The following is a 63,127-nucleotide window of genomic DNA, read 5'->3' as shown; positions in this document are numbered from 1 at the left end:
ATTCGGGAACTACCGATCGAGTTATTTCTTATAGCATATGTCTGAAGTAGTTCTTTTTTGCGGGTTGTAAAGAAAGCCCACGAAATATGAAAAAAAAAGCCACGTGACGGAGCGGTTGTGCAGTGGTATCGTGCGTTCGGTGTACAAGGTGAGCTCACGTCGACTGACAGCGCCATTGCATGCTGTTGGCCGAGAGCTTCCGAGGAGATAAGAGAGAGAGAAGGGAAGAAGGAAAGGCAGGGAGGTTAACCAGACTGAGTCCATTTTGCTACCCTACACGTGGGGAGGGGAATGGGGAGTGAAAGAGAGAGAGAGAGCTTAGGTGTAGGATGTCTATAGTCGGGCACTCGAGTCTGATGCCCTCAGGTAGTGAAAAAGCGCTTGAACTGCTTTCTGGGCTAATGAACTGTGCCACTGTTCTCGCTTCAATAACCAACGTGAGACTCTCCAGTGTGCCTTAAATAGACTGGATGACAGGCCATTTACGGAAGCGAAGATCTTGGGAGCCTGGCTTCCGAAGAGATAAAGAACGTCTTGCCGCTTCCCCGTCGTCAGTCACGATGCAGCCGACCTTGTTCACCGAACGCACGCATAAGAGCAGCACGATACCACCGCGCAACCTCTCCGTCACGTGTTTATTTTTTGTCATATTTCGCGGGTTTTCTTTGGAACTCGAAAAAAAGGACTACGTGAGACGTATTGTACAGGAAATAACCCGATCGGTGGTTTCTGCAAGTGTTCTATAAATCTGCGTATCATACTTGCGGTACTCAGCCAATATTTGAAAAGTTTGGTAAACTTCTCATTATTTTCTTTCATTACTTTTCACATTATTTTCTTTCATTACGATTCCGACTGCCGGTAAGCATCGTGGTCCAGGTTGAATCCGGATGTGCTCCCAATCCTCCCTATTCCCTAATCGGTAGGGTGGGAGGACCACCCGGTAAGGGTGGGTCGATGCCACTATATAAGCAACATCATGGCTGCTTGAATCCGTCAGGACGAGTGTTCGCACGCAGATGAAAAAATAGGCATTCTCCTATGATAGTGTGCACGCGAACGGTGCTACAGACGCAGAAAAAATAATCCTTCTTTATGTCATTTCTTTAGAGGAAATAATCCTTCTTTATGTCATTTCTTTAGAGGTCGATACCTCTAAAGAAATGACATAAAGAAGGATTATTTTTTTCCTAGAGAAATTGGAAGGCATTTACTGTTATTGATCTTTTAGCGAAACCTTCGTAAAAAGCTGACAATTAGGAAATCCCATTTGTACGTTTGATACGCCAGAGTAGCCGTAGTTTACAAAACTTCGACAAGCGTTTTTTCATGAAGAGTCGTTAACATTGTAAACTTCGTGCTTCCATTAAATTAAAGCCCACAGAAAATTGAGGCTTTTGAACGTTCTGCGTCTACAGAACGTAAAATTCAGGTTTATCGTTCATATACAACAAACTTTATTGATATCGTTTCGGCGGATGTTTATTTAGAGCATCGTTCCTGGGTTTTACATGCACTTGAACGTAGAAATTGGGGTTGTCCCCGTGGTAACGTCTTGAGCTCCCAGCCTTCCGTTTATTCCTTGTCGTCGTCTCTGTCAATCATTTGCCGCAAGGTGGCAATGCAGAGACATGATCCCAAACACACCGAACCTACGAGATTTGAAAGCGGCACTGCATCATCAACATGACTCGAGCGTGGAACTGCGCCACATTCTCGGTCCGTGGTCCAGAACCACATGCTCGCTACGCGCCACGAGAGCGCTGCTGACATTCTTGCGGAACGCGAACCTTGGACACCGAAACTAAACAACAGATGGCGCTCGATACGCATGCACCATTAATAATTACCGAGCATGTAGAGGTTCCACGTAGACGAAACTTGCCAAGGTTGACGACTGGGCGTGTTGGTATAGCATATTGGAGGTTGGAATGCGCAACATTTTTGACGAGACACAAAGAAGAGACACACACCACAGAGCGCTACTTGCAACTATCGTTTTATTCCCTTGCCAGTGGAATAAATACAGAAAGATACTCAGAGGGCAGGGCGGTAGCGACAACAAAACAAACAAACAAAACAAAATTAAAGATTAAAGGAACATGATTATAACGTTTCAAGAACCGTCGCCGGACACCTTGGGATACATTGTAGAGATTACGGATGTCGGCCATTATTCAAGAATTGTAAGATTCTGAGCAAAGATGGCAGCCAAATAACGCGGGAGATAATCGAAGCTGCTGAGATTGCGCGTTTGGGTAGTATGTGCGTGAGCACGCCCTCAGTATCCCTCAGTGCAAAGGAATTAGATTTCCTCAAGCGCTAATCGGAAATTTCGTATTCGGGTTTTTTTTTGTGATGTCGAGTGCAGCGAAAACGATCACATGACAAAGCCGGCTTGGCATTGGTAGATGGCAATATTTGTCAAAACTATTTTTTTGTTTTGTTTGTTTTTTTTGTCGCTACCGCCCTCCCCCCTGAGTATCTTTCTGTATTTATTCCACTGACAAGGGAATAAAACGATAGTTGCAAGTAGCACTCTGTGGTGTGTGTCTCTTCTTTGTGTCTCGTCAAAATGTTGCGCATTCCAACCTCCAATCCAGGTAGACCCAACGACACCAGCTACAGTAAAAAGAACACATTTGCGTGAGCTCACGCTGTTTTGAATAACACTCAAATTTTTCGTCTTGTATGAGGTCATTCATTTATTACATTTTCGTAAGCAAAGCGGAAAACAAAAATATTGCGAGTACAAGTTGCCACGGATAGCAATCGCATGTTTCATATTAACGATTTCTCTCGTTAAACAATCATAGCCTGTCAAAGCAGTACAAAGATTGGGCGAATATTTATATTTTATACGTAACGTAAAAAAAAAAAACTGGACTGCATACAGTAATTCATAATTAGGCAGTATTACGTGAGCACTTATGCGCAGTTTTTCTTGGAGTGGGTGCCAAGACGTGTGAACCATTCTTCATATAATCTGTAGCGTGTGTTCAGGTCTGATGATCTTCAGCTCCAGTTGGAGCTCTCTGCACGGAGATTCTCGTTGAATTATTCTTAACGTTGCTGCCCGTATCCAGGTGTTATCCGGGAAAGAAAGCTGCGGTAAAAGAGCACATAGTTGTCTGTAGAGCTCCGAGGGTTCTGAAGACAGAGACATCAGATGCCCCGAGAGCGCTTACAAAATAAAACTACGCATTGACGAAGGCAATATTTTTTGCACCACCACTTTTGAACTAATAGCCGAAGTATTTCTTGAATGCGACGCACGTTATTTTTTCTATTCTAATAAAGAAGGTTTATGGATGGCGGTATAATAGAACTGACCTAATGAATTGTTCAGAAAAGAACGCTCCTGAAAAGAAGTGACAGAATATAATCTTCGAAAATATAGCTGTACCATTTATATACGTTACCCACCTACAATCAATAAAATTACGTTAGTTTGAAGACACTGCAATCGCTAAATTTCATTACATCAGTTAGGAGCATTGCCTTCGTAACTACGCAGACTCTATACCTGCTTATTTCCACATCTTCATACTAATACAAGCTTGTTTCTTTGATTGGCTGAATTAACCTTTAAGAAACCGCAGTACCAGTGTCCATCCTCTGCACTTTGTGTTATGTGTTTCGTGTTTTTTATGCCTCGAAAATATTTCGCCAAACTAAAAGAAACAATTTGGCTAGTTAACTTGTAAAGTTGTTTCCTTTTCTAAGTGATTCGCATTAAAATTCATTGTTATCAGCTTGTATTCTGAATAGAATATGTTCCCGGACTTTCACAAAACTGAACTTCAAACTGTGCAATGCCGTGCTCAAATACGTAGTTCATAGTTAATGAAATATGTGCGTATTCAGTGCTCATTAAATAAACCCAGTCATTTCAAGAGTGCCACGTCTGTTCTGCGCTTTTGCACTACTCATTGAATAAGCCAAAACGTATTGTGTACTGAAGCCAAGGAATGTCAAGGACGCAAATAATTAGAAAATATTTAAACTAGGAAATTAGATGGTTTGTGAAGACAGAAATTTGCTGTGTGTCATATATAATAAATTATTAGCTTTACATCAGACAAAGCGAAAGTCACCGGCGCTGCATGATTATAAACAACCCATTGATTTACTTGCAGTGATGAATCTACAATTTTTTAACAGACATAATTAGCTTTTTGCACCAAGTTTGTAAGCTTTTTTTTCCCGCAACTATACTAAATAGTTAGGCTTAGGTTGGATGAAGGTGGCATCTACTGAGTTGAAGGAAATCGTCGGGGTGAAGGTTTTGAGGAGCCCTACCTTCATGATTAGCGCGAGTAATTACAATGCGAATGGAAGGAAAAGACAATACACACGGACACAAATATAAACACTTAGGGGCATCGCGTTGCGTCTATATTTTTGGGCTGTGTTCTTTTCTCAAATTCCAGCTGAAACTTTCTATATTAAACGGCGTGTGACCCTTGTGATTAGATAGTTTGTACAGGGGTTTCCTTTATATTTTACTATTTGTTGAAGCAAACACTGTCGTAAAGCAAATTGCAGGCAGCTACTACAAGTATGAAATTCATGTATGAAAGTATGAAATTATGAAATTATGAAAGTAAGTATGAAATTCAAAATTGGCCACGGGTAAACGCAAACTCGAAAAAAAAACGTTTACTTTGATTACGGTGTCTATTACATAATTTATTGTGAGAAATTTGGGGACAACCAAATAAAGGAAACTGCCGACATATGAGCTGGACACGCTTTGCGACTATCGGAAGCACGTCAGCCTCATTCAGTGCCCTTGGTGAATGACTTGACGAAAGGCAGCACCTTTCATGAAACCGCTGCAATTTCGGGATAATTTACAAGCCAAACAACCAAACTTTTGTGTTCTTATTCTCACGCTGACGTATTGGTTGTGGACACAGTGCAGAAACGACACATTCCTTTACTAATGCAACCTTGATACTAAGGTGGCTCAATTGCCTTTATTTTTTCCACAACACAAAATTGGGGGAAGGACCGCACACTAACAGCTACAAACCTGTAATTGGAGTGCGCCTGAGCCCCAACATAGGTAAATACGTGCCACAGAAGCAAAAACGAAAACCATCATACATACATACATACATACATACATACATACATACATACATACATACATACATACATACATACATACACACATACATACACACACACATACATACATACATACATACATACATACATACATACATACATACATACATACATACATACATACATACATACATACATACATACATACATACATACAAGAGTACATTCAAACGGATCGCAATTTTAAGAGTAGACATTCATATATACGCCATTAAAATGTTTCAACGTCTGAAAACAGTATCACAGAATCCAAAATTTGCGAGCACAAGTTGGAACAAATGAAATATTCTAGAAGTCCCTCGCGAACAATTTACAGAATACAGACAGTCCTATGTACTGGGCAGTACAAAACATCCCTTAAATTGTTTAAGTATGATGGCAAATATATATTAGATTCATTATGTTAATAAGTATTTAGGATCATTATCATGAAGAATTGCACAAGTTGGATAATCATACTTCATTCTTGTTGTAGAAAAAGTCCACTTTACAGCGCTTCTAGTATGAACAAGTTTATCCTTTAAGGTTATGACAGCAAGATATATCAGAAGCTCAGCCACTTGAAGTGGTGAAAATCTAATGCAGTAGAATAGCCGATATTCAAAAGTAGTAGTAATACGAATAACAATCATCTGAACAAAAAATCTCTAGTCTGTACTCGATGACTAATGCCAGCAATATACCTCACGGCTTTCTTTTACAATACCATTAGTCTGTCAATATTATTTTTGATATCCTACCCCAGAACAAACGATAGTAATTAAAACGAGGTTGAAAAACAGAGTGATAGATTGTTAGCTTTAGACGAATTAGGAAATCAAATCGACATCTAGAAGCAAACCAACTGACTGACAAAACGTGTTTTTGCAATATGAGCTATATGATTACGCCATCTCTTTGAGGAACGCCGCGTTTAATTGATAGCAAAGCCGAAAATAACAATCAACAGCGACTGTTTGGTTACCCACTATACTAAATTTCAAGCTATAGGCAACACCACATAGCTATATTTCATTGGGTTTCTTAGTGTTATTTTTCGTTTCTTTCCTCCCATTCTTTTCTTTCTGTTTTTTTATTTATACATTTATTTTGTTTGAGTATTTTTTTCCACGAGCACCATTTTCTGCTGTTTACTTTTATTCTCTTTTACAGAGAGGCAATAGCTCACTGACCTCCAGCGGAGCTCCACAGTCACGAAAAAGGCTGGGAGCCTGCTCAGTCATACACTCATAAGAATATACATCACGGTTTCAGTTCGTTATTCCGGGCTGAAGTTAAAATGAGACAATTATAGCGCAGTGATCACTGATATAGCAAGCAATCGTACCAGCAAAGTTGAGAACAGAAGCCACATAAACAATAAATATATCAAGAATACTTTCTGAAGAAGTGGTAGCTCTCGTGGCCGTTTTCATAACGTTCTTGAAACCATTTGCTGAAATAACCGACAAAAAAATAAAACTAGCACCCGCTACCTCCATGACATAAATAGTGAAGGCTCCTCCAATAGGTGTCATAGAATTTTTGTAGCAACAGAAATAAAGAACACTGTCAAAAAAAGCTTAAGAAAGGCGTGCCATTACTAGATGGAGGCCTGTAGAGTATTGACACCATTTTCCCATTATTTCTGCGGTACGTATCTTATAGTAATGGTGCTATCCAAGGAAAATCCGGGACCAAGTTAACCTTGAATTTTTGCCTTACAGATAACGCAACGCCTCCTCCTCGTGAATTGCAATGGAGGTAGAAATGTGCAACCGTGAAATATTCTCGAAATCGCCATCCTGCACTCCCCATGTGAGTAATATCACATAAAAAATGCAACACATGCTCTGCAGAAGATAATCAAGATCACCGCTCTTCTTACAGATTGACCGAATTTCTAGGTGTAAAATAGAAAAGCCATTTGTTATCCTCAGACAAGCACTCACGCAACATGGAAGCAGAAGTTCAAAGTAATGCATTTCTCAAGTAGTGTAAATACAGAGTCAATGCCGCCATATCAGCTTCAGACCGAACAACAACAGCGGCATCACACACTTTCTCTCTGATAAGTGCTTTCCCATTAATGAGCCGTGCAAATGCATAGCCTGAACGTTTAGACCGCCCTTCGCGCTTCGAGGCTAGATTAAAAGACCGCGCTGCTATGCTTTCTTAAATGTAAAAACTGCTTTTCGCGAGCCTCAGAGCCTGACTCCCTGCTAGCCATTTGTCTCACCGCCTCTTTGTGCGACGACTGTGTGATGACCAGGTTGTGATGGGGATGGTATGACTAGAGTCAGATGACAAAGATGGAATGACGACACTCTTACGACCACGCCGTCATCACGACCTAGGACACGTACCTAGTGGCTTAAGGTATTAGTAATCTTGGACCACTGCCTCGGAGTGGAACGCGTGACAACGACAACATGGCGATATGCGTATCACGAATCTATTGTGACGACCATGGTGCAAAATTTCTGCGGCGCAAAGCACTGAAGTGCGGAAAGGTGAAAATAAAAATGACGAAGGAAGAAGCTTTGCAAGAGGACAACACGAGTGCTCACTGCCAACTGTATATATTGTTACGTCCAAGCGCGTCAAAGGGACGCGGGGATCAAGAAGAGGGGAGAAGAAGAGAACGAAGACTGTGCAGCGGCCATTCCTGTTGTTCGTAGCCTGCCGTTCCTGCTCTCGCACGCTTAAATAAACCCCTTTTCCCCGTGCTTGTAACAAATTGGTGGACGGTGCGGGGTACACCTCGTAACCACGGAGCCTACGCTGCTACAACTTCGCCGAAGCCGTCGACTTGCCGGACTTCCGCCACCATCACCTGACATGACTGAATACGCCTGCCAGACTCCCGAAGGTTCTGACGCGTCTTCAAGGCCAGCACCTGGCGTTCCGTGGCAATACTACCGGGTGCCACTCACTTTCGGAGGAAAAGCCGGAGAAGATGTCGACGAGTGGCTAACGAACTACCGAAGGGTGAGCCGGTCTAACGGTTGGAACTCGACCGCGCAGTTGTCCAATGTTGTGTTTTCTCTTACCGACACAGCACTCGTCTGGTACGAGAATCACGAAGACACGCTCACTTCATGGGAGCTTTTCGTAGAGGAGCTCAGAGCGTGTTTTGGCGACTGTAGCGCAAAAAAGAAACGCGCCGAACAGACGCTTTCGCAAAGAGCTCAGATTCCCGGCGAGACCTGTACGACTTATATCGAAGAAGTGCTGAAACTGTGCAAAATAGTGAACTCTCAAATGTCTGAAGAGGACAAAGTTGGACATCTGTAGAAAGGGATAGCCGAAGACGTCTACAATTTTTTGATCGGCAAAGAAAGCTTAGATTCCGTGTCTGACGTCATTCGCCATTGCAGGACCTTTGAGACGCTGAAGATGCGACGGATAATACCGAAGTTTGGTCGCCTGGCGAATGTCACAACGGTGGCAAGTGTAGACCCGAGTTCGTGCGTTGACCTTCCATCAACAATACGGCAGATTGTTCGCGAAGAGTTGCTCCATCGGGAAGAGATGTACCGTTGCACACCCGGCATCGCTGGTGCGTACTTACCACACGAGATGCGAAACATGGCCGTTTCGACCGCATGGCAACCCACGGTTCACTCAGCGACCGTCGAGTATAGGTCTACTCCACAAACGAGAGGGACCCTGAGCTATCAAGATCATGACTACGACCAACGCCCTCGCCGCACGCACGCCTCCGGGCGGCCGATGCCTAGCCATGATGAATGGGACCCACCTGCTGGCTATGCAGTCGACAGCAACATGCGTGACTACGTGCAAGAACATCGAAATTTGCGGCATCTGCCGGTGTGTTTCCAATGCGGTGTCACGGGCCACATAGCGAGATTTTGCAATCGTCGCCCAACAACGTGGAATCGTCGATCGGGGCCTTCAACAAGGACCACACCTCCTACGAGGACAACTCAACAGCCATGCACCACCTCTTGGTCAGCTGGCGTCCCTCCTGGCAACGATTACTGGCAGAGAAGCTTCCGGAGCCGCTCGCCGGCATCTGACAGGAGTTTGACGCCACCGCCAGCTTCTCGTGCACCGCGTTTACGTCAATCTCCATCGCCAGTGCGCCGCTCAGCCTCGCCTTCACCACCGGAAAACTAGCTAGCGCGGCCGATGGGGGTGAGGTCGCTCGACACGTGCTATCGACAGAAATGCCCCCTGCAGTTGCTATGATTAAGAACAAAGTGCATGTACTTGTTGATGGTGTTCCTACAATGGCTTTAGTGGATACCGGGGCAACTGTATCCGTAATGAGTCTCAGTTTTAAAGGTCGGTTGGGGCGCAAAGTTGTATTTCCGTGGGACCAGGCTGCAACGTTTTGTGGAGTGAGCGGCGAGTCGTTGCGCCCTGTTTGTGTGTGCACTGCTGAAGTGTCCCTGGCTGGTGGAGTTTTCGCGACGGAGTTTGTAGTTATTCCCCGATCGACGCACGAAGTGATTTTGGGCATCGACTTTTTGCGGCAGTGTGGTGCGACCGTTGATTGTCGCACGGGGGGAAGTTTGCGTCGATGGCCATGTTTCGTCCGGGCTCTTAGAGGAGACTTGTAGTCAAGGTGAACTTTGTGTGTCTGCAGATACTGTTGTGCCTGCGTCCACCTCGGTGTGCGTGCCGGTTGTATGTCGTGGTGAAGTTCCAGAGAGTTTCGATGCCTCCGTAGAGCCAATGCATCTCAATCTTGTGAAGAAGAACGTTTTTGTCCCTCATTGTGTGGTATCCATCGGCAACGGGCGTGCTGGCTTGTGGACGGCCAACTGCTCGGCAGAACCCGTCCTGCTTCCAGACGGCTTGAAACTCGCCTACTTTACAGAATACACGTCTTCGTCCGTAGCCGTACTAACAGACTCGCCGTGTGAACCTACTGACCTTCGCCAAGTCTCAGACAAAAAGCTTCTGTCTATGATAAACAAGTCGCTCAGCACAAGGGAGCGCCATACCTTGGTGGATACGCTTTCTAAGCATCTGTCAGTGTTTGACTTTGCGCAGCCGGACAAAGCGTTCTCGATTCCCGAGTCACGAACGCGCCATACTATCGATACGGGATCTGCGCGCCCGATCAGGCAAAAGCCTTATCGCGTGTCGCCTAACGAGCGCAAGATAATCGGGGAACAAGTGAGTGACATGATGAAAAATGGTATAATACAAGAGTCCTCGAGTCCTTGGGCAGCTCCGGTCATACTCGTCAGAAAGAAAGACGGCAACTGGAGATTTTGCGTCGATTATCGAAGATTAAACGCCGTGACTAAGAAGGATGTCTACCCGCTGCCCCGGATTGATGATGCAATTGATTGCCTTCATTCGGCTTCTTATTTTTCTTCAGTGGACCTGCGCTCAGGATATTGGCAAATCCCCATACACCCGACAGACAGAGAGAAAACAGCCTTCATAACCCCGGATGGATTATTCGAATTCAATGTGATGCCATTTGGGTTGTGCAACGCTCCAGCAACCTTTGAAAGGTTCATGGACACCATTCTGCGTGGGTTAAAATGGAACATCTGTATGTGCTATCTTGACGACGTTGTTATATTCGGGCGCACATTCAATGAGCACAATACGCGCCTGGATATTGTCCTCGACTGCATCAAAAACGCCGGCCTGGTTCTGAACTCCAAGAAATGTAAATTTGGTGACCGTCAAACCCTTGTGCTGGGTCATCTTGTTGACAAAGACGGTATCCGGCCTGATCCTCTCAAGACGGCCGCTGTCGAAGCATTCAGTGCACCGCAGTCAGTGAAGCAACTTCGTAGTTTTCTGGGTCTTTGCTCTTACTTTCGCCGATTTATTCCTGGTTTTGCTGACGTCGCTTATCCTCTGACAAATCTGCTACATAAAGACGCACGGTTTGAGTGGACACCCGAGTGCGATTCTGCATTTCGTCAGCTGAAGTTTCTGTTAACCTCTCGACCTATCCTTCGCCACTTCAATCCTACTGCGCCGACAGAAATCCACACAGATGCTAGTGGCGTTGGTCTAGGTGCCGTATTGGTCCAACGCTATGATGACCGTCAGCACGTGATTGCTTATGCAAGCCGATCATTAAGCAAACCTGAACGGAATTACACGGTGACAGAGCAAGAATGCCTCGCTGTAATCTTTGCGGTTCAGCGATTTCGCTCGTACTTGTACGGACGCCCATTCCAAGTCGTCACAGACCACCATTCCCTGTGCTGGCTCGTGAACCTTCGCGACCCTTGTGGTCGCCTTGCGCGCTGGGCTTTGAGGTTGCAGGAATATAACTTCACTGTTTCCTACAAGAGTGGCCGAAAACACGCTGACGCAGACTGCCTTTCCCGTATGCCGCTTGCCACGACGGACTGCGACGCAGACGATTTTGATCATCTCGTCGCTTCTGTGACACCCGCTTTTCCAGATATCGATGCGTTCAAAACAGAACAACGGACAGACACTAAATTGGAGCCACTCTTTACTTCTGCCCACTCAAGTGCAACAAGCAGCTACTGTGTACGTGACGGGCTCCTGTACAAAAGGAACTACTCAAGCACGGGTGCACGCTTCCTTCTAGTGGTGCCGGAGCGTCTCCGGCCAGCAATCCTTCAGGCTATGCACGATGACCCTACCTCCGGGCACTTAGGCACAGTGCGCACACTTTATCGCATTCAAGAACGCTTTTACTGGCCCCGGATGCGACATTCTGTTGAGCTTTATGTCGCCAGCTGCATACAGTGCCAACGTCGGAAACGCCCAACCACTGCCCCATCTGGTCTCCTTCAACCTGTGCCGCCTTCCAGCTCACCCTTTCGGCAAGTTGGAATTGATCTGTTAGGCCCTTTTCCAAAGTCATCTAAGGGAAACCGCTGGATTATTGTCTGCGCCGACTATTTCACACGCTATTGCGAGACGGCGGCTATACGATCAGCAACTGCCACCGAAGTGTCGCTTTTCTTACTTCACGCTATTGTTCTACGACATGGACCACCTGGTGTTATCATAAGCGACCGAGGACGTCAATTCACGGCGGATATAGTGGAAGAGCTTGTGCGTTTGTGTAACTCGCACCTCAGGCACTCGACGCCATATCATCCGCAAACGAACGGCCTCACTGAGCGCACTAATCGAACGATCACAAATATGCTTTCTATGTATGTTGCGTCCGATCACAAGAATTGGGATGAAGTTCTACCGTTTATTACTTACGCATACAACACCGCCAAGCACGAGACAACCGGCTACAGCCCCTTCTTCCTTCTATATGCTCGGCCGCCCCGGTATACGCTCGACACTGTCCTCCCTTTTTACCACCACGACAATCCTACGGTCGCCGATACGCTGTGCCTCGCTGAAGAGGCTCGGAGACTTGCGCGTCTTCGGACTTTGGCATCACAAGAAAACTCCAAAGCCCGCTACGACGCACGACATCGGCCAGTTACATATAACCCTGGTGATCTCGTTTGGCTTTGGACTCCCGCAAGGAAGCGCGGTTTGTGTCAAAAGCTGCTGGCCAACTACGATGGACCATATGTTGTCATCGACAAAGTCAGCGAAGTGGACTATACTCTCGCGCGCCTCACGAACACTGGTAGACGTTCTGCTAGGACACAAGTCGCGCATGTCGCACGGTTGAAATCATGCACGCCACGACAAGCTAGTTGAGTCGCCCAGGGGGCTTTGTCTGCGAGGGGAGGTATGTTACGTCCAAGCGCGTCAAAGGGACGCGGGGATCAAGAAGAGGGGAGAAGAAGAGAACGAAGACTGTGCAGCGGCCATTCCTGTTGTTCGTAGCCTGCCGTTCCTGCTCTCGCACGCTTAAATAAACCCCTTTTCCCCGTGCTTGTAACAATATATATAAGGTGATATATTTATTCAACACAGCTTCAGCGACACCAGATACTTCGGAAGGTTAGCCAGCAATAAAACTACTCAAGATTTGTGTTGGCAAAGGCTCAAAAGCGTGAACTTCTTATCGTGTAAAACCACTGAGATTTGAGTAACGCATTTGTCTCCAAATTTCTCAATAAAATACGCCTCTGATATTTCTCACGTTCCCTTATCGTGGTGTCGATCCAGCACACATCTCTCTTTGCATTGCGGCTTACATCCGCAGCTATTGCAGTGCAGCACTAGGTGAGAAGTTCTTCCTTTATCAAATTCATTTTTGTGTTCCCCTAGTCTTTGGTTCATGCAACGCCCCGTTTGCCCGCTATAACTGCGGCCGCATGATAAAGGTATTCGATAGACGACGACCCCAAGGCAGCAACTCACAAGTTTCTTTTTCTTGTCATGTTTTACCGGGCCTGATCATTTGTATTTATTTGATGTCCAAATAAGGCGTTCTTCCTTCATCCTGCAAATGCGTTCATTCTATCAAAGGGGCTGATAGGACTACTTCGACATCATATCGCGACCCTATTCTTTTTAGCCCATGAAAAACTTTCTGCACATGCGGGATAGCTGCTGCTCGTTTCTTTTTTGTTTGCCCTTCTGGTATTTCCAGGCCCCGCATTATTTTTTACTTTTTTGCAACAATTTTTCGCAAACTGTCGATATGAAAAACCTCGTGAATCCCACCGAAAGTAGCCTGTCTACCTGTACATTTACGCTGTTCTCCACCGGGTGTGAAAAAAACAAAATTCGTTAACGCGGTGCTAATGGCGGACACGTTCAATGACACGTTCGTATCGATGACACGTTCATATTAATCTTTATCATGAAAAAAAAAGAACAGGTGGGTGAAGGAACACCCCAACAATACACTTTCGATGGCATCAATATTACCAAACCTGCTAGTGTTCTGTTTGAATATCTATTATTATATATTTAAGGCAATGCAAGAAAATGTTACTTTCGTTCATGTGTCCTGTGCCTGTCAAGATGTATTTTGCGGCCGGAAAGCACTTCTGAAGAAAGAGAATTCCCACATTTCTGAGCGAAATATTGAGAAAGTAAAAAAAAAAAGACGAGTATTCTATTTATTTACAGTAAAGTGTCTTGTTCAGTAGCTAATTATTTTACTTTTTAGGCGAGCAGAAATACTGCAGTTGTGCTACGCTTGCTTCAGTCTATATAGTGAATTTATTCGGGAACAATTCCCTCCAAGCCATTAAAGATTGCTCGCACTAATCTCCATGTTGTCGTAGAGTGCTGAACAGGCTCCCAGAGTTTTTTTGAATGTTCGATAGGCCTTTCAGATGACCTGTGCAAATCTCGGAAGTTCTCGTTTAAAACCAGACATCATGTGTAGTTGCTTCTATTAATCTTGTTATGAGTGCCATAGACAAACGGGCACAAGTGTATATGGCAAGAAGATATTTTAATAATCTTGCTTAAGAGAGTTATAAGCGACGGCTGAGTCACGCTTACGGAGAATAATCGTGATGCGCAGCATTACAGCATAACAGCTCCTTATTTGGCCTTTACGACAGGATTATTTCGGAACAGACACTCTTGGAATGCCGACATGAAATGTCGTCGCACCGAAAGTCGATCAAAGGTTCGTTGTCTTTTTTACGTGGCAGTGGCGTATTAGAAAGACTGTAACGATTCCGCCTTTTTTTTTCATGCCTTTCTTTTCGTACACGCCCTTCGTTCCGTCTTTAGTTCTCCTTTCCCTTCTCCTACTGCAGGGTAGCAAACCGGAGGCTTTACCTACGCTTAACCTCCCTACCTTTCTCTCATTTGCATCTCGCTCGCGCTCTCTCTCTATTTGCGCGTTTGCGAGTTAAGCGATCTCGCTTCTCGCGTTACGTTAGGGCCGATCCCTAACTGTTCTCGCACACGACGCAGTTGCAGCACTCATGTTTATTGGTCGCGCCATGCTTGCACTGATCCCGAGAGCAGGAGCAGCTCCGGATCGGATGGATGGATGGATAGAAGGTAGGAGCGTCCCCTTTGAAACGGGTGATGGCAATTGACACCATGCTCAGCTATTTATTTTTGTTCAACTGTGTTGTAAGTTATTAACATTCGCCATTTTCTTTAAATACGTCTTCCTACACTTTTAACCTTATGTCACCTCTCTACTTTTGAGCCACCGGTCTTCCAATCGCTTTTTGCTAATTTCAACCGCATATTTATTTACATGACTATTGTTATCTCTAAACCTTAGGGCCTCAGGAAGCGCGACTGTGCCCCGCATCGACATCGGGATAGATACCATCACATTTTAGTATGAGGGCCGGTTCTATTGTTTCTACAGATTTACCCCACACAGTACATGTGTGTTCTTCTTCGTTAAATTTCTTTCCATAGCTACGCGTTCTAAGACATCCTGACCTAGCTTCAAAGAGTAGGGCACTGCCTCTTGAGTTATAGGGTTCCTCGATGTCAGCGCCGCCTGCCGCCGGGTAGCGTGGCCTCGAGGCATCCTAGCTGGAGGGATCGGTGAGAGCTTTCCAATCACTGCACCAGTGAGCACGCTCCTTAACTAAATATGCGAGGCAGATGCGCCTGTAACTCGGGCAGGGGGCACTGCTTCGGACTTTGTCGCTGGTGATGTGCCATCCGTAACCAGAGGACCCAGGACCTTCACATCATCGTATGTTCACGTACCTCAGCCTGAATGAATCATTACAACATTGGTAGTACACATTGGCTCTTTTTGAACCCCCTAAGTTAGCCTACCACTTCACACCACTCACAAAAGGGGGAAATTGACTTTTTTTCGAAATTAATTATTGCACGTTCTACTGCCTATATTCTCATGACCTTTAGATGTTATATATGTTACGTACATTATCACTTCCAGTCTGGAATTGTATCCTACTTTATAGATTTCTGAGCGGAAAATTGATGTTCTAAAGAAAACCAAACATTGAAGGTGACAATGCGTGACCTTGATGAGAGCTTTCTATAAGTTGCTTCGCAAGGAAGCCATGAAAGTTTACACTCAAACGGGAGTACCGTCCAAGCTTTATATTTACTGAAGGCACGAACTTATAATAGACAAAAACAAATTGATTAGGCACCCCTGCCTTGCAATAAAGGGTGTCCGGAGAGCCTGTTAAAAACCACCACAACAACTGCTGAGGGGCTTATGCAATGCTTGATTGCTTTAGAGTAATTCTCGATAATTTAAATTTCAAGTAATGGTAGTAATGAAAGTAATAGTGATTTTGAGAGCACGCCGCAACGGATAGCGGCGCTGCCACAACATTCAAATCAGGGCTCTATTCTGGACACGCATGGCGGCTGCACGGCCGCCATTATACACCATGTTTACTCTCTGATTGGCTGTCGAAAGGTCACGTGTTTTGAAATTTGTGCCGGGAAGCGGAAGTATTGCAAAATGCAATTTTGCGTTTTCATCAGGATGACGAAACGTGACGTGGAGCTGCAAATGTTATGGACTAATACATTTTTTTGGTCCTTGGCAGATATATTGTGATGTTAGCGCTTCAAAAAGAATGTGAGCGGTAGCGTGCAGAAGCTAGTGCAATGCATCTGCAATTGCGCGAATATGTGGTGGCGATTCAAGATATGCGCCATGCCAGCTTGCTGATTGGCTGAAGGAATATCTCATGAGGAGCGTCACAGGAAGGGCTGTTTCGTAAACGTCATTTTGACGATGCGTGACGTTGCGCAGGGCCGCCATTGCTGAGATTTTCCGCCATAATTTTTGCTGCGACGAGCCGCGCGAATTATGCTAATGGGCAGCCATATGCAATGGCAGCCGAGAGGAATGCGTATCGCCACATTTTCCCCGTCGTTTGGCGCCACGAAAATCTTTTGTTCATAACGCGTGCTCATAGTATTTGCATCGCTCTCGGGTTGTGTTGGCATTTGTGTTTTGGGCCATCGTTTCTTTAAAGGAACGCGTTTGTACGAAATAATATTGGTTGAATATAGCAAACTGTCAGCAATGTTGTCCACTTTTCACTGCTGCATTTGTATTGTAATCGAGATTAATGCCTTTTCGCACAATCAGACGTTATGACAACGGCCTCTTTCTAATTTATAAAAAGAAATGTACGCAAGGTGGCGCCTTGAAGTTTCCTCCCGCGGTGCGAGAAACCAGCGAAATGAACAAGAGATGGCAGCGCCGGCGCTTGCGTCGCTCTAGTGGATATCTCTGGCGCGCGCAACGCTATCGGTGATATTCGGCCGTTCCTCAGCCAGCCGAGTCGGGCTGAGTCACTTGCGTTCCACGAAATAGCGACAACGTGGCCTAGAACGTGCACGCATCACCACTGGTAGGTCTGCGTATGTTGTCTCAAGAAAGAAAACAAGCGCGTTAGCGCCAACATGCGATGACTCATTCCATTTTCCGGGGACACGCATCCTAGCTATTGAAGCAGACGACGGCCTGTACGCAGCAGACGACGGAAGCGAGAAGCGTTTTCGACGGGATAATCATACGCTTTGAGATCGCTGCTTTACTTTTACTGCGGAGGAAAACTGTTTTGCCTTACCGATAACGCTACATTCAGTGCCTTCATTACAGTTCCTTAGGCGAAACGTCAAGTTAGCGTCACGTTACGTAAGCAAAACGGGGCCACCAGCGCCATTTTATTTGCGTCACGCCTACGTCACGCATCGATGAAAATGGCGGAATGTCCAGAATAGCGCCCTCAGTTACTAGGCTTGTTCTTTTACAAACGAAAGGTTAGTGACGTCACACCCAACGTCGCCGTCGGCGCGGCAGCTTGCGCAGCAGCATTCTTTACCGGCAAACGTATACGGGGAGTGCTACGCGCGCCGCATTGTTATCACAAGCGCCTTATCATAAATCATGCGGCTCGTTTGATTGTTTTGCGCTTGGTCTTTGTTGAAACGCGTGCTGTTTCGTATGTTCTACGCGTGATTGCAAAGAATGTACGCACTGTGCGCTTCACCTCGCTGACTGCCTTGAAGTGTGGGCCTTACAGGGGTACGAGCCACCGCTCATGTAGCTGCACGGCCGCCAGGATTGGCCCACACTTTTGCTGACGGACGCGGACACGGAAAGTGCCGACCAGTGAGAGGCTAGCAGCTTCGCTGCCAAATAAATACAGAGCTGACTGCTTAAGCTAGAAGCGGCAACACAAATCTGCGTTCCGACGCATTCCGTGAGACGGATAACCGTAAATGCCTCCTCAATCCTCCATACGCGAAGTTAGGATGACCTCTTGGCGAGTTCGTTGATTTAAAGTAAAGAAATGATCGTGTTCACTTCATGAAAGAGGTTTACCAGTCAACCTATGAGCAGCGTGTCTCGCATAGATAATTTTGGTAATTAGGAGCACAAGGAATACGTACGTCTAAGCGTTCTTTGAGTAGTACGAGGAGTTTTGTGCCGTTGAAGTCCCCGTCCTCGCTGTCCCCCACCAGAACATCCAAGCTTAACTGCATCAACTCTATGTTGAGCAGTAGACAGAATGGCCAATACAATGAAAATTGCCAAGACGTTCCATGCGTGAATCTTTGCCATAGCTTTCGTACATACAAGAACAAGTGTCGCAGCCTGCAGGAAGGTTACCTTAAATATTTAGTTTGACAATGCTGGCCAATCGATAATAAAAGAAAAATCTTACGTCTTATACTTTCCTCCTCGTTTCGAAGCATGGTTTTGTGTGCATATTCCAGCACCGAATGCTTCTTATTTTAATATTCTTTTTCTAGAATGGAGATAGTTTTGAATTCCTGGCCTGGACCGCTTACGCTTTTGTACTTAGAATATTCCATGAAAGAGAACAATGCATGTAAAGAAAGGATTCCCAAATGCGTAGCTTTTCGAGAACTGTAGGCACAAAGAGAGACTATACGATAGTTTTTATGATCATGAAGTGTGAGTGCATTGTTCTGTGCGTATAGATCGCGAATATTCATACGAACTCGAGACAATTCTCTTTTGCGGCTTTGCAATACGTATACTTTTGGGAAGGACATTTTCCTTTGCATCGTACCTAGTTTGCGTTCACCAACTTTCCTTTTCCCCTGTGAGATATCTACACTTCGCATATGCACAGGTGACAGTGATGGCCTCTATGTATTTAGCTTTGATGGTGTGCCAGTAACCCTTGCGAGGAGTTTTTGTACAAATATAGCACCGCAGGAATAATGAAAGAAAACGTCTTTAATGATGCTTCACCAGAGCTGGAAAGACCGGCGAGAGCATTAAATTTATCGTGGTCAACCCTAAGCCACCTTTTGCCTACCAAACTTTACGTGAACTTAGCTTCACCGGGCGGGTGGTCGCAGGCGTAGAGCCCCTTTAAACCGCTGTTTTTTTTGGTAAGCACTCCACGGTTGAAAGTTCCCACAAACCAACGTTTATAATGTGGATATAACACAGAAAGTGGCGTTCGTTAACGCGCTTGCCTTTTGTGCAAAAAAACACAAAGTCTGGCCTTAATACTTGCAAATTTTTTGTTGGCTCGTAAAAGGGTCTAGCACGCACAGGCTTTCTAATAAAAAGAAAACGCTATATATTTGATGACTCCGTAGATTTCGTGAAATATTAAACTGAATAGCTCTCATTGGCTCTGTCGGCCGTTTTCGTGGCACGCCGGTGGGACGACTTTGGTGTAGCTTGAAGGATGGAAGGCAAGGGAACACGCCGAGGGAAATGGCTCGTTCTCGGGGGCAACCTAGTTGTGAAGAGGGGCGGGGGGAAAGTGGAAGGGGCGTCGTGCCTCCGCTTTCACGTACACGAATGCCAGATATGGATGGCAATGATGGGAAGGTGCAATGTCACTGTAATGCAATGTCACGTATAGAAAAAGGTGGAAATAGTGTCGATGTTGGCGGTGACGCTCGCCTACAGAAATTATGGGTTAGGGGCAAGTTAAATGTTTCTATTTCGGCTAATACTCAACTGATCTGGAAAAAAAAAGTCTTGCGGCAGAACGCTCCCCAGAGGGCACGTAGTAACTTGCAGCGTAAAACCAATATTTGCTATGGGGCCTGGTTAGTGTCCCTTTAAAGAGCAACATTTTATTGTATCCACGTTTTGGCAGGAGACTAACCTGTCTTTAGAAAGTGCGTCAAGTTTTTAATTATAATCTGGTGGCAAACATTGATACATCTACACTGAAGTCTGAATTGAAGTAGGAATTATAATTTGAAATTGACACACAAAGTCTCAAAAACCAGTAAGTGGCGAGGCCTGGTGGTGAAAGTCATGGCAATATGAATGTAGTATATATATATATATATATATATATATATATATATATATATATATATATATATATATATATATATATATATATATATAGAGAGAGAGAGAGAGAGAGAGAGAGAGAGAGAGAATTTCTCCTTATATGACGAATAGCGTGGCGAGTTCCATAAATATAAATAATGTTACTTTGATTTCCATCAACGTGGCACCGCACATTCTGTCAAGTTGTTGGTCATGTTGCCCTTTGCCTTTCATGCTGTTAGCGAGAACCGTGCTCTCTGCGTACAATTTCGCCGTCCTCTCTAGTAAAATATATATTGATTAAAGAAGGTCGTGCACCGTTGGAAGCTCCAGAAATCATAATCGCTAACATTATTCGCGTCCATGTCATGCTACATCCGCAGCGCGATGCAGACGCCATTTCATGATGTCCCTGCACGCGCAACTCAGACTTTTTCAGTAGTTATAGTTAGTTATCCGCGTAGTGCGAGCCACGCCAATACAGGACATATAAATTCTACATCTGAAAAAAAAAACGAAAGAGATGTAACAATAGTTCCTTGCTTCTTTTCCTTAACCCACGTTTGGGTCCTGCCCCTAAGTTCTTTCGAGCTTTATTGTCTCTTGAACGTGTTGCGTTATGGCCTACGCACTTACCTTACAGCCGGTGTGACGTTAATGGAGAGTACCGGCTGCCTCGAAGCAATTGTGGACACTTTCCATTTGATCCATATTGTTGCATTCGCCGGTTACTGTTTGGTCAGTTTTACACCACCGTAACCAATGTTTTTTTTTTAATTTGTTTTATAATGATGGCTGCCGAAATCCCGCTGAACCGCTGTCAAGAAAGTGGAGCAATGTGCGCGGCCAGAAAACACTGCCGACTCAATTGCATCCTTTAGGCCCTGTTGCGCTACCCCATAACAGCAGCGAGTTAGACGTGGTGGATACATTCTGCTCTAAGATCTCTGACGCAGCGGCCCTCGCAACTTTGTCCCAAGCAGCACAGGAGGTTTCAGCGATAGTGACCACTATCGCAGCAGAGGAACCTTTTTTGATCGTGATGCTGCTTGGCGCCTTCGCATTCTTTATCAAGGCGCCATCTCCTGGCCCTGACTGCGTCAGCTACCCCGAGTTATAACATTTAGGCGACAAGACAAAGATGTGCTTGTTACCACAGTCAATGCAAGCTGGGAGAGGAGCCGCCTTAAACCTTGATGGAAATGAACTCGTGCTATCCCTATCCTAACGCCTGGCAAATCTCCAACCGACATAAACTCCTGTGGTCCGATAGCTCTTGTCATTTGCGTATGAAAGCTAATGGAGACGATGGCATTGACGCGCCTTCTTCGACTGGGTGCTGATGAACATAAATGTCTACCCTCCGCAAATGCCATGGTTGAGAAAGGGGCCCAGCAGCATAGACAACTCAATCAGCCTTGTCAACTGCGTAAAACTCAACAAAGCTGTATGCAACATAATTATCGGCGTATTTCTCGAGATCAAGGGAGCGTTCGATAACGTAACTTACAAATACAGGTTATCTCATGAGATCTCAAGTCCGTTCGGGTCAGTGGTTTTATCTACCGCTCTATATCAGACTACCTCACTGGCCTTTCAGTCTACATGTCTGCAAAAGAAGGCAACACAGCTATATACTAGCACTGTGCATCGAGGAGTTGCCCAGGCCCGTTCTTTAGTTCCCACCTTATTTAGCACCTCTCCCATTTGACCGGAGAAGTGCATTCCCACATCCGTTAATATCTCTTGATATATAGATGACATGTGCATATGGAGCAGTGGTCGCAACAGAAGTGTCCTACAAGCAAGATTGCAGAAAACTATCAATTCTATTGAAAATTTTCTATTCGCTCGAAATCTAACGATGTCAAAAGAAACTGTGCCGCTATGGCTTTCGCTAGACGTGATGTCTCGCGCTACAGGTTAAAGATTGGCACTCTAGCATGCGATATGCCTCAAGTCACAAATTTCTGGGCGTGACAGTCGAGAGACTAACGATGTGGATACCCCATGTCGGAAGATTAAAATAAAATAGGTTCATAGGTGAGCATTTGCTGTATGCCATCAAGCAACACAGGGGCTGCTCCGCAAATTCATTGCTACGCATGTGTGCGACTATCTGTGAAAGTGTTCTACGACACAGACCTCTTATGCTACAGGGCATTTCCCAAACCATTATAAAAGCCCTCACTGGTACGCAAGCAAAAGATATGACGGTGTTCCTCGGCTTACCGAAAAACACATCAAGTGTAGGAAACCTTGTGGAAAGCAAACACGTAATGGTTTCAGTGCTTCTGCAGCAGGAGTGTCTTCGAAATGATGTGTGCTTTGCTGCCACAGTGCCCGGTCATCCGCTTGCGTCATACAGTGGTCCTGTGGTGCAGAGCTTGCTCCCAGAGAATTATCAAAGCCGTTCTATTTTAAGAGAGCCACCACGAAAATTTACTTCGTGATCAATTCAGCTCAATTGGCTTGGTTTAGAGCAATTAAGAGAAACATTCCCGGCCCAGCATTGACCTATATTGCGCTAGAGCATATTAAGACAAGCTACAGGGTTCACGGTCATATTGATACTGATGGCTCTGTTACGCTTACATTATTTACCATTACACTTCCATTAGTTACGCTTACATTGCATTATGTGCGGCGATTCCGTCTTCGAGTGTTAACATCTCTGTACACTCTCAGTCACCGCATTTTCGCATAGCAACTGAACTAGGGGCAATGCGCGCACTCTTGATTTACATCACAAAACATGTATACAGCTGAATCTGCGGCCGTCTTCACTGATTCAAGAGCGACCCTGCCATCCCTGAAGTCGGCATGCGGGCAGGAGGAAGCGGTCAATGGTCATGAGACGCATATGCAACAAAGCCTGCGAACTGCATCACAGCGTTCTGCTGAGGTGCTTAGCAGCCCACCACAGAATACGTGGCAACGTCAAGGCTGACCATGCTGCCGAAGTTGGACGTGACACTTCGACAGAAATAGTCCAGATACATATCGCGAGGAGAGAGAGAGTGAGTGAGAGAGAGAGAGAAAACATTTATTTGGACCATCGAGGTCACTGCTCTTGAGGTAGAGTGAGTGGTGCCCTCATTCCAGGAGACCACTGGCCATGGCTGCTCGACGTACTCGCTGGACGAGAGCTTCTTATCCCGCCAGGGTATCGCTGGTCAGCTGTACCTCCCACCGCTCAAAGACGGGCTAGGTGTCTTTAAGTGCAGAGGTTTGCCCCCACACCCCCACGAGATGTGAAAGAGTGTATAGGCGCGAGTCGCCGCACCAGGGGCAGATGCCGCGATATGTTTGTGGGTACATTTTGCTGTATCTGTGTAGGTTTGGAAATGTGTTAGTCTGAATAAGTCTGAGAGCTACTGCCTCTTCAGTGCTGAGGTTTCTCTGAGGGGGGAAAGATGCGGCGAGACTGGTATATGTAGACGCTTAGCGTTTCCCGCGATACCTCTGGACAGATGGTAGCCATAAGTACGCACCCCTACGCAAAATTGATCTATCGTGTGCGTTTTACATGCCGCGATGCCTCTATACACAAGACCAAATATGCCTACACCGTATCAGACACGGAGTGGCCTACGCAAACAACTACAAACGCAAGATTCAACTGACGAACTGGCCCGTGTGTTATGAGTGTAACGCCCATAAGAAATTAACTGCAACATGTTCTGTGTGACTGCTGGCGCTATGCGTCAGAGCGATATACTTTGAATGCGGAACTTCACCTTCAACGGGACTCAAGCTAGGAACGGCGGCACATTCTCGGCCCATGGTAAAGCACCCTCTGCGCGTTACACGCCGCAAAAGCGCTGGTGACATTTTTGCGGGCCACGAGCCTTGGACACAGAAACTAGAAAACAAATGGCAACCGATACGCATGCACCCTTATTAATTACCGGGAATTCCGTAGTTTCACGTAAATCCCACGGCACCAGCAACACACAAAAAAAACACATTTGCGAGCGCTGACGCTGCTTTCACAATACTCAAGTATTTCCTTAGCAGCCCTGTGGATGTTCATTCATTTATTTCATATCCGTAAACAAAACAGAAACAAAAATTTATTACAAGCAGAAGTTGCCACGGATGGCAATCGCATGTTGCGTAATAAGGATTTCTATGGGTAAACAATCTTGAGCGAATACTTCCATTTTATACAACATCACGTAAACAAACAGCTGGCACGCAGTAACCCATAACTAGGCAGTACTAGGTGAGCGCTTGTACGCAGTTTTCCCTGGACTGGGTGCCAAGACGTATGAACCATTTTTATTTAAATCTGTAGCTTGTTTCTTCAGCTCCAGTTTGAGTTCACTGCACGAAGATTCTCGTTGAATTCTTCTCAGAGCTGTTGTCCATGTCCAGGTGTTATTTTGGGCGACTCCCTGCGATGACAGAGAACATAGTGCACTGTATTGCTCCGGAAGTTCTGAAGGTAAACACATCAGATGGTCCGAACACGCATACAGTATAAAACAACGCATTGGCCTAGCTAAATATTACTTTTGCAGTACTTTGAGACCATTGAAGGGTAAGCGAGAAGTCGAATTATTTTTTGTGTGTGAAGCAGGTTAATATTTCTTGCTGTTATTCTAATAAGGAGTGGCTATAGATGCTGGTGCAAGAAAAAATATTAAATGAAATTTTCATAAAAGAGCGTTCTTGAAAAGCAAAATAGTTTATTGCTGCAAAATTGAGCTTTTTCCGTTTATATATGAGATCTACGTACTATGCATATAATTACTTTAGTTTGAAGAGACTGCAATTTATAAACAGCATTATAGTCAGTTAACAATGTCATTTTCAGTATGGCGCAGACACCACCTACTTATTTCAATATCTTCACGATAATACCTGCTTGTTTCTTTGAGTGGCATAATTAATCTTTAAGAAACTACAGTAGCACTGTTCATCCTCTGCACTTTGTGGTATGTGTATAATATGCTCTACTGATGTAATTATTTGGTGTGCTAAGAAAAACAATGTGACCAGTTAACTTGTAAAGTTGTTTTCTTTTCAATGTGATTGGCAGAATATTTCACTCCTATTCAGCTTGTATTCTAAATAGATAGAAAATGTTCCCGTACTTTCACAAAACTGAACTTCAAGCTGCGCAATCCCGTGCTCAAATATCTAGTGTGTAGTCAATGAAATATGCGCGCATTTTGTGCACGATAAATAAAAGCAGTCATTTCCAGCATAGGATGTCTATTCAGCGGTTTTACGGTACTCATTGAATAAAGGAAAGCATATTGCGTATGGAAACCAAGGAATGTCAATTATAAAAAGTAATTTGAAAATATTCGAACTAGGAAATTGGACTGCTTGTGAAGACAGAATTTTGCTTGGTGTCATGCACCATCAATTATCAGCCTAATTTTACGCAACACGAGAAGGACCAGCACTGAATGATTATTAAAACAACCCATTGATTTATTCGGAGTGCTGAATCTACCATTTCTAAACAGATATATTTATTTTCTTCCCCCAAATTTGTTAGTTTTTTTTTTTCCTGCAACAACAGTTGATCGTTAAGCTTAGGGTGAACGAAGATGAAACCTGGTAAGTTGAAATGAAGGAAATTGTCGGGTTAAAGGTTTTGAGGAGCTGTAACTTCATGATTACCGCATGTAGTTGCAATGCGAATGGAAGAAAAAGGCAATACACACTACAGATATGTAATCATTATAGTTGTATTACGTTGCGCCTATTGAGTTTCTGTGCGTATTCTTGGGTTGTGTTCTGTTCTCGTATTCCTGCTGAAACTTTCTATAATAGGCAGCATGTCCACTTGTAATTATGAGATATATTGTGCAGGGGATTCCTTTTTATTTTAATAGTTCAAGCAAACATTGCCGCAGAGCACATTGCACGCCCCGTCTACGAGCATGAAATCCCCGTTAGGCAAACATTGGCCACTGGTCCTTAAAAAAATACGCGAACATAAAAAAAAACATTTACTTTGAATTACGGGTGCCTGCCCACTACATAATTTATCCTAAGACTTTCTGAGACTAATAAAGGAAGTTGCCTAGATATATGCTGGACGCGCTCTGTGATCATCGGCAGCTCGTGTGCCTCATTCAGCACTCTTGGTGAATAACTTGACAAATGGAAGCCCCATTCACGAAATCACTGCTATATAGAGAAAATTTAAAATCCTTACAATCGCACTGTTGGGTACTTATTGTCATGCTGTGGTATTGGTCGTGAACACAGTGCAAGAAACAACACATTCCTTATGTAATATTTCATACAGCATAGGGCGCACGGCGATGATATTATCGCCCTTTTAATTTATATGGAACATCACGACGATGCCGACGCCGGTGGTAGAAACCCGCCCCCAGTGTCCATATAATTGCTCTCGCAATAATAAATTCCACTTGCGGAGGAGGACAGTTAGGCCCTTGATTGGCTTGCGGGTGTGCGGTTGACACGTCGCTGAATTATGAGAAAGAAATAACTTCGCTGGATCGACGAAAGTGGTGTGACGACGAGAAAATGAAGACAAGGATGCAAAATTGCCTTTATTTTTCTCCCGCAACAAAACTGGGGAAAGCACCGCAGGCTAAAACTACAAACCTGTAGCTGGAATGCGCCTGAGGCTCAACATAAGTACACATGGTAGAGAAGCAAGAACGCAATCAACAATGAAAGTGATAACAAGCTACATACATACATACATACAGTATTACACTCAAACGGACAGCATTTTAAAGAGTAAACATCTATATATACGCACTAAATTTTTCAACATTTGGAAACACTAAAAAAAGGCAATGTGTTCGAATACAAGTGTCAATAAATGCTATATGATAGAAGTCCTTCGTGAACAACGGCGGCCGCATTTCGATGGGGGCGAAATGCGAAAACACCCGTGCGCTTAAATTTAGGTGCACGTTAAAGAACCCCAGGTGGTCAAAATTTCCGGAGTCCTCCACTACGGCGTGCCTCATAATCAGAAAGTGGTTTTGGCACGTAAAACCCCAAATATTATCCTTCGTGAACAATTTACAAACATTTATAGCCCTGCATACTGCACATGATGAATATCGCTTACATTGTTTAAGTGCTGTTTTAAATGCATAAGTTTCAGTCATTACGTAGATACTTAGGATGGTATCATTAGGAGCAGCAAAGTTTGATTAACACAGTTTGTTCTGGCTGCAGAAAGAGTCCACTTTTCAACACTACTATAACATACACAGACAGACAGACAGACAGACAGACAGACAGACAGACAGACAGACAGACAGACAGACAGACAGACAGACAGACAGACAGACAGACAGACAGACAGACAGACAGACAGACAGACAGACAGACAGACAGACAGATAGACGGACAGACAGACACAGACAGACACAGACAGACACAGACAGACAGACAGACAGACAGACACAGACAGACAGACAGACAGACAGACAGACAGACAGACAGACAGACAGACAGACAGACAGACAGACAGACAGACAGACACAGACAGACAGACAGACAGACACAGACAGACACAGACAGACAGACAGACAGACAGACAGACAGACAGACAGACAGACAGACAGACAGACAGACAGACAGACAGACAGACAGACAGACAGACGGACAGACGGACGGACAGACAGACGGACAGACAGACAGACAGACAGACGGACAGACAGACGGACAGACAGACACAGACAGACACAGACAGACAGACAGACAGACAGACAGACAGACAGACAGACAGACAGACAGACAGACAGACAGACAGACAGACAGACAGACAGACAGACAGACAGATAGACGGACGGACAGATAGACGGACAGACAGACACAGACAGACACAGACAGACAGACAGACAGACAGACAGACAGACAGACAGACAGACAGACAGACAGACAGACAGACAGACAGACAGACAGACAGACAGACAGACAGACAGACAGACAGACGGACAGACAGACAGACAGACAGACGGACGGACAGACAGACAGACAGACAGACAGACGGACGGACGGACGGACGGACGGACAGACAGACAGACAGACAGACAGACAGACAGACAGACAGACAGACAGACAGACAGACGGACGGACGGACGGACGGACGGACGGACGGACGGACGGACGGACAGACGGACAGACAGACAGACAGACAGACAGACAGACAGACAGACAGACAGACAGACAGACAGACAGACAGACAGACAGACAGACAGACAGACAGACAGACCTGTGCATCCGGGTCATCTTTTGACGACAGTGGGAATTAAACACATAAAGAACATCCTAGAAGAAATGAAACATGTAAGCAACGTCCTCTGAAATCCTTATGAAAGAAGCCTATGAAACACATAAGCAACGTCCTAGAAGTTAGAGGATCGGGTACCTTCGATGGGGTGATCATTCCTGCCGAAGCGAAAATCAATAAAGCCCAGTGGTCATTGACGGAGCGGTAATGTTGTCTCAGCGCCCGAGGGTAGTGGTCGTAGCAACTTTTCTAGACGCACGAATTTATTCAAGGATCCTCTCCAGAAACGAAGCCTCACAACATCTCTGTCCAAGGATATATTTCTTCAGTCTTGATTACCACGCATGATAGGTATTATATTGTTACGTTATTTTTTTGCCTAGATTCCTTCAAACGTATCTTACGGTACATGCGTTGAACGGAAAGCTGAAAATTATTTTATCCATGTTCATTCCCTGCGAGCACACTATCTTAATAACGAACGGTGAAGGTCAATGCCATTTGAGAAAAACGAGTTTATTTCCAAAATACTTTAAAGAACAGGTTTGGAAGTGCGGACAAACAAGGAATGCGTGAATAATCTAGCCATAACTATACGTATGCGCCAGCAATTACGATAGATATGATGTGGAAAAGTTACAGATACAAAAAAATGTCTTCATTTGATTTATTTATTTTATCTTATTTTACAATACTGCCGCTCTCAGCCGAGAGCCTAGCAGACGATTTCTGACGAACGTCCGTCGCGGCTCGGCGATGTAAAATTTGATACAGACGCTTCCGACAGCTAAATCTCGCGTTATATTTTATGCGAACCGGATGGAAGCTGGTATAGCGTTAAGAAACTGGAATGCGTGCACAGCATAGAAAGTTACAAAAAAAGATAAGTGTTTCCATAGGGGAAGTGATAAAATAAATGGAATACAGGAAATCTATCTACAAATTGAGCATTACGGTAGTGCGTCAAGATCACCTTTCTATTACTTATACAGAAACCAAAAACGGGTGGGTGAAGGAACGGCCCAACAATGCACTTTCGATCGCAGCTTTATTACCAAACCTGCTGGTGTTACGCTTGAGAATTTAGTATTGTATTTCTGAACAATAAAAGAAGTTAACTTTCCTTCATGTATCCTGTGCCTGTCTAGATGTATTTTGCAACCATAAACCACCTGTCATGAAAATTCCTACTTTTGTGAGCGAAATATCAAGGAGGTAAAAAAAAGAACTGGGGGGAAGGGGTATTCTGTAAGAGGCCAGAGTGGACTGTCCATTTCGGCCGCTGCTGATTGGATGCAGCTGTAGGAGCGAGGAGGAGACTAGCGGCCCCATGCAGCCAATCAGCAGCGGCCGAACTGGACAGTCCACTAGGTGGACTCCTACACAATACCTCCCCTGATGTGCGATTTATTCAGGGTATTGATTTTTGCACAGTTGCCAATTAGTTTATTTTTTATACAAGCACAAACAGTGCAATTACGCTACGTTTGGTTCAGTTTATGTAACAGAATTACCCTTGAACAAATTTCTCCAAGTCGTTAAAAATTGCTCGCACTCGTCTCTATGCTGTGACAGAGTGGTGAACAGGCTCCCAGAGTTATTTTCATTGTTCGATATGCCTTTCAAGCGCTCTGAGCAAATCTCGGTAGTTCCCGTTTACAATCAGACATCACGCATAGTTGCTCCTGCTAATTCTGTTGCGAGTGCTTCACAGACGGGCGCAACTGAAAATGGCAATGAAACATTTCAAAAACCTTGTTTAAAAGAGTTATAAACCACGGCTCAAGCAAATGTAGGGAGAATTAACATGGTGCAGAGTATTTTATAGTGGCTCCATATTTGCTTGTTTACGAGCCAAATGATCACGCTTCTCTTCTTGCGTTACATTAGGGCTAGTGCGGCCCATCTCTAGCTATTCTAGTCTGGCGATCCGTAGCTATCCCGGCCCGGCGAAAGCGGATGTCCATTGACGCTTTTGAAAACCACCACCACAACTGCTTAGTCCCCCTATATGCCCTTTTTTATTGTTTAAGAGTAATGCTAGTAATGGCGGTAATGGAATAATGGTAATTTTTAAGCACGCTGCCACACATAGCGATGCTGCCACAGCATTGCAATCAGTTGCTAGGCTTGTTCTTTTACATGCGAAAGGCTAGGGACGTCACTCACCACGTTGCAACCTTCCGTCGGCGTGGCAGCTTGCGCATCAGCAATCATTACCGGAAAAAGACATGTTTTTGCCGCAATTTAATGCACACAAAAGGAAGACAGATAAAGATAAGACGGGCTCGTGGCAAATTGCGGCAAAACATGTCTTTTAGCAAGCACCAGCTATAGGTCAACGAACAGTTCTGTAGCGTTACCGGAAAACATAGGCGAGGAGCAATACGTGCGCCGCATTGTTATCCGGAGCGCCTTGTCACAAATTATGTGGCTTGGCTGATTGTTTCGTGCTTGCTTTTTGGGGAAACGTATGGCTGTTTTGTATGTTGTGTGCATGATTCCAAAAAAATGCATGCACCGTTCGTTTCACGTCGCTGAGTGCTTGAAGCATGGGAATTACTGGGCGAACCAGCCACCGCTCCTGTCCCTGCACTGCCGCCGAGATCGCCCACATCTTTGCAGACCGACTCTGACACGAAAAATGTCCACCAAACAGAGGCTAGCAGCTTCACCGCTAAATAAATACAGCTCACTGCTTAAGCTAGAAGCAGCCACACAAATATGCGATCCGGCGCATGTCGTTTTGCGGTTAACCATAATCGCCTTCTCAATCGGCCTTAAGTGAAATAGAGGACAGCCACTTGGCGACTTCACTGATTTGCAATAAAGAAATCGTTTCGACTTAATGAAACAAGTTTACAAGTCAAGCTATGGGCAGCGTGTTTCGCAATGGTTATGTTGGTAATTGTGAGCACAAAAAATACGTACACGAAGGGGTCGTAGTGATATTAACTCGCCTAGATCGCCCTGGCCCGCCGTGAGGTCCTGCTCCACGCGGTTTCCCACCTGAACCTCCTGGCTTAGCTGCATCGACTCCTTGTTGAGCTGTGGACAGAAGGGCCAATACGGTCAAAATGACCAAGATGTTCACTGCGCGTATCTTTGCCATAGCTTTCGTACACACAAGAACTAGTGTCGCAGCCTGCCCGAAGATGACCTTAAATACTTCGTTACACAATGGTGGCATATTGAAAATAATATATTCCTACGTGTTTGACTTCCCTCCTCTTTTCGAAGCATGGTTTCTTCTGCCATACCCAACCATTGAATGCTCATTTTAATGTTCATTTTCTGCATTGGTGGTGCTTGTGAAACTCTTGCCTGCACCGTTTATTCTATTGTGCTTTTCATGGAATATTTCCTGGATGAGAGCCATGCATGCGAGGAAACATTTCCCAAATGCATAGCTTTTCGACAACCGCAGGCAGAGGTAGAGGCTATACAATGGCTTCAGCGTTGTTATATTGCAATGGACGGCGAATTTTTATGTAACTGTTAGCGAACGCAAGACAGTTCTCTTTCGCGGTTTTGCAATACGTTCTTTCGGCAGGAACATTTTCCTTCGCATCGCACGTTTTCTGCACTCACGATGTTTTTTTTTTCAAGCAAAGCTTGTATAATTGGCCCTCAAGTTACATTGTCTTGGTCACGTGAAAAAAAACGCAGTAGTTTACAGAGCAGAGCAGCTGCAGGAAAGCCGCTCTGCTCTGCTCTGCTCAGCTGCGGGTGGTGTGATGTCAGTTGCGCGGGCGCCGGAGCGTGCGGCATTATCAAGGATTCCAGCTGCATAGGCGCGCGCTCACGCCACGCGCCCAACCAATCACAGCCGTTTGGTTTACGCCGGGGAGGGAAAGGGCAGGAAAGGTTCTCGCACTTGCTGCGTCGGCTTCGGTTGCTTTCAATTCATTCTCGGAAAACCGACGGCTAGGTGTTGCGGTTTGCCCGGAGAAACATACGGCGTTCGACGAACGGCGAGAATATATATATATATATATATATATATATATATATATATATATATATATATATATATGTATGTATGTATATATATATGTTCTTCGTTTCAATAAAAATTTCGTTGAGAGCACTCGTCCTGCCTGCTTCTAGTCTGTGTCCTTGTCCCTGCGTGCTACAATCCAAGATCATATCACGTTAGAGCCACCCCAGCCCAGGCAACCCGACAGCAACGAGAAGATCCCGACCTGATGGAATGGGAGGCTGAAGGCAATGCGGCACCGTTACCTGTGGGTTACGTAACCATGACGAAGGTCAGGTGCACGCAGGACAAGCTTCGCTTACCCCCAATTTCCGGTAGGGCAAGGGTCGGATCATCGCTAATCCCTTTGAATGCCGCGCACGAATGCCCACGCACACACATGAAATACACAGGCAAGAAAGATTTTTCGCGTCCAGTTATTGTGTGACCAAAGCTGACGGAAATAATAATAATAATTATGGGGTTTTACGTGCCAACACCACTTTCTGATTATGAGGCACGCCGTGGTGGGGGACTCCGGAAATTTGGACCACCTGGGGTTCCTTAACGTGCACCTAAATCTAAGTACACGGGTGTTTTCGCATTTCGCCCCCATCGAAATGCGGCCGCCGTGGCCGGGATTCGATCCCGCGACCTCGTGCTTAGCAGCCCAACACCATAGCCACTAAGCAACCACGGCGGGTAATCTGACGGAAATGGAGCGAGATTAAATATATATGCGATCGTAATCATGATCATCATGTTATTGTCACTTCATCATGTGCGAAATCTACACTTCGCATATGTACAGGTGCGGCCACTGCTAGCGGGAACAGTCGAGCTGGTGGCAGCCCTCCGCGAAGTTCCCCACCAACTGCGCCTCATGAAGTCTTGGAAGACAACGTTTGACGTTTGTACGTCCGTTTGTACAACATAAGTTCCTGGAAATATATTACCTCATAGATATCGTGCCCGCAATTGCTAGAGCAGCAGCTTATATTTTACAGCTAAGGTACCGTAAAATTCTCTACAGGGCCAGTTACTCAAGGAAAAGGTAAGTAAAACAATATTGAGTCACTCTCCTGGGCTGAAACGGCTGACAGCACAAAACGCGCACAGCTGAGACAAACCAGCTAGGAACAGGTTTCCTTTTCGTAGCAGAGTTTATGCCATTATTTCTGTACCTCTCTATTGAAATATATCTTCTACTGTGTACCACATTAGGAATAAGCACAAAGATAGGAATATAAAATTTATAGGCGGCTCATTTATTATGGGCTGCTTTTCTTTGAATAAATCGGACTGGTTGCTTGCGTCAGTTGCTTGCGTCTGTTGTTACAATGACTACGAGAAACACTTCGGATTTCGACGCTAAGGGAAGTTTTTGTAAATCACCATCGATATCGTGCCCTGTTATAGTGATCGTACACCAATCGCTTCTGAAACAACCTATAGATCTTGAAAGTTTTTAAGCAATCAATAAAATATGTAAACTTAGCTTGCGGTTCCCTTCTTTGCTAAGGAAACATTTCAAATATCTCCGAAAATAATGTGTGTTCGTGTGACTGTGTTTGCTGTTGTGTGAGTGTCTATCATTTTGTATATCATAGTCATCACCCAGCCCCTGCAGAGTAGCATCTCGGACGAACAGCTAGGCTAACATCTCCAGCATACCATTAAAAGTTAGATATATCTCTCTCTTTCTCATTCTTCCTACCTCAACATTATACTGACACCGCTAAAGCTTCTCGTTTTTTTATTGATGCATCAGTCTGCCATGTTGCGTAGTCGTGGGCAGTGTGCGAACGCCTAAGTTCAGGAGTAACCTTATGCGAGCTTATCTTTCATGGCCGGGTTTGGTCGTCTAATTTTCGTCGCGGATTGGAGCTAGCTGAGAATTCGCACTCGAATTACTGTCTAGCAACGGTTCCCCCTACCGCCTATACAGGGAATATCCCAGGAGGAAAAAAAGATGCCAAAAGCTCTGCAATAGGCACACATGCACGAGTGAAAAAAAATAGGAGCAGGCAACCGTTTAAAATTTCTTATAGACATTTAGTAACCTCCGTGGACTCCAAGGTGCCCGCGCGCACACGCGCACAGACGCACATATGCGCACACAGACACGATTGAACAAAAAGCGTTAGCCTGCGCTGGCTTTGTGCCCGGAACGTTTGTCGCGGGCATCGCTGTTTCTTTCATTGTTCGATGTCACAGTTCATCCAGCTGCGCATGCTAACAAAACGAGAAATGCTGCTATAGCCGCGCTTCCCATCACAGCTTTCGAATGGCGCCAACGCACACAGACCACCTGAATTGAAGAAAGAAAGGCGACTGCTGTAGCGAGCTCGTTCATCTTCCTTTTGCAATCGCTTCCGAAAGTCGACGGTCTGTCCTACCCTTCACAAATGCGGTGTGCCTATACATTCCTCGCGTGAAAACCAGCAAAGAGTCGACGGGCAGATACACCCTTCGCGTCCGTGCAGGCAGCCTATAAAATACGGACGCGATCCTGCTGAGCAGCGATGTTCAGGCATTGCTCCGAGTGGAACGGACAATAAGCACTGTAAAGGAAAATAAACCCACATGGTAGATTTCAACAGGAGTTGTGCCCTAAAGACTCCCCATCATTGAATATTTACTCCGATGTATGGGAGCCCACATACACAGGGGGCCCACATACACAGCTTCGCTGTTCGTACTTCATAGAGTGGAAGAGAAATGAGTTTTTTTGCGCTGATTTCGCTTTCAGAAAGAGATAATGCCACAAATGCAATGTCACTCACTCTTGTCTCGCAGATTTATATATGGGTTTAAATAAACTCTATAACCCATTCATTTCCAAGAGTAAGTGTTAGCGTGGAAATGCTCGCTAGCTTGCTTGCGATCGCTCACACGCACATACGCGGCACATCTTCGTCCGCATTCACATCTACACGCGCGCGCCCACGCACGCACACATGCACAAAAAATATCCGCACGCAAACGGTACTGCACGAACACGCATGCACGATTCTGTCTGACGTCGATTTTAACATATGTTGGAACGTAGTCACTGCCACGCGTTTCGTTGTCCGTAAACCATTTCACATTGGCACTGAGGCATCTTGAAACAAAAGCCGTTTTCCCTCACCTAGGGACCTAGGGAGGACCGAGTGTTTATAAGCAGCTTTTGTGCGGCTGCTGAGTGTGCATTCCTCTTGCAGTCATGTCAAACTGATTAACTGTAACGTTCTCACGTAGATACTGTAAATAAACCCATATTCCTCGTTCGCTAAGGGAAGCAGTCCTTCCCTTCAACAACGTCCTCAGCGTGGATAAGTTGGACGACCGCATGGGCCAGCTACCATCCATTTCATGCCCGACTCCAGACATTGCAGTGCCAGCTTGATAAAGGGGGAACTCAGATGAAGCGTTTTGAAGTGGCAGGCTCTTATGACGAGGATATTTTTTATTGAAACTTCTTGCCGTAAGGTGAACGCTGACTAATAAGCAGTTGAATTTTCTTTATTCTTAAGACCTGTTAATATGAGCTTGCTGTCTTGTAAAAGGCATCATGAATTAAAAAGTAAGCTATGAATAATAAATTATTGCGTTAAATGCGTAAACTCAGACGCAACAATATCTTTGTCCATTTCCCAGTATGCGTTCAGTAAAAACGCAACACATCTACACTGTCACGTTGTAGTGATGTGAGGAACAAGGCGGTTCGAAAAGAGTCAATCACGAATATAACTCATTATAAAGCGAGCTTGCGTTGGAAAAGAGAGAACACTCAGAGCACGATAGCTGCGTGCAAAGTACTGCTTCCTCTGAATCTGACCTACGGATCAAGGTATCGATCAGCTCATTAGATGGGAATGCTCGTAGATTCCAGCACAAACTCGGGCGCTCAAATGTGATTGAGAATGTACGCCAGCATTCGCTTCACGCTCGCAATCTGATTAGATAACGCTCTTTCGCTATTGAGCCCGTGACAACATTATGGCTATTTGACGTACGTGCAGGGGCGTCTAGAGCCAAGCGATAACCTTGGAACAGTGCTTCGACGCTAAAGAAAGCTCAAGCACCCCCCCCCCCCAGAAAAAAAAGAACAGTATGCAGCTGCTTCAAATAGTAGGTGAAACATAGTGGTCGTGGTAGAAATGGCCACGTAGAACTACAGCTGCGCTGACATACCAAAAAATTCAAGAGCTATACACTTTCAGATTACTGGTATTTAATGCACCAGCATATTGTGGTTCAATGTAGCCTTGTAGTCCCGAGGCCAGTTCCACCACGGTTACTGTGTCGGAGCTCATGTTTCACGCCACTGTACGTATGTCAGTCATTAATGGTTACAAAATCACAGTTTTTCTTCTCTATATCGTAACATTAGACAGCCAAAATATATACAGCGTGACCCTCAGCTTAACATTTCAGTACCTTTCGTTCTAAAGTACATGTCCTCGCTGATCCATGTGTTACAAAGTACTGGAAATGTATCCAGTGCTTTCCCTCCGGCGGCTGTTTTTATTCCTTATGATGCCAGGAAACCGAGCCTGGTGCCACCGACGCTCATAAATATAATCGGGAGTGCGCACAATGTTCTCGCACACCTTCTGTGAGGTACCGTTGCGCTGAGGCGCTTCTTGTTTAATGTAGGACAATCGGTTGTAAATGCAGACGTACATGGCTGGACACATGAGTTTAAGCTCATGAATTTGATTTGCGCCAAGATGACCTGTCCATTTTTCATACTTGCTTTATAAGAAGCCTACTACACCATCAATATACCGGCTGTTTTTAAGTGCACCAAACAAAATTATTAAACCAATACAAATATTGGTGACACCATTTTATTGTTCAAGTGTTCAGATTACTAACCTCTGTTTGCGGAGCTTTTTTACAGCGCAGCTCTTAAGGACTTCTTTCCCCACTCTCGTGTGCGCGTGTAGAACAAGATCTCAAATATAGTGCAATGCTGGGCCAACCTGCGGCGGAGGTAACGCAGGCATTAAGCACTCCCCATATGTGGGCCGATCCTGAAGATGGTGCAATGCCGGGCCGAACCACGGTGAGAGTGCAGTTCGCTATTCGAAAGCCCAGGCACGTATCCTCCCCATCTCCGCCCACGCCACCACTCCTCGCGTGCATTCCTAATGCGCCGACAAATCAATCTCTTCGGCGGTCACCATCTTGCTGCCTTCTACAGCGAAAGCTGTACATGGCTAACCTTCCGTAGTTCTTTCGGCGTAGTTTTGGCCCGGCATTGCACTGCCTTCGGGATGGACCCACGTACGCGGAGCGCTCAACGACTGCTTCACCTCCGTCGCGGGTCGGCCAGGCGTTGCCCTACCTTCGGGCCAAGCCGCGGCGGAGGTGAATCACTTTGCTTCTGGTTTGAGAGCTTTGAGTGTCGTCAGCTCTCGTTGCCATTAAAATAAAGTTGTTTCCATCCATCCATCGCTGCCATTCTGTCTTCACGGAGTGGGATGGTTGTCAATTTTTTCACTCTTTTTCGATGGCGGTAGTTATTGGCATCTCCTGGGGTGTGAAGGCCAGTTTTCTCGTCGATTCGGTGCCCGCGCGATTAATTCGAGATGAGTTCAGTTGTCACCATCTATTCAACGATCACGCGCATCGCTGTTGCTTCGTTAGTTCAACCTTCCTTGTTTAGACGGATCCAGGTACCAGGAAAGTGATTCGGTTCGTAGTCAGCAATGGTCTCTATGCTCGTGGAACTAAATGGGGTTGGAGAAAACGCCAGTTGCGTTTAACTTTTCCATTTTGCTTCATTATTTCCTAGAGTAATGGTTCACCGCGACGCTTGGAGATCCTCGGAGCCTTATACCCTCCGTCTGTATACTTATATACTGTAATTAACATACGATGTAATAATAATAACTTGATTTGATTTCATACGGGTTAGATAAGGTTGGGTATAAAACAATGCAAAGCGAATTCCACCATCAGACACTGCAATATGCGCTAAACCCATCAGCAATAGGACCGTCACCTTTACCTCGTCTGGCTTTTCCCTAATTGTACAGCACTTTTCGTGAAAAATTGGCACCTGGAAACAAAAGTCGCAAGGAGTTGAGAAATTAAGCTATCTACTAAGGGAAAGTGCCAACGCAACATTCAAACAGGAAGCAAAAGCGAAAATTGACAAATTTAACCGTTGTTTATGAAAATATTTACGGATCGACATCTTTAAAAAGAAAGGAAGTAGAGAAAACGCGGCCAGAAGTGCAGAATGATGCCGTGTGCTTTGAACGAAGCTTCTGCGTTAATCAGTCGAGCCGCCTAATGTAGCCACTTCTCTGCTGTGCTTATGTGGGTGTTTTTCTAATCTTCCATGGTGGACGCTGTACCAAGCTGTACGTCTAGAGCCGCAGCGTCCTGCGCTCTACCAACACCTCCTAGACTAGAAGGCCGGAGTGCTCGGCGAGTGACGTCACGGACAAGAGGCCATCGGCACGCTCGGGGATACGGGTTCAGTGAAGGGATCGCGGCTTGGTTCACCTAGCAGCCGTATGCTTTTATTGACCATTCCACACGTTTTTTTCAGTCGAAGCTGCGGAATGAGCAGCAGGCACCTTACAAAGCATTTATTTAGAGGCACAGATACAAAACAGCTTTGCAACGCTTGTGCATGTATTGATGCCAGCAGCTTTTTATAGCGCCGCGCTTTGTCGTCTTTGTAATGTACGTTTTTTGTGCATTATAATAATAATAGTGATTTATTATACCCCACACTTCATACCTATTACTTCAAATAAATTGAATCCATAAAAGCTTTTTCTTCCATATTTTTGTACTTATGGTTTTTATGGCGCGGCAATGGTGAATGTAACGCACTCTATCAGCTTCACAATTGCGTATGAACAATTTTATTGGGGACACATGTATTTCGACGCACTAATTACAGCAGTGCACTAATTTACAACAACTCACATAAGTATAGAAACGGAATATAAAACATTCGTACAGCTATTTACAAGGAAACAGCTGCCTTATTGCGCAGAGTTTCAGCTTTTCTCTTTCTTGCCTTTGCATTGGCATCCAATATCTTGTCGTTCATCTTGCAGCAGTAATTCCTCAATAAAATATTCGTACTACACCACAAAAGGTGCCTTAACACAAATTCACATTTATGTCCATCCTCGCAAGCGTCGAACTCTGAGGAATCATCACTGACGAGCAGTTCAAGCGTGAGGTCAGTCACTAAACGACGTTGGTTTGGCAGATTAATAAATTCCTCTTTCGCTGATAGTTGCTTAACAACCACGTAGTTGTGTGCAACAGCGTTGACGGCAAATATAGCTGGATAGACAAGTCCTCCCCTGTCAAGTTGTTTCACGAGGTCGTACCGTCCATCCGAGTCTGAGACCGATGTCAACCTTTTCTCTGTCAGTGCGTCCCTGCATTTCGAACAGTTGAGCTTTTTCAATGAAGCGTACACGGCATAGCCCGCCACGTAGACCAGTACGGGGACGATTTCTTTAATTTCAGACAGTGCATCCTTTGTTACTACCACATTTAGGCTAGGGCGTGGGTGGTCTGTGTGTGTCTGAAATTCATCCCATCGCTCATCCTTACTGATGGCTGGTAGAGTGCTTTGCAGCCTTAGCTTGTTCTCACATTCGTACACTTGTCTTATCGACACATGATACTGGGATCCAGCTAGCATCCTGTACTTCCCGAAGCGCTCCTCCAAACTGTCGGTCTGGATCTTTCCTAAAAGGACGTACGAGAACTTGAGCTCTTCTAAACAGTACTTTGTGAACTCCACTAAAGCATATGTTGTGTGGTCGATAGCGGCGTGGGTCTCTCTTGTTAACGTGCCGCTGTCCAAATTTTTGCTTTTCCACTCTTCCAACCAGGCCAAAAGATTGCGCAGGAAATCAATCTTGATATCATTTTCGTTAGGATGCACTGGTTCCTGGAACTTGTCCAGTAGCCTTTTTCCTTTCGAAGGGGTTTTCACGTTCACAATCTTCCACCATTTTACCACTATCTCAATGAAAGTGGCAGTACCCTCAAAAAACAGAAGGTTGTGCTTCGTCCCAAGTGCTCGAAGGGCCTGAGGAAGGTAGTCATTGAAGATCTGCAATGCCAACTTCACGTTCTGTCTTTCAATGTTCGATGGACAGAGAGCCTTTCTTGACAGGCTGTAGCCATAGCTTAACAGCCTCTCGGACTCCAAGTTGTAGAGATTTCTGATTGTAGCGAATGATGCAGAGAGCATTTGCTGTTTTCCAATGAAGTCTGGTTTCAACTCGGGAAAGTAGAAGCACTTTTGGTCGTTTTTCTGGTTCAGCCAGTTATTGCGTATACATTTGAGTATGTGTACCGGGTCTATTACAAAAAAGAGTGGTCTTCTGGGGTTCGATGGGTGAGCGTAAACAATTTGTTTAGAAGGAGGTGACGAGAAGTGAGACATAGCCTTCGCGTTGATAGCATTGTTGTCACTTACGACACAAACTACCCTGTACCCAATCTCTTCCAGTCCGCATATTACTTTCCTCAGCAAGTTGTGCAGATCTTCTGCGTCGGCTCTTTGCACAGGGACGATGTGAGCGACTTCCTTAAATTGGCACAAGATGCTCTGCACCATGAAGACAAGTGCGCTGGTTGCTGCAGCTGAGCTGTTCAGAGCAGCACCGGTAATATTGCCTCCCTTGTAGTCGAAATAAGGCTTGATGTGAATTTCATCCACCATCAGAGTCACAAAACGTTGGCGATCATTCAAATCGGTAATTCTCCCCGCCATGTACCGGAGGAATGATTCACTCTGATGTTCGATTTGAGGACTCATGCCGTACGATGAGCATATTGAACGAATGGTCACTGGGTGCGGGAGAGCCATGCGTCCTGATCCGCGTATATATTTGTATGCATGAGGTGATACTGTGAATAGTAGACAGCAAAATATCATGAAGTCGGCTGAGTAACGCCTCCGAACTTTCTTCATAGAGAGTAGCTTTAACTGCTCGCTAAGAAACTGTATGACATTGGAACTGCCATCTGTGGGCGAGAAAGACAACTTTTCAAGCAGCAGAAGAATCTGCTTGCATATATCTTCATTACAGGATTCAGGACATTGAGGGAAGTAGGCACTGCTATTCTCAATGCTCTCGAGCAGATCCATCACCGCTTTCTTGCTGTTTGCTACAGTTGGAACGGGGGAATCGATGCCCACTTTCGTTATCGGCGTCCTTGCGAAGTAAACTGTCATGCCGAGGTCGGCTTTTACTGCAATTGAATATTTGATGCACGGAGCGTCATCTTCAGTGATGTGCAGTAAAATTAGTCTTTCCTTCCGTTCAATAGCGTGCCAGAACGTAGAATTTTTGCTTGTTATGAATTGCATCAGGTCTTCTAGGTTTAGTATCTTATCCGCTTCCTTCTCCTTGCGGAATGCTTCAGCAGACGCTTCACACGCTTTCTTCAAAGAAGCAGCCTGAAGACGCATGCGCTTGGAATCCGGATGTTCCCTCGAGGTGATTGGCTTCGAAAGATAAGATGGACATTCAGGAAACTTTGATGGGACTGCGCCTGGGCGAAGACGCAGGCGTGAGAGTGGTGCAGTGACGGTGTTCCCTGTAAGGTCGTCGATGTGAGAGACCTCCCGCACGATGTCGGCCTCAATGAAGTGAAGTTCACAGACCTAGAAAGAAGTTAAAAGTTGTTCTAAATTTTATTCTAACATTCCTGATTTAAAGGCACTTTCTGTAATTTAGCAATTTACCTTCCCGTATTTTTCAAAAGTATCTATTTAAAGAAGCTCTGAACATCTTACCCTGGAGTGCGGTGATACATTGAAGTCTGCACGTGGTATCGCCCTAATCCAGGCACTCTGGGCTTCTTCATGTTGTGGAAACTTGAAGACGTGATTTTTTTGCCCCGATTTGTAATTGCTCCGGCAATTGGGCACGCAGCACTTATTAGGCATATCTAGGCACTTCACATTCCGGGGCAACGAAGACTTGCGGTACACAAAATCACAAGCACAGCACAAGTGTTGAGACTGCATGCACTAGTCACGTCTAGAAAAAAAAATGTGCGTTCGGAAGCATGCGGCAGCATGGCTGAGCATGCCGGGACTTGTTTAACCTAGAAGCAATTCAGGGAGTGGCAGGGTTCCTGGAACTAATCGAATTGTTGTCGCCACCGTCGTCGCCTCGTTCTTCTCCGAATAACCGGAGTTAACTATTGTATATCTTCCGCGCTTCATTTTCAACACGTGCGCGGTGCTAGTACCTTCGCAGCGCGCTGCACGGAACTTCTATGTTGGCCTCTTATGCGTGACGTAGCTCAAGGGGAGAGGGTCAGCCAGAAGGCCTTAAGTTCTCTAGAGGGTGTTGGCTCTACGCGGTTGTACGGGACTCGCGACCATGCATTGTTACGCAACATACTGAATAACAACGCGAATTGGTTTTGCCACTTAAATCGGTAGAGCAGTAAACGAAAGATCCAAAAGAACTGTGATTGTTCCGCAAATATATATATATATATATATATGCACCAGAAAAACCCCGGCCGAAACGTCAATAAACCGCTTCATACACGCTTCTACTTATATATATACTACTATACTATACTACTAGCAATCTTTATTTTACACGTTCGCTTGTTTACTCCTTGGCAGTGTCCTTCCTGCGCTTCCGTCATGCGCGAGTACATTTGATGTGGTTCCTTGTTCGCCAATTAAAGGAAAAGTGCACAGGTGGACAGATGCACCTGTGAGGTACACCATATTTCATTTTTCTTTTGCGGGTTTACCTGTGTTTATTGCGAATGGTGGACATAATTCACCCTTGTACTAGTAAAGGTACCTCGCCGCCTCCCCCCCTCATTTGCATAGAAAAGTTACCTTGGGTTGGGCCCCCTCGAAAAAAAAAAATCCTGGGTACGTGCCTGGGAAAGCCCAAAGGTTTATTTAAAATTTAACACTTCCAAGTATTAGTTTAGTGCTCAAAAAAAGAAAATCTTCTATCGTCACTAAAGTATCACAATACACTCGTTTATTACGTGCACAGTCGATATTTCATTTCTCTATACCATGAAATATCATAAAGATGTCTGCGTAATTAAAATACCCAGCTTGTTGTATCTGGTACATACACGAATGGTTTATTTGGATTTACAAAAGCTTCTTTGCTCTCCGTTGCAGAAACAGACATGAATTATTGATTGACTCATTGACTGAATCTTTTATTGAATTCTTGATCCTGCCGTACATCGACGCCATAGGGACCTGCCGTGTCTTCTATGCCGATGCTTCAAAGCTCTGCTCTGCTGACGGTGACTGCCAGCCTAGAAGAAAATATTCATAAAATGTACGGAGGCATTATTACCAAGACATGTGGGGGAGCAATATTTATGCAAACTGGTTATGCGCACTCTAATGTACAAAATAGAAATGCTGTCTATATCGCCAGCATTAATTTATTTATTTTACTCATTTACAGGAACTCATGGGGCTTGCCAGTATGGGTTATATCGTTTAGGTCGATGATTTTCATTAAATATTAAAGATGAAAACTAACATTTGTCATGTGACTTCTCCTCTGCTCACGCACACACACTCACAACACACATTTGTACATAGACATTCATTAAATAGTCAATTATTTATTTAGCTATTTATGCACAGGCCGTTGCGAGCGCTATGTTTAAAACCCATGCCACAATGTTATTAAAACCTCACAATATTCTCAAGCCATGTGACCACCTTCTTCGCCATGACTTCCGGTTATACATATCTCCCGCGGATCGAAACCTTAAGCGAATTGCGGAAAACCAATCATAGCAACATGTTCGAAGCGCCATGGGGCTTGCCAGTATGGGTTATATCATTTAAGTCAATGACTTTCGTTAAATATTAAAGATGAAAAGTAACATTTGTCATGTGACTACCCCTCTGCTCACGCACAAACACCCAACACTCGCACACATAACAACAAAAACACACAACACGCTATTTGGAAAGGCTACACAAGTCTCAAGCGTCAAGTTAGTTTGCTCAGATTTATCGTTTATTTCTCTTTTTTTATTTCCGTTCATACCGTTTGAATGATCCCAATGAAGTAGCAAGTTCTGCGTAACTTGGCTGGCACTTTCGTCTTTTGATAAAGTCTTTCTCTTTCATCCACGTGCAAGTAGGCTTAAAAAGCAACATTACGCAAGCTATGTAATTCACTGACCATTGAAAAGCAGTGAAACACTAAAAAGAAAAAAAAGTACTGTTTGCTTTGTCCTCAGGTGTTATTGAAAGACAGCCCAAGCTAGTACAGACGATAAACGATGCATAAACCTTGTCAGGTTTGCTGGATTCGCAATAACTGAAGCGTGGGATAGACTTTGTAACTTGTTCCTTTGCTATTGCGGACTATGCAGACTTAAGAGTTTTACTTTCGCAATTGGGCCGCCCGTGACCTTCGATATCTTGGGAGATAAGAATATGGTGTCTAGAAAAATTAATAATAGGTTCATAAATAGCTAGCCGTTGGGAAGCTGACGATTCATGGCAGCAATACCTAAGGAAATTTATAACAAATCTTCCTGCTGTTCATGTTGCAGCGGAATGACCCTTTTTTGTAATCCATCATTTTTTGCTTACAGGTATTCATATTCACATTCCTCCTAATGCAGTAGACGAGCTGACCTCTCATCCCCCACCAGCAAAATAAAAGGATGATAAAAACCCACTCGTACATTTTTCACATAGATCGGCTCGAGGCTGCAGAACGTCCGCTATCTTCAGGAAACGGCGAACGTGTAGCCAGCAATCGAGGTTCAAGTCAGAGAGCTGACGCCTGGCACCAGGATCTGCGAGGCATTCCGCCGTCTCCTGGACGACGCCCGTCATTCTCATAAACTCGTCGAGGCTCAAGAGGCCAACACGATGGAGGGCGCTGCTGATCATCTTCTCGGCGTCGGCCTTGGTGACGTCAGCGCCTTCGCTCACCATTTCGAGCAGACGAGGATGGTCGTGCATCAGCTCGATAGAACGAGCGCCTTCGAGGCCATCTTCCTGGCCTAACACGAACTGAGCTGCGGCAAAGACGGCGGAGGCATTCCGTCTGGTCGTTTCCTGCACGTAGAAAGAATGAGCCGTTGTGTGGTTTAAAGATGAAGAAGCGTCAATGAGGCTGCAAAGGATCAAAAGTTCGAAGCGCTTTACATTCCAGCCGCGACTGGTATCAGACAATGGGCGCCAAAATGTAAGGAAATCTATATGAGCTCCGCTTGAAAAACGGTATCGCAGCGCCGGAATCAGAGCATCTTGAAAATTCCGAATCAGAAATCTCAGCAACGTGTTATAAGTAAGTAAGTGTTTTTATTTACAGTAAGCAGCATACAAAGCTCACTGCAGGGGCAGGGGCTAAAGGCAATCAAGCCTGACAAAGGTCCCTGTCCCTCCGCAGTTCGTGGCAGCTCACACGCTTCGAGTTCAACAGAGTAAAAAAAAACAAAAAACAAAAAAAGATTGCAGTACATCAGTTTCAGGAAAATAGACAACTAGCTACCTTCAAGAGTACACATAACAAATCACATGAACAAGTGAAAAATTTACATAACATCTCTAAATAATCATACACAAGAGGTCGCGCGCACGCCATAATATATAGCTACACAAAATAAATTCAAGAAATTTGAAACTAAGAATGCATGAGGATACGATGAAATTACATTATACATGGAAACACTCAAAATACTAATTCTTGAATTATTTAAGCATTGGTCGAGGCATGAAAATTCACAGGTTAATGATTATACTGTATACAAGTGGTAATTAATAAGTTCTTTGTTTGTTTTTTAAATGCAGCACTACTACCTGTAAAGTTCAATCTATCTGCCAGAATACTCAAAACATGATGTGTCTGGTACGCAGCACTTTGTTTTCCGTAATTAGTTCTTACTTTAGGTGCTCGAATCCTTTGTTCTCGTAAACAGTAGTATACTTTTTCGATGCGGCTTTGTTCATATAATTTATTTTGTTGAATTACTTGGAGCAATTTAAAATAGTATAACTGATCAACCCTTAGCATGGAATGTTTTATGAACAGTGGAGCAGTTGGCAGGTCTTGTAATTTTCCCCTGTACTTTTCGAAACAGCGCAATATTTTCTTCTGCATAGTAACAAGTCTTTGGTAATTTCTTTGCGATGTTGTTCCCCAGACTAATATCCCATAAGTTACCTTAGAATGAAAGAGTGCATAGTACATATTTAGTTTTAACCTTAATGGGATTAAGTGTACTGTTTTGTGAAAACTACCAACTATTCGCGTTAATGCGGTAATCAGGTGATTTACATGTGTATTCCAGTTTAATTCCTCCTGAAACCACACACCAAGAAATTTTTGTTCCCTAACATGTGTAATACAATTTCCTTCAAATGTGACACGTATTTTACTTATAGGCTTGTTTATAGGTCGGAATATCATATAGGTTGTTTTTTTGGCATTTAAGCGTAGCTTATTTTGCCTTAACCATCCTGAAAGATGCCGTAAATAGTTATTTACACTGACTTCAAGTGATAATAAATTGTCTGATGAAAAGAAAACGTTTGTATCATCAGCGTACATAATAAGTTCAGGGGAATCAGGAATTTCTACAATATCATTTATATAAGCAAGGAACAATAGTGGCCCCAATATGGATCCTTGGGGGACTCCTTGGTTTAATTTTATCTTTTTAGACATTGTGTTATTAATTTGCATAAATTGATAGCGATCTTCAAGATAACTTTTGAAGAGTTGAAGTGCGACTCCACGCACTCCATACCTCGATAATTTCTGAATTAACAGTTGGAATTGTATGGAGTCAAATGCTTTTTGAAGATCAAGAAAGAGCCCAAGTGTGTATTTTTTCTTTTCCATATGGTCGATTATCTTATCCTTAATATATAATAGAGCTTGCTCCGTTGACTTATTTTTTTGAAACCCATATTGACTCTTTGTTATTATTTGATGTTTATCAAAAAAGGATGCAAGTCTACTGTAAATTACTCCTTCAAATATTTTTGATATTGTTGGAAGCACAGATATTGGTCGATAATTTGCTAAACTATTGATATCACCACCTTTGTGTACTGCAGTGACTTTTGCCACCTTTAACTGTTCCGGAAATACACCGGCAGTGAGGGTGAGGTTGATAATATAGGACAATACATCACATATCAATGGTGATATCAATTTCAACTCAGCAGAACCTATTTCATCAATACCTGATGCAACATTATTTTTAAGCTTTCTGATTAAGTTTTCTACTTCAACCGGATCTGTGGGAACCAAAAAGATAGAATAAGGTACAGTAGACTTATCAGCAGTTGGGGCACTTTCCGTATTTCCATCGGTTGCAACATAGGAGCCCGCGTTTATGAAGTGTTCGTTCATGACATTGGCCAAACTTTCGCCGCTGAGTGTTTCGCCATTAATTGTTAGGTCTTGTGTCCTATGACAGCCTTTATTCCTGTTCGTAAGCCCATTTATAACTTCCCATAATTTTCTCTGATTGTTGTAAATTTTTTCAAATAACTTTTCATAGTAGTTCGTTTTAGCCTTCCTTATATCTGAAGTTAAAACATTTCTATATGCCTTATATTTAGTGAACGCGTCAGTCTCTCTCGAGTGGATGAAATCGTGGTACAACTTATTCTTTATTTGAATGCGCCTGTAAAGATCAGAATTTATCCAAGGCTTTCTGCATTTTTTATTTATATCACGTGGGAACTCATGAAGTGGAAATGCTGCATCATAACTAGCACGCAACAGCTTTAGGAAGGCGTTATACGCTTCATCAGGGTTACTTTGCCTATAAACAGTGCTCCAATCTAGGTTCTGAACTAAGTGAAAAAATTTTTCCCGAGTTTTGCTGTTTTTAGTTCGATGTAGAAATGTCTGGGTTTTTGGTATGCAAAGGCGAGAAGTAGATAATACCAGAAAGAAGATGGGCATATGATCACTGATGTCATACGAAAAAACCCCGGTTTTTATATTCTGCGAACTTAAATTTGAAGCACATATATCAAGCAGCGTAGCGCTTACTGGCGTAATCCTAGTAGGTGATGTTATAAAATTTGCACTTCCATATGTAAGCAAAAGCGTTTCAAATTCTTTCGCATAGGGATCATTGGAGCAGAGGTCAATATTTATATCGCCCATAATTATGCAAGGAGTATTCCAGAGAACAGTTGATGATAACACAACGTCAAGGAACTGAATAAATTTCTTTTTGTGGCCACGGGGTGGCCTATATACACCAACTACTAAATATGGCCCAATACACAGTCATGCATTCAATATCATCATTCATGACAGAATATTTATCAAGCAGTTCACAAGAAAGCGCAGCCTTAAAATAAATAGCAAGACCTCCACCTTTTTGTTGTTCACGACAAAGGATTTCATTTCGATAACCTGGAAGGAACGGTGCATCTTCTTTACAAGTGATCCATGTTTCTGAGAAAACTAGCACATCAAACCCAATTGATAGAGACTGTAGAAAAACAGCAATATTATCGACTTTTCTTTTTATACTTCTACAATTTATATGTAATGTCGAAAACAAGTTCTTGCTAGAGCGGAATTCGCTATTAAATTCTGCAACATCATAATACTTTCGGTTATTAAAAAGATCAGACATAATAAACCGTTTTCAATTTCGTATTTCACATTGCATGTTCAGTTCCCTATTTTAGTCAGGCTTGCCTCATCCGCAATGTGTATCACTCGTGAACCTTCATCTTTGCGTGCTAGCACTTTGCCACCAGATGTCCAGACAAATTTCCAGCCAGTTTCTTTCTTTTTCTGTATTGCCGCTGCAAGCAAAGCCTTGCCCCTCTGAGTCAAATGCTCATTTACAAAAATGGGCATTTTCTTCTTATCCCCAAACACAGAGCTATCCAGCCTTTTCTTTCTACACTTCGCCAGAATATCGTCACGTTTTGTTCTTTTGACAAAACGAACGATTATCTTCTGCACGCCTGGTTTAGGAGTGTGAATCCAGTGGCATGTGTCGATGTCAGCCGGATCAATCGTCGTGCCGACAGCTTCCCCTATCTTTGTTACAACTGCCACTGGATCATTTCCGACCGGGGCACCTTTTATCTCAAGATTGTTTAGGCGCTGATACTGCTCTAGCTCATCGCATTTTTGTGCCAGTTTCTTGTTTTCTGCTTTTAGTTCCATGTTTTGCCTGATAAGTTCTTGCATTTCAGCTCTCATATTCTTAATATCAATGGCTGCATCTTTCACCTCACTGCAAGTATCAGAGCAAAATGTTATGCTGTCTTTAATTTCCCTCATCTGAATTCTGAAATCACGTTTGAAGTTTTCAAACGCCTTTGACAGCTCTGCAAGATCTTTTGTGTCAGTTGTGTCCTTCTCTGCATCTTTTCCGGCGTTCTTTGCGGAGTCTTTCCCCATTAGCAAAGCAAATACACTTCACGCAAAACAAATACACTTCACGCTGTGTTCGGCAGCAGTGCACAAGAACAGAAGCAAACTTAAAAACAAGTAACACCAATTCTCACCTGCAAACGCAGAAGGTGTGTTACGATTTGCACTGTTCGTGCACCGCCGCCGAACTGCGTGGCCCACTCGGTGAAGCCGTCCTTTTATGCGTCTTTCACAACCAGCTGGCGTTGCGGCCACGTGAAGATCCAAGCGCAGGCGCAGGACCACGGTGACCAAGCTTGCAGCGGAGCGTCCGTCCACGAGGTTGATAAGGGCGGTCTTCCGTGAGTTGAGCCAAGGACAGCGAGCTCGGGTGTCAGACGCGGTTCGGAGTGTCCCGCTCTCAGCCAAACGTGAACGTGCGCCGTCGGTATCCAACGTCGGTATCCAAGGGTACCAATGTAAAACGCCATCGACTGCAACAGTAAGATTACAGTAATCTGTTACGCAAGCATCACCGGCAACCTCTATTGTTGGACGCACGAGGATATTGGCTTAAACATACGAACGAGTGAGCATGAAAAAAAAAAAAAACTTGTTCGCTGTTTTTTTTTTCGTCTTTTTTGCGGGTGTGCGAATTCGCAGGCGTATCGATTCACCTGTGCGATGCTACATCTGAAGGCCACAGCGACTCCAATATGCCCTGTTGTAAATGGAATGGACTGCGATAGACGGCATCTGCCGGTTCGATAGTTTATAGGGAAGTACAAAAAAGGAATCGTGCCCCCATCACCACTGGAGGACCTCTCACCCAGCCCCCGAAAGGTGTGATCTTGCTACGAGAAATTCGGACACTCATTCCGATCATCGTAAAACCTATGAGGCAGGGAACCAAAAAAGAAGTGATTATAACTTATCCGCCTGTGCCGCTTCTAAATTATTTGGTCAAAGAAGTCCTGACATAAAATTTCGTAGTCGAGTTAACCTGTGACATCGATTTTTTGGGGGCACACACACACATCGTCTGCGAAATATCAACGGTGAATTTGGCTTAGCCCATATTCAAAACGAATTTTAATGTTCGTGCAAGCAGCACACCGCAAAACGCAGCACCTCGCGACATCGACTTCAGGGCAGAATTGTAAACAACCGAGAATACGTTACGTCACGTGTTTGCGCTGCCATCGGAGCGCGACCGGCGAGCAAGTTTCTCTCCGTTCCGATCGCCCCAGTGTTTTTTTCTTTTTTTTCGCCCATTACGGCTGTACAAGAATAAGCTAACATTTGTTTCTTACACGAAATGCCTGTTAAAGTGCCTGTTAAAAAACGTAGCTCGAAATAATGAATGGTTGGCATGATTTTGACTTGCAACTGTCTGTGATTCCCATACTGCTGGAGCCGCCACGTTCGCAGCATGACTAGATACGCGTAGGACACTACTGGTGCACGTGTAGTGCACTACTACTGCTGCACAACTATACCACTGCACTAGTAGTGCACTAGTGCACGCGTAGCACCTGAGTTCTGTCTATTGATTGGCGCAGAAAAACACTACACGGCGCCTTCTACGCGTGCACGGTCCACACTAGCTCATCACTTACGCTCTGAAACGATCCGAAAAAAGATAGCACAGAGTTTTACCAAGATGTCGGCCAATGCGACGTTCTTCTTGATGGATACTCCCGTCCAGGCCTCAGTCCAGTGCACCGAACAGCTGCTCACTTGTCCGTACATTTCACCATGCCCCGCAGAGAAGACACAGGCGGGAGTCATGGCGAATTCTGTGAGGCTTTGACTCTTGCTAGCACCGTGTGCGAGCCACTTGAAGTCGTCGTCGGACAGCAGTACTCCCTTGACGCTCACTCTGACTAGTTTGACGTTGGAGGCCAACGCTCTCAACAGTTCCGCCTGCACATCACGATCCTCTTGCTTCATCGGACGGGTACAAACGTAACCGAGGTTTATGTTTACATCAGTTAGCGCGGACGGAGCTCTTATGCATGCCGCCAAGGCCGAGAACGCACTGCGATCGAAATGATCGCAGTTAACCTGGAGCGACGTTATGTGAGAGCAGCCACCGACCACTCCTAGAGCAGAGATAACTCGCTGCAAACCGAACTCGCCATTGCTCTGATGATGGGACGCTCTGATGGTTGCGCTGCTCATTTGCGGGCATTGCTGCAGACATGTTGCGTTGCGTATGTAAGGCCCGTGGATGACCACTCGGTCGCTCAGTCCTCGCTTCTTGATGGTGGCGCAGACCCTGTCCGGCCGCTCGACTGCGGGCAAGGAGAGAACGACCACCGACTTCAGAGCGTCTGTATCCGCGACTGCGCCGAAGAAGGCGTGGCACTCAGCTTCGCCGAAGCCCCGCAAGTCGATGCAGAGCTTGCTGAGCGGCAAGTTCGGTCTCCCCAGGGCTGCGACCCAAGCCTTCATGCATTGCGCGGCTTTGGGATCTGGAAGCCGGACAGCAGGGTTCCAGAGTGTGGCGCGGCATTCGCAGAACGTCGAAGGCAACCGCAGGCTGCGAAGTGTGGCGCTCCTAAACACCACTTCTGCGAAGAGGCTGACTGCACCCACGCTGGCCAATACATGTAAAAAAACATTTGTTAGCTGAAGAGCAATTGAACTCAAGGAGGAAAACAGACCGAGGTAATCAATAAACATTAGTACTACTTTAAAAATTCACCTTGCATACTGAAATAGGCGTTCCATAACGCGTAGATGAATGGCAGCCAACGTCATTCGCAGAGGACGTCCAAGGCGTCCACAATGCTTTAGGTCTGCGAACTCGTACGTTACAGCAAGTGCCAATTGACAGTGACCACTGGATCCACAAGCCCTTCAAACAGGACATGCCGGTCATACAAGCCTCGCAGCGAGTCATGGGGCGTTATTAACTGTGCACTGCCCAAAGACTGGTCGAGAAGGAAAGCTGTATCAATTTATACACTTTTTCTTCACAACGAAGAGTACACATGTTAAGAAAAAGGTGATTCAACGTGTAACTGAGCATAAGAGTTTTGAACGTAGCTTTGCCTTCATTTACACACCTTAGCGTCTTTTTAGGGAGAGAGAATGGACGGTTTCCAGCGAGACTAGGGGGCCTGACATGCTTTGCTGCTCCCGACGCACACGCTTATGAGATCGCCTTATCACCGCCTCGGCACCCGTTCTGACCTACCATCGCCCCGCCAATAGTCGCTGCGATAACCGAATAGGCTATGAGTTGGGTGTTTTACGGTAAACTGAAAATTCACAGTATCACATTCACAGTAATGCGAAGGTATTATACGAAACATTGGGTATTAAGGGGTTAAGATGTAGCGACCATCCGTCGGTTCGCTGTGCCTCGCCGTGGGGGTGATTTACCCCTGCTGTTTTCTGGAACCGAGGTGGCTGCCCGACTGGGGCGCCACCACTGCGCCTCGACAGTGCTTTTAATTTTTGCATAAAGGCAGTCAACTCTCGGTTCTCAACCTTTCAAAACGCGTAATCCTTGCCTCTGCTGACAACGAAAGTAACGGGAGGAGTATTGCGAAATGTCTGAACGCTATAGGGTAGGTACATCATACAATATATGTGAGCTGTACGTACAATTCTGGATGCCTCACAGTGATGTCCGCATTCAGCTCCTCCAAAGTGTTCATCTTGCAGAACGCAGTGACGAGTTCTATCAAGAGAAAGCGCCTGTCGGAATAGGCGTTCGATTTGAGCGTCAATTTTCGCAGCGCTGAGTCTTCTTTCGCAAGGTAGCTGGCGAAGAGTGCGTTGGAGGCTTCATCGCGTTAGCCGAACACGTTTTGTCCGATGCGAAGGTCAGTGATGGTGTTGTTTCCCATGAGAGTCTGGATGAGCAATCTCGCTTCACTAGCGGGCATCGAAAGTTCTGCCACGTCGAGAGTCGTCAGGTGATGCCTTCCTAGATCCAGTGATGCCCGAAACAAAGATATCTTGATTCCCCATTCGTTCTCGAAATCACGAACCTTGAAAGCAAGACTCTCGAGATGCGACAAAGATTTGATCACCTTGCACATGAAAGTTGCGTCGTCGGCTCCAGTGAATCTGCCGCAGACGGCAACGCTTTTCAAGGAACGATTACGTCTTACTACTGAAAGCAACGAACGGCGATGCGTCGAGCCCGTGTTGAATTCTATCGCTGTGATGCAGCGATGCTCGGCCAGTAGACGTTTAACAAGTTCCAGAGGCTTCCATCTGCGTAAGTCTTCGTCTGAGCCATACGGGAGATGCCCGCAGGTGCTTGCCTCGACGACGGCAATAATGGCATCACCCCTGGTCTTTCCTCGCATGTTTTCCCGAATCTCTAGGCAGGCGTATAGAAGGACTTGGTTTAAGCCGCGACGGTGCTCCAGTAAGCGACAGCTTTTCCCATCCCTCTTTGTGCATGGGATGTTCTGGACGTGCCATTCCATGCAGCTTTTGGTGGCTGCAGGTCTGGCTTTGATGGTATCTTTTACATGCTGCAATGCTTTAGACATGATTCACCAGCCCCCTGACTAGGGGGGTACAGGGCTGCCACGTGAATTTATATCCTCCAGTCGTCTGGCGCAAGACCTGCACAAAGAAAGAAACGGGGTGCAACAGTGTCAGAGAATAAAGTATAAACCCAATGCAAGCGATCTTGCGCGCGACAGCGACAAGCGACGCAATGGAGATAGATGTCGCGTTCGCTCGTCGCCCACAAGTCGTACCCCATGCGTGCGATGACTTCGAGCGACGTCTCCCCGGTGTTGCCGGTATGAGGGCCGCAATATGGGCGCCGAAACTAGCGGGACGCGTGCATTATTAATTTAAGTTGATGTATTTTACTGTAAAAAGCAGTATAAAATATTTCTGATGGTCTTGCAGCAAATTCTTATCCTTGCCCGTATAAAAGTTCAATTGTTTTCTCCTTCCAGGCCACAATCCGTAGTATTTGAGAAAGGTACATCCAGTTCCGGCTTCACGCTATTGGCTAGTAGCTCATAGCACTTCAGGGCAACAAGCGCTGAATTCAGAGCGGCGAACAGACCGAGTGATCTGATCACGTGACGGCCCGATCCGTCGCTCGATGTCGTGCACAAAATCTCTCTCATGGGGTTTAGCCTGAAACGAGCGCTTCTGAGTAAAGAAACTGTGAACGCGCTTCGGTGGAGGACTTTCCCTTCTTTCGACAGGCACGTGGCTTGCGAAATAAGCTTATAATGACGTCAGTTCTCTCTCATATATATTGCTACGGCGCAATCTGTGCGATCACGAAAGGCCAGCAGTGTGAAGACGACGACGACGATTAGATGCTAGCGCGGGCTGTTGCCTCGTGGCCTAGCGCAGCGTATTTTCCTTGTAAATATATTTGTACATAGCTTTTCGTCTGCGTCAGCCTACGTAACATATCTGGTGGAGGTGGACGTTCCCTGTACCTCGTCACGGAGCTTCGCAGTGGCCGGTACGTCGAGCCTTCCTTCATGGCTCCCGGCGACGACAACCCGACTCCGCCGGCTCCGACACCTGCTGCCCCTTCGACGACCTACATCACTCTCCCCGCTACCCGTGATCCTGGCGTATTCTCGGGCCACGATGGGGAAGACGTCGATGACTGGATCAGCCGCTATGAACACGTCAGCCGCAATAACCGGTGGGACCCTACTATTATGCTCGCCAACGTAGTCTTTTACCTCGGTGGCACACCTCGAGTTTGGTATCGCACGCACGAAGATGAGCTCACCAGTTGGGATTCATTTAAGACACAGCTTCGAGACTTGTTCGGCAACCCCTACGGTCAAAAACTTGCCGCGCAGAAGGCGCTTTCCGGCCGTGTGCAGACGTCAACAGAGTCCTATGTCACGTACATTCAGGGCGTCTTGGCTCTGTGCCGCAAAGTTGACACCCACATGACTGAGTCAGACAAGGTTTCCCACATCCTCAAAGGCATTGCCGATGACGCCTTCAACTTGCTCGTTTGCAACAACGTAGCCACGGTGGATGCTGTTATAAAAGAGTGCCGCCGCCTGGAACTCGCCAAAAGCCGACGTATTGACCAGCAGTTTGCCCGTCTGCCCAACACCCCAGCGACATCTTCCTGTGCCGACGCTCCTCGTCCCAACAACACTGCCGATGTTACCAGGATCGTCCGGCGTGAGATCGAGGCCGCCTATCCGGCTGCCTTCGACTCCAGTCCCACCAACACATCTGCAGCCACGGTCTCACTGATCCAGGCAGTTGTCCGCCAGGAGTTTGAAAACATGGGTCTTCACACCATCTGCTCGGCCCATCGCCCTGCCACCCACCCGGCCCATCGCCCTGATACCCGCCCGGCTTCTTCGATTTTGCCCCGTCCCGCATCTTCTTACCCACCACGTTTGCGCAACCCATCTGAGTGGCGCACTGCTGACGACAAGCCTATTTGTTTCCACTGCCATCGAATCGGGCACATTTCTCGGCACTGTCGTAGTCGCTGGAGTTCCCCGATCCGGTCTACTTATACTGCCTACTCTCACCCCTCAGGTGGCCCTTCTCGTCCCTATGCCGCACGCTCCGATAATGCCGCCACTGATTCTCCTGCAACGAACCGCCCCTATTCTCGTTCGCCTTCGCCCCAACGACGACAATCTCGCTCTCCCCAGCCCCGTCGCTCCTATTCGCCGACTCCCTTCGGGCGCCGCTCCCAGCCGGAAAACTAGACGATGCAGCGCCTCGAGGTGACGCTGCATTGCTCCCTACGCCGCCAAATCCTCTACTGACTTTGCCCTCTCATCTGAACCTTCTTGACGTGCACGTCGACGGTGTTTCCGTGTCTGCTCTCATAGACACTGGGGCGCATTTGTCCGTAATGAGCGCTGACCTTCGTAACCGGCTCAAGAAAATTATCACGCCCGCCACGACGCCTGTTGTCCGTGTCGCCGATGGCGGAACAGCCCCCGTAATTGGTATGTGTACCGCCCGCGTCTCCTTCGCCGATCGCTCAACAATCGTGCTATTCACAGTCATCGCCCACTGTCCCCACGACATCATCCTCGGCTTAGACTTCCTCTCCGCACATTCTGCTCTCATCGATTGTTCCGCCAGTACTCTCCGCCTTGACCTGCCTGTTCTGGATCCTACTGAACCACACCCCAGTCGCCTCAGTTCCGCCGACTTCGTTCGCTTGCCACCTTCGGCACTGACCTACGTTGACCTAGTGTCATCCCCACCAGTCCCCGACGGTCACTACATCGCGGCTCCTATGCAAGACGTCCTCCTTACACACGGGATCACAGTACCCCATACAGTTTTATCTATTACGGCGAATTGCGTCTGCCTGCCAGTGGTCAACTTTGGCTTGACGACACAAGTGCTGCCACGTGGGATGTCTTTGGCCCAGCTTTGTTCGTTCGAGGATCACTCAGTAGCATCCATTGCAGTAGACGACACTTCATCCGATACTTCTCTACCATCGCAGTCGACAAATTGTTCCATCGCTGACTTACGGAAAATGATTGCGCCCGACTTGCCCTCCGAGCACGCACATGAACTCTACCGCGTTCTGTTTTCCTACCACGATATTTTTGACTTTAACGATCGTCCTTTAGCCCAAACTACAGCTGTCAAACATCGCATTAATACCGGTGATGCCCCTCCTATTCATCGCCGCCCGTATCGAGTGTCACCAGCTGAGCGTCAAGTTATTCACGCAGAAGTTCGCAAAATGCTTGCCAAGAACATTATTGAACCGTCATGTAGTCCTTGGGCGTCACCGGTTGTGCTGGTAAAAAAGAAGGATGGCTCATGGCGCTTTTGCGTGGATTATCGGCACCTTAACAGGGTTACCAAAAAGGACGTGTACCCCCTACCTCGGATTGATGACGCCCTTGACTGCCTCTACGGTGCTCGCTATTTCTCCTCTATTGACCTTCGCTCCGGCTATTGGCAGATTGCCGTGGAACCTCGATTCTCCGCGGATTCTCGACCGCGAGAAGACTGCCTTTGTGACACCCGACGGTCTTTATCAATTCAAGGTGATGCCGTTCGGCCTATGTAACGCTCCTGCCACTTTTGAACGCATGATGGACTCCCTTCTTCACGGTTTCAAATGGTCCACGTGCTTGTGCTACTTGGACGACGTTATCGTATTCTCCCCAACGTTCGCTACGCACCTCGAGCGCCTCTCAGCAGTCCTGGACGTTTTTCGGCGAGCCGGTCTGCAACTCAACGCATCGAAGTGCCAATTCGGCCGTCGCCAGATTACCGTCCTTGGACATCTCGTTGACGCGAACGGAGTGCAACCGGACCCAGGCAAGATCCATGCTGTTACGCACTTCCCTGTTCCGACGTGTGTCAAGGATGTGCGCAGCTTCATCGGCCTTTGTTCGTACTTCCGCCGTTTCGTGAGGAATTTCGGCGCCATAGCACGACCACTAACCGACCTTTTGAAAAAAGACTCTCCTTTCCAGTGGGGCGATAACGAGGCCTCTGCATTCTCTCATCTAATCGACATTCTCACAACGCCTCCCGTTCTGGCCCATTTCGATCCTTCTGCGCCTACCGAAGTCCGTACTGATGCCAGCGGTCACGGAATTGGAGCAGTACTAGCTCAACGCCAGCGTGGCCACGACCGTGTTATCGCTTACGCCAGCAGGCTTCTCTCACCCGCGGAGCGCAACTATTCCATCACTGAGCGTGAGTGTCTGGCCCTAGTTTGGGCGGTTGCGAAATTCCGCCCATACTTATATGGCCGATCCTTTTCCGTTGTCACAGACCATCACGCGCTTTGTTGGTTATGCTCATTGAAAGACCCTTCAGGAAGACTTGGTCGCTGGGCCTTACGCCTCCAAGAATATTCGTTCTCTGTCACCTACAAATCTGGCCGACTACACAAGGACGCTGACTGCCTGTCTCGCTACCCGGTAGACGAGCCTGCCGACGCCGACAGTAGTACCGCCGACGGCATTTTCTCTGTGTCTGCCTTCGCTAACATCGCCGATGAGCAGTACCGAGACCTATCGCTGCGAGTACTCATCGAGCGTCTGCGCTCTACACCTACCGACGCATCCGTTCGCCGATATGTCCTCCAGGGCGGCATTCTGTACCGAAGGAGCTTTCTCCCTGATGGCCCTGATCTTCTTCTTGTCGTGCCAAAACATGTCGTGCCAAAGGCTGTGCTCTTTGAGATGCATGACGCACCCACTGCAGGACATCTTGGGGTAACCCGCACGTACGACCGCGTCCGCCGCCGCTTCTATTGGCCTGGTCTCGCTCGCTCCGTTCGACGCTATGTTGCTGCCTGTGATCCCTGCCAGCGTCGGAAGACACCTCAGGTGCTACCTGCCGGTCTTCTCCAGCCGATCACCGTCCCTGTGGAACCGTTCTTTCGTGTTGGATTAGACCTGCTCGGTCCCTTTCCCACGTCATCCTCTGGGAACAAATGGGTAGCCGTCGCGACTGATTACGCCACCCGATACGCTATCACTCGGGCTCTCCCTACCAGCTGCGCCACTGACGTCGCGGACTTTCTCTTGCGTGACATTATCTTGCTTCATGGCGCCCCGCGACAGCTGCTTACTGACCGTGGTCGAAACTTCCTCTCAAAAGTTATCGCTGACATTGTGCGTTCCTGCTCCATTCAACACAAACTGACTACTTCAAACCATCCTCAAACCAATGGCCTGACAGAGCGGTTAAACCGTACTCTTACCGATATGCTGGCCAAGTACGTTTCCAAGGACCACCACGACTGGGACATTGCCCTTCCTTACGTAACATTTGCGTACAATTCTTCCCGGCACGACACCGCCGGATTTTCTCCCTTTTATCTCCTGTACGGTCGCGAACCTACCTTGCCCCTAGACACGGCACTTCCTCCTGCTGCGGTCTCAACAAGCGAGTATGCGCGCGACGCCATCGCCCTCGCCGACCATGCACGCCAGCTTGCCCGTGCTCGACTTACGGCCTCACAGACCACTCAGCAGTGTCAGTACAACGCCCGCCATCGTGACGTACAGTTTTCACCTGGTGCGCTCGTGCTCCTGTGGTCGCCCTCTCGTCACGTCGGACTTTCCGAGAAACTTCTTTCGCGATACACAGGGCCCTACCGCGTGCTGCGCCAGGTGACGCCTGTGACTTACGAAATTGCTCCTGTGGGCTCAACCTCGTCCTCTCCTGTGGCATCTAGTGATGTCGTACACGTCAGTAGGCTCAAGGCCTACTACACTGCTTCCGAGTCCGATCTTTAGTCGCTCCGGGACGGCGCTTTTGCAGCCGGAGGTAGTGCTACGGCGCAATCAGTGCGATCACGAAAGGCCAGCAGTGTGAAGACGACGACGACGATTAGATGCTAGCGTGGGCTGTTGCCTCGTGGCCTAGCGCAGCGTATTTTCCTTGTAAATATATTTGTACATAGCTTTTCGTCTGCGTCAGCCTACGTAACAATATGAAAGGCGAAAAGCACTACGAAGGTACTCGACTAAGAATACATTTTTCATAGTTTTGCCGAGTGAGACCAAGTTGGTGCGTGTTATACAGCGGATACTTCAAAAAATGTGCGTTACTAGTCCTACCGTGGCGCTGACACTGCGTCCAAAAACCAAAGAAAGTTGAGCATCTTGATAATGTTACCTTCGTATTAACGTGCTAGTTCAAAGAACGCGTTTGTCTTGTGTTGTTTAAGACTGGTTAAACGCGCATTGAGAACGAGGTTGAGTGAGTGGACACAAGCTCTGCCTAAGCACAGGCGTAAGTACGTATTCAATGTTTGTGCTTTCGTTCACGTCGTTTCCTTCCATATTTTACACAGGTGCGCTTTCCCACGACAAATATACTGTCAGCGTCGCTCGATTAGAAACTCTCACTGGACGAGGAAACCGAGTTGTTCTCGGACGACGTCGACTCGTCGGACGACGATTTCACGCCTGTCATGAGCCGAAATACAAAAAGAGAACTGCTACGGAGGTCATCGTCGCCAAGTGTCTCCACCGTGAAGATAACACCAAAGCGCTGACCGTACACTATGCTCTTCATGTCCTGTGGACCGGTAGACGAGGTAGTGGGAACTATCCAAAATGCCGAGGGAATGGGTTTAATTCAATCGGCTGCTCAGGCGGGGCAAACGTCTTCTAGTCCGAAAAGGTTTTCATAACCTCACCGTGGGTTTACTTAATGAACTTCAACGCCAAACGCAATTGTGTGGATGTTCCTTAGTGTAGAACTGCGGTCAACGTATTTCAAATACTGTAATGCTAGGCAGACGCCCCCTCCGAAGAGAACCTTTGTAGTCGAAATTACGGCTTCTGAACTTTTCTAAACGAACGATGAGTTATTCGCCCGCATACTGCAATAAAACCAGGAACAACGCTAGACAGCACTAAGAGATGTCAGTTTATATCTTTTGTTTTCATCGCACTCAGAAACAGATTCAAAATGTATACCTAAAAGCGTATAGCGAAGGCTTTCGGCTTTGAATGTGTACGATAAAATTGTAAGAAGAAATTTCGATGATGTGGACAATTTTTATAGTATGATGCGATGCATGGAAGCCGGACAGTTTTGCAAAGGCGAGCGCATTTACTCGCACGAAGCACCGAACCCCGCCTGCCGCAAGACGACCTCGCAGCTGGTATAAAGAACGTCGCACTAGTTTACACGAGTGCTGCATGGCGCTGCTATCAAAGGGCGCTTGAAGGTAAGAGACATGCTGCCCTCGCCATCTTTATCCTGGGCGCAGGCGCTCCCCGGCCGTTATCAGCGGGTTGAAGTTTTTGACTAAAACTGTATATCGGCCTGTCTCCCGACTGTTTCCATTTCTCAGCGCGAATTTTCACCTGAAACCGTACGCGCATTGCCTCCGGTAGCTAAGATGGTAAATAAAGCACTCTAAACAAACAATTTTTTTTTCTGACAACCGACAACCATCTACTTTTAATACCTGCAGCCGCGTTTTTGTGACAGTGGGGCGGTTAACGCCCAACAAGAGGAAATCACAGCTTAGGTATCCGAACACTGTGACGTCATTGAATCGCGACTGTCGAAACTGTCCGTGCGTTTCTCGCCGTGTCCGTCCTTGACCGAATAAATCATTAAGGGGTGCAAGGTGATTGTTATGTCAAATTTTATTATTTAACTGCTCCTACTACGTAAATAGCCGCATTTTGGGAAATCTTATGACCTGATTATTTTTTGACGCCCGCAGTTGTGCACGTGATAACATCAGATAAAGCGGTGAATGTCATCAACGCATCCACTTGAATGCGCTCAACGCGAAGCTGCCTTGCAACGCATTTCGCAGCTGCTTCAGGAAGAATATTGACCCAACTTAAGCATCCTGCATCCACTACCAAGCGCAAGCACTGACACCCTCGACTGTGAGGCAGAGAAAATTGTTAGTGCCCCACGGTTTTGTTGAGGTAGTGTGGATCAAATTTTTCACCTACTTCGTTAGAGAATCAGGACACTCGTCTGGAAACACAACATTTTGACTGATCTGTCTATACTACCTCAAATGCTTTTACAAACAAATCAGTAGTCCCACTGACCAACCGCTAATGTACACCTCGTGGTGGTGTAGCGAAGGGCAAATGAAAAATCAACGCGACGGAAAAAACTATTGCCATGACCGAGACGTAGAAACGACGCCCGTTAAACAATCCCTATTTAATCGATCGACAAATTGGAGACAGGGACACACTACAAACATTTGAGCGTAGTCATCACTTTGGACTTGAAGTGGAATGAGCACGTGTCATTTAGAGAAAAGAAAGCCACGCAGAACCTTGGGGACACTGAGGCGCTTCTTGAGAAATTCACCCAGCGAGACAAAACTACTAGCTTGCAAAGCTTTCGTCCGCCCGGTACCCGAGTATAGGTACATCGTCTGGAATTCACGTAGCGAAGTTAACGTAAAATATGGAGGGAAAGAGTTAAGAGAAACGCGATAAGATTTATATTCAATTCGTTTAGCCGGTGTGCATCCCCAAGTGCAATGCTCGAAACTGGAGAATTAGTTACCCTAGAAGAACGACAATATATCGGGAAAAAAAGTACATGTATTTTCTTAACCACGGACAACTAGGCGTAGACAAGGGCACGTATACTGAGCCTCTCACTAGTCGATCCACTCGGCCTAGCTGCGCTAAGAAGCTGAAAGATCTCTACTGAAAAACTGAAGCGTTTAGAAAAAGATATTTTCCAGAACCATCAGTGAATAGAATGCATGTTCTGCTGCAGCGGCTGCCGCCGACAGCATTGATTCATTTTAAAGACTGCTTATAGATATTGTGTAAGTTTCTTTCTGTAGTTTCAGCCTG

The 63,127-nt window shown here is 45.9% G+C and overlaps 1 protein-coding gene and 2 long non-coding RNA genes across 3 annotated transcripts; all 3 read right to left on the bottom strand.

Moving 5' to 3' along the window:
• Positions 1-2,687: 2,687 nt before the first annotated feature.
• On the bottom strand, positions 2,688-18,543 carry LOC135910304 (uncharacterized). The gene is made up of 2 exons (XR_010567005.1): positions 18,349-18,543; positions 2,688-3,106 (listed from the first exon to the last, which is right to left on the bottom strand). It is a non-coding gene; the product is annotated as an uncharacterized lncRNA (long non-coding RNA).
• Positions 18,544-24,241: 5,698 nt separating this feature from the next.
• On the bottom strand, positions 24,242-31,696 carry LOC135910305 (uncharacterized). Its single transcript, XR_010567006.2, has 2 exons — positions 31,413-31,696; positions 24,242-24,633 (listed from the first exon to the last, which is right to left on the bottom strand). It is a non-coding gene; the product is annotated as an uncharacterized lncRNA (long non-coding RNA).
• A 7,743-nt stretch (positions 31,697-39,439) lies between these two features.
• LOC135910315 (uncharacterized) lies at positions 39,440-42,400 on the bottom strand. Its single transcript, XM_065442357.1, has 2 exons — positions 42,248-42,400; positions 39,440-42,115 (listed from the first exon to the last, which is right to left on the bottom strand). The coding sequence occupies exons 1-2, from the start codon at positions 42,398-42,400 to the stop codon at positions 39,440-39,442; spliced, it is 2,829 nt and encodes a 942-aa protein (XP_065298429.1).
• Between the last annotated feature and the right edge of the window lie 20,727 nt (positions 42,401-63,127).

This window comes from Dermacentor albipictus, chromosome 8, assembly GCF_038994185.2.
Source record: "Dermacentor albipictus isolate Rhodes 1998 colony chromosome 8, USDA_Dalb.pri_finalv2, whole genome shotgun sequence".
Taxonomy (NCBI): Eukaryota; Metazoa; Arthropoda; class Arachnida; order Ixodida; family Ixodidae; genus Dermacentor; species Dermacentor albipictus.
The sequence above is the reverse complement of the archived record's forward strand: the minus strand, read 5'-3'. Positions and strand labels throughout refer to the sequence as shown.

Coding starts and splice junctions, on each gene's coding strand:
- LOC135910315 (XM_065442357.1), bottom strand. CDS start 42,400: ATGCCTAATAAGTGCTGCGTGCCCAATTGCCGGAGCAATTACAAATCG. Junction 42,116..42,247: donor ATGTATCACCGCACTCCAGG/GTAAGATGTTCA, acceptor ACTTCTTTCTAG/GTCTGTGAACTTCACTTCAT.